This window comes from Manis pentadactyla, chromosome 12 (assembly GCF_030020395.1).
Source record: "Manis pentadactyla isolate mManPen7 chromosome 12, mManPen7.hap1, whole genome shotgun sequence".
In the NCBI taxonomy this organism is placed as follows: Eukaryota; Metazoa; Chordata; class Mammalia; order Pholidota; family Manidae; genus Manis; species Manis pentadactyla.
Genome location: NC_080030.1, coordinates 25072571 through 25144659, shown reverse-complemented (window position 1 = coordinate 25144659; position 72089 = coordinate 25072571). Strand labels below are relative to the sequence as shown.

Here is a 72089-nt window from a genome sequence, read left to right as displayed (position 1 = left end):
TGATGACTTTGTTCTGAGTCAGGATATTCAGCAGCATCTTGGGGATGGTGATGGTGAAACAAGTGTCTGAAAAGCATAGTTTTAGAGGAAGAAGTTCATGGGGATGTAGAGGTGGAAGTCAGTGATAATGGCCAGGATGATGATAACATTAACAAATGAAGGTGTGCAGGTGCATGATCAGGAGGAACCCAAAGATGACAGGAAGTAATTCTACATCTTTTGAGGGCCCCAGGAGGATAAATTCTGAAACATGTGTTTGGTTACCTTGTTCCATGAAGTTGATGAAATGGCAGAAATAGAAAAAATAGCAATTCAAATTTAGCCACAAGAAGAGATCAAGAAATTAACAGAGAAGGAATCAAGATATCCATCAGTAGGTGAATGGATAAATCAACTGTGGTGCATCCAGACAATGGAATATTACTCTGTGCTTTAAAAAATGAGCTTTCAAGCCACAAAAAGACATTGGAGAATTTTAAATGCATATTATTAATAGAAAGAAGCCAATCTGAAAAGGCTTCATGCTATATGATTCCAACTGCATGTCATTCTGCATGAAGAAAAGGCAAAACTATGAAAACAGAAAAAATTATTAGTTGTTGCCAGGGATTGTGGTGCGAGTTAGAGGGATGGATATCAAGTGGAACACAAAGGAGTTTTAGATCAGTGCAAAAACTCTGCATGATGCTATAATTTTAGGTACATGCCTGTTTTGTGCTTGTGTCAGCCTGTTGATAACCAGTGTTGTGACAGACCCTTGTGTTCTTATGATTGCAGGACATCCTCAGCAATACCCTCCAGGAGACTTTGAAAGAAAAATTTATTATTCGCATGTCCTGGAAAACATATGAGACACCTAGGTCCACATGGCAAGGTCACAGGCAGAAAAGGGAGAGAGAGCACATGTGGCTTGGGGTTCTGCCTTTACTGGGGTCAAGAGTGAGGGACTAGCATTTGTGTGTTCACTCGCTAACAGTGAATTTAAAACATAAGTGCAGGAATCAAAAGCATGTGAATAGAGAAGGGAGGGAATGGTCAGTTATCTAAATTAACCATATTCCTAAAACAAAAGAAATATGAGGGGCTTTCCTGGCTCTTTGTCTAGTTGTGTGGCTGGCAATAAATTTTTCCTTCAAAGATAACCATCTTTTAAATGGATTACTCTTTGAGGTGGAGGTGTCAGTAAGATAATGATGTGTCCGTATAGTTTAATCATTTGTAACAAATGCACTGCTCTGGTGGAGGAGGTTGGTAATGGGGATGGACATGCCTGTGTGAGGGAAGGGAGTATAGAGAAACTGCTAAATTACCCTAAATTTGCTCTAAAATAAAAGCCTTAATTTTTAAAAGCTTTAAAAACCCATAAATGTTATAATTTTATTTTAGACACATTTCATTACTTAATTCCTGTATATTATCCATAAATCTAGTGTCCATTATTTGAAAATATCAGGGAATTCCAAATGCTCCATCTTCTCTTTGATGCCAAAGATCATTAGCCATCCTTGACCTTAATCCAAACATTTTCTGAAAAATGGTATATTGGGAGGGAGACATCATAATTGAAAGCCAATGCCAGGGAAGACAAATTGAAGAAGAGCATTTTAGTGTATACAGAATCTTTATCTAGAATCAGAAATGGTAACTTGGCAGGATAATGTATAATTAATTTTTCCTTTACCTGTTATTTCTCTTGGTTTCCTCAAAGTTACTACCAATAAAGGAGTCCCCTGTGCTATTCCAGATCCCCCATCATCTGTGAAGATGATGTGCCTCACCTAGATGTGATCAAGTAGCAGTGTGAGTTCAGCAATCCAGTTTCATCTTTGGGTGATTGATGAAGTTGGGGGCTCTGTTCCCTGCACGGGCAGTAAAATGGAACCACTCAAGAGCCTATGTAGGCATTATTTTGGTTTTCTCATCACTGATAGTGCAGTAGTCTTAAGGGGTATAGCAGAAGCACCTATTGTCTCTGTGGCTTTAGGGGTGAATTCCCATAAGCCTCATTAATGAGGTATCTTTTTTCTCTCCCTGCTTCCTGAGAGATTTAGAACTTTGGAGGTAAGAGAGAATAACATAATACCAAGTTGTGCCAATTTTAACCCTTGGGAGATATCTTTGGAGCTCCAAGTTCACCTGTTATACTGTTTTCCAGGAGGAAATCATCTCCCTCTATATGTGATATCTGTAATGCAGGGTACTCCCTAATGATTTTCCCATCCATCTCTGGGATACATTTCCTTCTCCAAAGACCTAAAGAACAGAATCGAATATCCCAGTGTTGTAAAAATATTTCTGACCACATCCAACCATACACAGTCTCATCACTGTATGTTTTGTCACGATATCTATGTGGATTCATTGGGAATACAACCAAGATAAAGGGAAATCCCTTCCTATCAAGAGCATATAGGGAGAGAAGCTTATAAAATGTTCTCACAGACAAGGGTTTTTGGAGTGTCTACATGTGTTGGGATACCAATATGCAGAAACTGGTTTTTAAAAATCTTCTTTTTATAAGGGAACAGGGCCTATTGCAAGACTGGCTTCCACATGGTGCTTAAAGTTTATTTCACAATACTGTGTGCCATATAACAATATGTCAATATATTCAAGGAATTATATCATTAGATAAAAGAGGACTTTATAGTTCAGACCAGTGAGAGTAGTTACATACATGTCAATCATTTACAGCAAGTGCAATACATCTGTTGGTATATTTCCGCACTGTGAATGAGGAGTTGTGTATGCACATTGTAGAGGGATCCAGTCTGTTTGGGGATATTAGGAGAGAAGAGGGAAAAATCTTTGTGAGTAGCAAAGTTTGAGCCCCAATTAAAAGGATGATGTGATGTTAATCAGGTGAAAGGGTGGACAGATGTGCAAATTGGTCAGAATCTTCATTTATAAATCTGTTTCTAGTCCTTTCACCAAAAATTATAATGTTGAAACTTGTTAACTGGGATGCCAAGTTACAAAATTATTTTAAAAAAATAAGAAATTCAAGTTTTTTGGTCAGAGGCAGAGATAACCAGCTGTGATCGGCCTCAAGAATTCAAAACCATTCCCTAATGCTGACAACCTAGACAAGGCACCCAGTCCTTTCATTTAAATGATGATGAGGATGATATATTGTTAATACAGAGTGAACTGATGCCCAAGAAGTTTAATGGAGGCAAAAGACTCTTACGGAGAGATCAATTGGAAAATCAATAAAAAGTGAGTAAGAATATTCACATGCTCTCTATGAGGCTTCACATGGTCAACAAATAAATGCACACAATATTTTTATTCATTAGTATGTAACACAGTGTCCAACAATTTTGGTTATCCGTATTTGTTAAATGAAACATTAAAAGTCCCTGGATAGAGTATTCAATTGTTAAGTTATTATTAGGCTGTTTCTTTTCCAAGGAGCACATACAAAGTCAAATCTCTGTCCTTTGTTAGAAAGAACACCTAAGGTATGAGGATGGGGTTTCCCATAGACAGCTCTACCCTGACTATTCTCTGGCTCTAGTGAGATTTCTGGAATCTTTAAGGTACATTTTATAATTTACTTTCTTCTATGACAAAGCACCATTCTTATATGCCATACCTATATGAACAGGACATAGACTGGGAAACATGTGGATGAAGGCTGCAACAGAGCCTGAGTTAAGGATGGCTTAAGGAATTAATGCTGGTATGTAATACCTGCAAATAATTAATGCTGATACCTAATACCAGTAAAGTCACATGCTTTGCATACTGAACTCCTTTAAATTTTTGGATTTTGTTTGCTTGTTTGGCATCTTCTTAAATTTAATAAATGCAACACTCATATATTCCTGGTGGGAAGGTAAAATGGCATGGCAACTATGGAAAATAGTTTGGCAGTTCTTCAAAATTTAAACACAAAAATTACCATGTGTTGATCCATCAATTCCACTCTTGGGAATATATTCCATAGAACTGAAATCAGGTATTCTAACAAATATATGTGAAAAAATGTTCATAGCACCACTATTCACAATAACCAAATGGTGGAAATAACCATTGATTGACTCATGAATGCCCATCCAATTTTCCAACCAAATATTTATCAAGTATTTGACAAATGCGTGAAGACAATCAGGTGTGTCCATGTGGTGGAATATTATTTAACAGTAAAAAGGATCATAAATTGGTAATACAGGCTATAATGTAGGCAAAACTTGAAATATTATGCTAAGTGAAAGAAGCAAAACATCACATAATGTGTGATTCCATTTATAGGGATTTCCAGAATAGGTAAATCCAAATACAAAAAGATTACTTATTTTTCAAAGAGTGGGGAGTGGATATTGGGAAGTGACTGTTTAACATGCACTGAGCTTTCTTTGGGTGTGATGAAAATATTTCGGAACTAAATAGACATGATGGTTGCACTGCATTGTGAATGAGCTGCCAATTAATCTACAGTTTGAATTCATTAATTACATATTAAGTGAACTTCACCTATAAATAAATCAATGACATCACTCTGTATATGTCACTTAGCTAATTACTTTTTTCAGTCATAATTATGGTGCAAAATGTATTCATGTTCTTACACCTCATGTAGATCAGAGTTTGGAATACTACAGCCTGTGTGCCACTGCCTCTATTTTTTGTTAACTTTTCCTAAATCAATGTTGATCAATTGTTTGCATAAGACTCACTATGCAGACTTTTAGTTACTTGAAAATCAGAACATATCACAGAAGTCATGCAGTTTACATTTTGCATGAAGAATACTACCTAATTGCCACTAAAAGTAAGATTAGGTTTATTTTTAGAAGAATATTAATTATTTATAATTATTTACTGTGGACTGAAGTTTTAATTTTCTTCCTCATCTGAAGAACATTGGACCCCTAGAGGCAGAGGGGTGATGGATCATGGCTGTTTTAACTTTATTTTCCAGGAAGTAAGAAAGAGGAATGGTAGATGAGATCAAGTCCAGGATTAGAGTTTCAGCCAAACCTAGTGGTAAGTGATGAAATGTCTTCTTTGTTTTTTTTAATATATTTGTACTGAAATATAGTTGATATGAAATGTTATATTGGTTTCAAGAATACAACATGGTGATTCAACAGTTAGATACATTATTAAATCCTGAGCCCCAACATGTGTCATTATCATCTGTTAACACAGAAAGATGTTACAGAACCATTGACTATATTCTCCATGCTTTCACCCTGTGACTAACTTATATTACATTTAGATTTTATACCTTTTTATTGCCTACACCTATTTTACCCACCCACCCCAACTCCTCCCTCATGGTAACCACTGGTCATTTCTAAGTGTCTATGACTCCACTGCTGTTTTCTTCATTTTGTTTTGTCTTCTTTTTAGATGCTACATATATGTGAAATCATACAGCATTTGTCTTTCTCCATCAGGCTTATTTCACTTAGCATGATATCCTCTAGGTACATCCATGTTGTCACAAATGTGAACTGCCTTCTATAAACAGGCAAAATTAGGAGAGGACATGGATAAAGTAGAAAAGGTGTGTGTTGTCTCAGAAACAGGACATTTTATACTTATCAAAGTAATATTTTTACTCTTTCTGTTGATTCTTTCTTCCTCCCTGATGTTCCAAGATTACTCCTTTTCAAAATTAAAAGAGTATGTATTTTATTTGCATTTTATAAAAATAATACACACTGCTACATTTCTCTATTTTTTCATTAAACACAAGAATATTGTTTACTACCTAAAAAACTTTTTATCACTAGAAACCACAGATGCAAATTTGAGTTATAGACTATCCCACATAAACACATTTATCTTTTGATATATGTGCATAATAGTAAGTCATTAAACAAAAAGTTCAATATGATATTCTTCTAACATAAGGGAAGTCTAATGTTGAACTATACTTGTACTGAAAAGTAACAGAACATCTCAGCCTGAGTTTCTTTATTGAAAAATATTTAGGTGGATATTAGGCATTTTTATATAATTATTCAGGTTATTTTTCTCTGTGAGAAAGTTATGATTCATTTTCTGCAACGTGTCAGCCAATTTCATGTATCATGTTGAATTTATGGTCCATAAATATATTGGTCCATAAAATTGTTACCTCTTTAATGTCTAAATAACAAATGATGGTGTATCATCTTTCATTTATGACCTTGGTAATTTGTCTTCCCATATATTAATTCACCTAATACCACATATCATATGACACATATTTATGATATCATGTAATAATATCTGAGGAACTTGTTTGAACCAGTCTTATAGCAGCTTGCAAGTATTCATGGGCACTGAAAACATGATGACATGTTTCTGCATCTGTATGACCCTCAGTTCTCTAAACACTTCCAGAGACTATACTTAAAAGGTATGTGAAGGTTTTCTAACTATCCCTTATTACTGAATAGCTTTCCCTTTTGGGAGGTCCACTGTCAATAAACTGTAATGGCAGTCATCACACATACACACACACACACACACACACACACACTAGCATGCCTGTGTTGGTGTTTTGTGCCTGGGAGTATGTGTGCAATATCCTGACACTTCAGCTGATGATAGACAATTATTTTCCGTAGTCCTCTGATGAAGGACAGGCACCCCAGAGATGGATAGAACAGTCCATCAGAGCCACCATGGATTTTAGAGATCATATTTAAAAATAAATGGACTATTTCTGGGAAAAAAAGGAGTTTAGTGAGACAGAGGAAATATAGGAGCAAAATTGGCAGAAAGTTTATATGTTTTTTTTCTTAGCCTCCACAGAGTCAAATTTCTCAGGATTTCAAAGGTAATAAATTATTTTATGTAATAAGGTTCTTGAAGCTGAATACTGAAAACATTATCTCTTTCCTACATCTATGTCAGAATACACAACCATGCTCAGGTGATAAGGAGATGCAAATGCATCTTCCAGAGGCCTGTGGACTGATTATATCTCCCTTCCCTTACTGAGAACAGAGATTCTGACTTCATCCACCACCCCAGGAAGAAATTGGTCACCAAACTAACGACTCCTCCCTGATAATTTCTGGTGAGACACCCCTTTGCAGACACAGTCTTTCAAATAGTAGTAACTTTATGACCATCAACAGGAGTAAAAGGAAAATAAAAGTCTAATAATGTACAGTCCTGAAAAGTTACTTTCCTGATTCTAGGGTGAAATAATGAAGAGCCAAATTTTTTTCAATGTCTCTTCTCTACAGTTCTCTCCCAATCATGGAGTATCCCTCCACCAAAAGCATTTGCATGTTTCTCTTCTTCTCCTTTATCCCCCATTTATGGAAGTATCTATCTAACCTTGTTTCACTATTTGTCCATATAGTCAATCAGCAAATATTTATTCAGTAATTAGCACACATTAGGCAATAAACCATATTCTAGGTTTGAAGGAAAGCATAAGATATTGTTCTTTTTCTGAAGGAACTCAGATTAAACAGGGTAAGATATATAGAATTAAATACACAAAGCACCCTAACATGAAACAGGGATCCTGGTGAAGTGGGTCAAAAAGTAGTCAACTCACCCTGGTAAATCAAATGAGGCTCATTGACAAGCTTACAACTCTACTAAGACTCAAAGGAGGAGTAGAATTCTTCCAACTGGAGAAGGGGGAACAGTATATAACAGCAAAACAACAACAAAAACAAAAACAAAGTTTCATAGCAGTAAATGTAGGGATTGATTAAAGTGAAAGGTGTGCTTAATAAATAAAAAACAGTTCTATTTTAAATGAATCAGAATCTAGAGTTAACAAGATCCCTGGGAGATCTGTGCACATTAAATTAAAGATTGAGAAGTGCTATGTCATACTCAGTTACCTAACACACAGCAAGTACTTCTGTCTCTTTTAAACACTAGAAACAGATCCCTTGTTGAGGAGGGAATGACAGGGCACAGATTCCTTCACACAGTTGACTAAGGGTTCTGTAGGGTCTGCAGCAGCATATATTGGTTGTCTCCTTCTCTTTGAGTGGAGAGGTCTAAATATCTGCATCTGGTTACCTGGTGGTCTGTGGATGCTCAGCAGCAGTATGCAGCTGATGGTCAATGCAGTCATCCTAGCCCATGCGGCAGGCATATTTTTCATTCTATCTCTTTTTTTCCAGTAAAAGTCCATGTGATTATTTTACAGAACCAGAAACTGAGCTTCAGAGAGACCAAGGGACCACAGCCAGTTATCTGGATGTGCTCCTGAAACCCTAAACACAAGGGTCTTTTCAGTAGGTTAAGTACTGGCCCCTAAAAGATATATCCATGATCTAAGCCTTGTACCTGTGACTATGACCTTATCTGGAAAAAGGGGCTTTGCAGATGCAAACTTAAGGATATAGACATGATGTCATTCTGTATTTAGAGTGGGACATAAATCCAATATTTCCTTATGAGAGAAAGTCAGAAGTGGATTTGAGACACATGAGGATAAGGAAAACCAAAGGTTACTTATGTGAAGATAGAGATAGTCATGCATCAGCATATCGAGGAATGTCAAATGCTGCTGATGGATACCAAAAGCTAGGTATTAGGCAAGGAACAGATCTACTCCCCGATCCTCCAGAGGAAACCAACCATTAGGACACCTTGATTTTCAGACTTCTGCTTTCCATAACTGAGAAGATAAATTTATGTTGTTTTAAACCACCCACTCTGCAGTAATTTGTTGTGATAACCCAGGAAACCAGTGTCCTGCTACTGATTTCCAGGAATACCTAGAGAAGGAGATAACACCATCTTCCAACAGAAGAAACCCTTGGAAGTATATGTAGAGGGGATGACTGGTTATACTTATACCTCGATAGACATCAACAGAGCAATCCCAAGGATCAGGTGCTAAAAAAAATTTCAACACTCCATCTTGTAGGGCTTAAACATGTCTAGGAGATATCAATTGTGGGTGACAAAGTCAGCTGAGTTGGTGTGCAAGGGAGGTGGATTCCATGGGATCCCAAGGGGCAGAACTGGAGCCACACTAGAAGCCTTGGGGTACAGGCATGTTTTCAACAGAAATGGAGTAGAAGAAGGGTAGGCTTCATATGTGACCATTCAGAGTTTGGGCACACCTCTGCCACATATTGTGTGATTCTAGAACCTTGTCACCAATTCAAAATAATAAAACCCACAAATTACCTGTCACTCCCCATGGTTGTCTCCTTCTTACTGCTGAAATCACAAGTCTGCTGTCTTTCCCCATATATTAGCCTATTACTGACATTTTATCTCAATGGAATCATACAAAGGGTAATCTTATGTGACTGGCTCCCTTCACTTAGTATACCGTTCACAAGGTTCATACATTTTGAAACATGAATCTGTTTTTTATTGCTTTTCATGGCTGGATAATATTTAATTGAATAGGTATACCACCTTTTGTTTATTTATTCATAAGTTAGTGGGTATATGGTTTGCTTCCACATTTAGGCTATGATGAATAATGTTCTATAGATACTTGTGTGCAAGTTTTTTGTGAATGTATGTTTCAATTCTCTTGGATGTACATCTCAGGAGTAAAACTTATCTGACATACGGTGATTCTATATGTATCCTTTTGAGGAACCACCAAACTATTTTCCACAGTGGCTGCATGCTTTCATTTTCCCCACCAATAGTATATTAGAGTCCCAGCTTATCAATACCCTCACCAAATTTATAATTGTATACTTTTTATAGAAATATTGTTGCTATGAAATATATTGATTTCAGGTGTACAACATAGTGATTCAGCAGTTATATGCATCATAAAATGGTCACTGTGAGAAGCATAGTTACCATCTGTCAAAGTACAAAAATAACATTATTGACTATAATCCCTGTGTTGTTCTTTCAACATTAGCCGATCTAATGGGCATATACTTATATCTCTTTGTGGTTTTTATTTATATTTCCCCAGTGATTAAAGATGCTGCATATCTTTTCATGTGCTTTACTGGTCATATGTATATCTTCTTTAGAAAATTAAATATTAAAAGCCTTTGCACATTTTAAATTGAGTTTTAAAGGATTTTTTATTTGATTTGTAAATTTTCCTTTTACATTATGTATAAAAATTCCGTATAGGATTTTAATATTTTTCTCTCATTTCATAATGCATCTTTTCACTTTCTTGATAATATCTTTTGAAACAGAATTTTTTAAATATCATGATGTTTCTATTTCTTAGCAGTTACACCAGGTTCATGGAACTGGGACACAAGATTCCAAATTTATCCTTCTTGGATTATCAGAGGAGGTGGACCTGCAGCCTCTCCTCTTTGCACTGTCCTGTTTATGTACATGATCATCATGTTTGGGAACCTGCTCATCATCCTGGCCATTGTCGCAGACTCTCACTTCCACATGATCATGTACTTATTCCTTGTCCACATGGACATCTGTTTCACCTATACTACTGTCCCAAAAATACTACTGAACATTCAGACACAAAGCAAAAGTATTGCTTATGTAGGCTGCATCACCCAGGTACATTTTTCCGTGTTTTTGGAGAGGTGGAAAACTTGCTCCTGACTGTGATGCCTGTTCTGTGTCTATATGTCACCTCTGGACTACACAGTCATCAGTAACCCCTAGCTCTGCTGCCTCCTGCTTCAGACATCCCGGATCACAACTACCTGCATTCCTTGTTACAAAGCCTAATGATGTTGTGGCTGTACTGCTGAACAGACTTGGAAATACCCCACATTTTCTGTGAAATTAATCAGGTGATCCACCTTTACCTGTCCTGACACCTTCCTCAATGATGTGGTCATAGGTGTTATTCCAACCTCTGGGGTCTTTTTCTTTAGCTTAAGATTGCACCCTTCATTGTAAAAATTTAATCATCTGGAGGCAAATGTAAAACATTTTACACCTCTCAGTTGTTGCCCTTTTCTCTGAGGTATATAAAGACAGGGATAAAATGATTGCCAGTGGGATAAAGGGGGCATTTGATGTCTGTCTCCTAGATAGCTCTGTGACCTCGGACTGGTCACTTCCCCTCTCTGCACTTCTCTTCCTTATCTCTCTATTGATAATCACTTGGCCAGATAGTCAGTGAGGGTCTCCAGCTCTAAGCTATTTTGGAACAAGCCTTGGAGGTGTGGGGGATGGACCCTGTTTCTGAATCACAAGCATCTAAAAACACTCAATGGGCTTACTTGGCTCTCAGACTGTATTTTGCCAAGCTCTACTCTAGATCAGTGTTGTGGATAGATCTGCAATGATGGAAGTGTTCTGTATCCATACTGTCAACTATAGTAGTTACATGTGACTATTGAGTAATTGAAGTCTAGGTATTGTTTCCAGTTTTTATGGTTACTATATTTAATGTTACTGACATACCAGAATTTTCATTTTATTTAATTAAATTGTTTCAAATTTAAGTAGGGACTATGGGTGCACCATATTGGACAGCACATTTATAGAGTTAGACTGGGTGGGGAGTGTGCACATATGGCAACCTGCAACTTTCCTCAGCATGCCCAGTGTGTGCCATGTGTCCCTTCTCCCATGCAGTTTATGTCGTAGTTAGCAATAACATAAATAGGCAACTAAAAATTATAGATGACTGAGTGTGAACTGATGTAAATTTTAGAGTGGTAACCAGAGACACTTCCAGGAGGACTTTACACTGTATGCAAATCCTGAAAAATTGAGTATCAAACAACTGGGTAGGGAAGGGAGTGAATGTATTTCCTGACATAGTAAAAAGCATTTGAGGGTGGCGAAGCCAAGATGGCAGCGTGAGTAGTTCAGTGGAAATCTCCTCCCAAAACATATATATTTATGAAAATAAAATAAATATAGCTCTTACAAAAAGACACCAGTGGATAAAGTACAACAGCCAGGATACATCTACACCTGCGAGAACTCAACATTACATGAAAGGGGGTAAGATACAAGCTGCGGCCCTGCAGGAACCAAAGGCCCCCACACCCCAGAACCCGGCGGGAAGAAAGGAGTTGGAACGGGGAGGGAGTGAAAGCCCAGGACTGCTAAACAACCAGCTCTAGAAATCTGCACCCGGAGTGCAGACACAATGTGCACAAGGTGCTGGATATTAGAGAAACGGAAAGGCAAAACTTGTGGGCAGGTCCCTGAAACCAGAGACCCTGAGACAAAAGAAAAGCGAGTACTTTTTGCAGATCTAAAAGAGACAGGGGCCCCACAGCTGGACAAAGCCATCACAGCACACTTAGCCAGCAGCTGTGAATCCCGGGGAACTTTAGGCGACCTAACCCCCTGGGCAGCAGAGCAGCTCTGAAGCCCCACACAGCACTAAGCAACCTGCCAGTCATTCCCCAACTGGCGCTGACCCCGACACACCAGCTGAGTAATGGGAGAGCAGCAGCGCATGCCGGGGGCAGTGGCACCAGAGGGGACTGGGAGTGGACTGTGAGCACCGGGAGCATTAGAGGGGACTGGGAGTGGCCCGTGTGAGCCCACCATGGCGGCAACAAGCATCCCAGGAGTGGCCCATGTGTGCCAGTGACCAAGCGGCCTGGGAGAGGCCCACGTGTGCTGGTGTCCATAGCGCCAGAGGGGCCCAGGAGAGGTCCGCGAAAGACCTTGGTGGCAGCAACCAAGCAGCCCAGGAGAGGACCACGGGCACTGGTGACTGTGGTACCAGAGGGGCCCAGAGAGGCAAGTGCAAGCCTGCAGTGGTTGTGACTGACATGCTCGGGTGTGGTCCATGTGTACCAGCTGCAGCTGCAACAAAGGGGCTCGGGAGAGGCTGTGCACACCTGCAGTGGTGCCAGAGTGGCCTGAGTGCAGCCTGCTCACGCTGGCAGAGGTGGCACCAGAGGGGCCTGGGAGAGGCTCACAGAAGCAGGCGGCAGCAGAGGAGGAGCAGCCCATGAGCAGCTGTGCTCCCAGAAGCCGACCGGAATCCAAGCCTCTCACACAGCCACCTGGGCCAGAACCAAAGGCTGCTGCCGGCACACAGCTTCCCAGCAGGGGCGCTGCTATTGCGGAGGAGTGCACCCGATGTGCCTGCCACTCCCTGCAGGGCTCTGCACAACTCTGACCGAGACCCCGCACCCAGCGCATTAGGGGATTAACCTGGTGGCTACTCCAGGAGTGCAGGTAACTGACACAGGCAGCGGAGAAAGGCAAGGCATCCAGCAGCAGGAAAGGACTTTTATCTCCCAGCTGACTAACCCGCAACCTGCCTACAGCTACCGCTATCACCATGAAAAGGCAGAAAAATTTAGTCCAGTCCAAAATAGTACAGACAACCCCTGAGAAAAGATCTGCAGATACAGACCTAACCAGTCTCTCTGAAAAAGAATTCAAAAAAATCATAAACATGCTGATGGATCTGCAGAGAAATATGCAAGAGCTAAAGGAGCAAGTACAGAGCGAGACTACAGAAATAAAACAATCTCTGGAAGGACTTAAAAGCAGATTGGATGGAATGCAAGAGGCCATAGATGGATTAGAAACGAGAGAACAGGAACACATAGAAGCTGATACAGAGAGATATTCAGTATCTTCAGAAATGAAACAATATTAAAAGAACTGTGTGACCAATTCAAAAGGAATGATATCCACATTATAGGGGTACCAGAAGAAGAAGAGAGAGAAAAAGGGATAGAAAGTGTCTTTGAAGAAATAATTGATGAAAATTTCCCCAAACTGGGAGAGGAAATAGTTGCTCAGACTATGGAAGCACACAGAACTACCAACAGAAGAGACCCAAAGAGGACAACACCAAGACATATAATAATTAAAATAACAAAGGTCAAGGACAAGGACAGAGTATTAAAGGCAGACGGAGAGAGAAAAAAGCTCACCTACAAGGAAAACCCATCAGAATATCATCAGACTTCTCAACAGAAACCCTACAGGCCAGAAGAGAATGACAAGATATATTACAAGATATATTTAATGCAATGAAACAGAAGGGCCTTGAACCAAGGATACTGTATCCAGCACGACTATCATTTAAATAATAAGGAGGGATTAAACAATTCCCAGATAAGCAAAAGTTGAGGGAATTTGCCTCCCACAAACCACCTCAATAGGGTATTTTAGAGGGACCTCTCTAGATGGGAGCAATCCTAAAAAGAGCACAGAAAAAAACACCCAACATATGAAGAATGGAGGAGGAGGAATAAGAAGCGAGAAAAAAAAGAATCATCACACTGTGTTTATAATTATAATAGCTCAATAAGCAAGTTAAATCAGACAGTAAGGTAGTAAAGAAGCTAACCTTGAACTTTTGGTAACCACAAACTTAAACCCTGCAATGGCAATAAGTACATATCTTTCAATAATCACCCTAAGTGTAAATGGACTTAATGCACCAATCAAAAGACACAGAGTAATAGAATAGATTAAAAAACAAGACCAATCTATATGCTGCTTACAAGAGACTCACCTCAAACCCAAAGACGTGCACAGACTAAAAGTCAAGGGATGGAAAAATGATATTTCTTGCAAACAACAGGTAGAAAAAAGCAGGTGTTGCAGTACTAGTATCAGACAAAATAGACTTCAAAATGAAGAAAGTAACAAGAGATAAAGAAGGACATTACATAATGATAAAGGAGTCAGTCCAAAAAGAGGATATATCCCTTATAAACATATATGCACCCAATACAGGAGCACCAACATATGTGAAACAAATACTAACAGAGTCAAAGGAGGAAATAGAATGCAATGCATTCATTTTGGGAGACTTCAACAAACCACTCACTCCAAAGGTCAGATCCACCAGACAGAAAATAAGTAATGACACAGAGGCACTGAACAATGCAATAGAACAGATGGACCAAATAAACATCTATATAATTCTACATTCAAAAGAAACAAGATACACATTCTTCTCAAGTGTGCATGGAACATTCTCCAGAATAGACAACATACTAGCCCACAAAAAGAGCCTCAGTAAATACCAAAAGATTGAAATCCAACCAAACAACTTTTCGGACCACAAAGGTATAAAACTAGAAATAAATTGTACAAAGAAAGCAAAAAGGCTCACAAACACATGGAGGCTTAACAACATACTCCTAAATAATCAATGGATCAATGACCAAATTAAAATGGAGATCCAGCAATATATGGATACAAATGACAACAACAATACAAAGCCCCAACATCTGTGGTACACAGCGAAAGCAGTCTTAAGAGGAAAGTATATAGCAATCCAGGCATATTTATAGATGGAAGAACAATCCGAAATGAAAGTCTAATGTCACAATTATCTAAATTGGAAGAAGAAGAACAAATGAGGCCTAAGGTCAGCAGAAGGAGGGACATAATAAAGATCAGAGAAGAAATAAATAAAATTGAGAAGAATAAAACACTAGAAAAATCAATGAAACCTAGAGCTGGTTCTTCGAGAAAATAAACAAAATAGATAAGCCTCTAGCCAGACTTATTAAGAGAAAAAGAAAATCAAGACACATCAATAGAATCAGAAACGAGAAAAGAAAAATCACGACGGACCCCACATAAATACAAAGAATTATTAGAGAATAAAATGAAAACCTATATGCTAACAAGCTGGAAATCCTAGGAAAAATGGACAACTTCCTAGAAAAATACAACCTTCCAAGACTGACCGAGAAAGAAACAGAAAATCTAAACAGACCAATAACCAGGAATGAAATTGAAGCGGTAACCAAAGAACTACCCAAGAACAAAACTCCTGGTCCATATGAATTTACCTCAGAATTTTATCAGACATACAGAGAAGACATAATACCCATTCCCCTTAAATTTTTCCAAAGAACAGAATAGGAGGGAACACTTCTAAACTCATTCTATTAAGCCAAAATCACCCTAATTCCAAAACCAGGCAAAGACCCCACCAAAGAAGAAAACTACAGACCAATATCTCTGATGAACACAGATGCAAAAATAAGAAAAAAGGAAAACTGAAGGAATAAAACAGCAGCAGGATGACAGAACCAAAGAATGGACTAATAGTTAACAATGGGAAAGGTACTGGGGAGGATGGGTGGGAAGGAAGGGTCAAGGGTGGGGAAAAAGAAAGGGTGTATCAGAATTAACATGTAGAGTGTGGAGGGGGCATGGGGAGGGCTGTGCAACACAGAGAAGACAAGTAGGGATTTTACAGCATATTACTATGCTGATGAACAGTGACTGTGAAGGGGTATGTGGGGGGGACTTGGTGAAGTGGGGGCCTAGTAAACATAATGTTCTTCATGTACTTGTAGATTAATGATACCAAAATAAAATAGTAAAATTACTTTTAAAAAATCGAATTCAAAAATATATCAAAAGGATCGAACACCATGACCAAGTGGGATTCATCCCAGGGATGCAAGGATGGTACAACATTCAAAAATCCATGAACATCATCAACCACATCAACAAAGAGAAGTACAAAAACCACATGATCGTCTCCATAGATGCTGAAAAAGCATTTGACAAAATTCAACATCCATTCATGATAAAAACTCTCAACAAAATGGGTATAGAAGGCAAATACCTCAACATAATAAAGGCCATATATGATAAACCCACAGCTAACATCATACTGAACAGCGAGAAGCTGAAAGCTTTTCCTCTGAGATCGGGAACAAAACAGGGAGGGATGCCCACTCTCTCCACTGTTATTCAACATAGTACTGGAGGTCCTAGCCACAGAAATTAGACAAAACAAAGAAATACAAGGTATCCAGATTGGTAAAGAAGAAGTCAAACTGTCACTATTTGCAGATGACATGATATTGTACATAAAAAACCTAAAGACACTCCAAAACTACTAGAACTAATATCGGAATTCAGCAAAGTTGCAGGATACAAAATTAACACACAGAAATCTGTGGCTTTTCCATACACTAACAATGAACTAATAGAGAAATCAGGAAAACAATTTCATTCATAATAGCATTAAAAAGAATAAAATACTTAGGAATGAACCTAACCTATGAAGTGAAAGACCTATACCCTGAAAACTACAAGACATTCTTAAGAGAAATTAAAGAGGACACTAACAAATGGAAACTCATCTCATGCTCCTGGCTAGGAAGAATTAATATTGTCAAAATGACCATCTTGCCCAAAGCTATATACAGGTTCGATGCAATCCCTATCAAATTACCAACAGCATTCTTCAATGAACTGGAACAAACAGTTCAAAGATTCATATGGAACCACCAAAGACCCCGAATATCCAAAGCAATCCTGAGAAGGAAGAATAAAGGGGGGTGGGATCTCGCTCCCCAACTTCAAGCTCTACTACAAAGCCACAGTAAACAAGACAATTTGTTACTGGCACAAGAACAGAGCCACAGACCAATGGAACAGAATAGAGAATCCAAACATTAACCCAAACATATATGGCCAATTAATCTACAATAAAGGAGCCATGGACATACAATGGTGAAATGAGAGTCTCTTCAACAGATGGTGCTGGCAAAACTGGACAGCTACATGTAAGAGAATGAAACCGGATCACTCTCTAAGCCCATACCAAAAGTAAATTCGAAATGAACCAAAGACCTGAATGTAAGTCATGAAACCATAAAACTCTTAGAAAAAAACATAGGCAAAAATCTCATGGACATAAACATGAGTGACTTCTTCATGAACATATCTCCCTGGGCAAGGGAAACAAAAGCAAAAATGAACAGGTGGGACTATATCAAGCTGAAAAGATTCTGTACAGCAAAGGACACCATCAATAGAACAAAAAGTTATCCTACAGTATGGGAGAATATATTCATAAATGACAGATCCAATAAAGGGCTGATATCCAAAATATGAAAAGAGCACACACACCTCAACGAACAAAAAGCAAATAATCCAATTTAAAAATGGGCAGAGGAGCTGAATAGAGAGTTTTCTAAAGAAGAGATTCAGATGGCCAACAGACACATGAAAAGATGTTCCACATCGCTAGACATTAGAGAAATGTCAATTAAAACCACAATGAGATATCACCTCACACCAGTCAAGATGGCCACCATCCAAAAGACAAACAACAACAAATGTTTGCGAGGTTATGAAGAAAGGGGATCCCTCCTACACTGTTGGTGGGAATGTAAATTAGTTCAACCATTGTGGAAAGCATTATGGGAGTTCCTCAAAATGCTTAAAATAGAAATACCATTTGACCAAGGAATTATACTTCTAGTAATTTACCCTGACAATGGATCAGCCCAGTTTGAAGAAGACAGATGCACCCCTATGTTTATTACAGCACTATTTACAATAGCCAAGAAATGGATGCAACCTAAGTGTCTATCAGTAGATGAATGGATAAAGATTTGGTACATATACACAATGGAATATTATTCAGCCATAAGAAGAAAACAAATTCTACCATTTGCAACCACATGGATTTAGCTAGAGGGTATTATTCTCAGTGACATAAGCCAGGTGGAGAAAGACAACTACCAAATGATTTCACTCATATATGGCATATAAGAACAAAGAAAAACTGAAGGAACAAAACAGCAACAGAATCACAGAACCCACAAATGGACTAACAGTTACCAAAGGTAAAGGGACTGGGGAGGATGGGTGGGAAGGGAGGGAGAAGGGGTTGGGGGAAATAAAGGGGCATTACAATTAGCAGGTATAATGTGGGGGGGCGTACAGTGTGGGTCTGCAACACAGAGAAGACAAGTAGTGATTTTACAGTATCTTACTACTCTGATAGACAATGACTGTGAAGGGGTATGTGGGTGGGGGGACTTGGTGAAGGGGGGAGCCTAGTAAACATAATATCCTTCATGTAATTCTAGATTAATGATACCAAAATAAAAAAAAACATTTGAGTGGAAATTTGCAAGTTTAGAAGGAGATCCCAAGGGGTTGCCAATTGTGGTGACCCCTTCCCGTCCTCCCCACCATCATGAGATGGCCCAGCACAATTTTTGTCCTTCTTGTCCAAAGATATGAACTTGATTTAGTACAAACTTGTAGTGTAATCTTTGCCTTGGATCATTTGGCAGAGTGCCTTTGCCTCTAAGACATATAAAAGGGGTGAATATCATGATCTCTACTTCATTTCGTACAAATATGGGATGAAGCAAGGGCATCAAATATTAATAATTTATATATTAGATGGAGTATTTGCTTAATTGGATGGATTATACATTGTCAAATCTAGATGAGGTATTGTTATAATCTATTTTATGCATGTTTGAAAAGTTTTATGGGCAACAGTATAAGACACTCACATCTATTCACCATTTCATTTGCTTCCAGGTTATTCTCCCAACAGACATGATGCCTTGCTTGAGAATTCTGGGAAGTCTCAAAGAAGCCCCAGCCCAGGAATTCGAGTGTCACTTCTCATCAGAGAACCATGTACATAGGGTCTTGGATGATGATGAAAATTTCCCAAGCCATGCCAAAGACTGTTGAGGCATAGTGGGGGTACAGGAGGAGCCCTGTAGGGTGACACTGCAGGAACATATGTCTCACCACATCTTGTCATTTGGGCCATCACTCTCACCTGCTTGGTGGGACTCATGGTGCTCATTACATGCCTTCTCTGCTGTTTCCTGGTAAGCAAGGAATTGTTGCTTGTCTTCTTGCATTGGGATAGAAGAGGTCTTTATATATTATAAATATATGTCTTTTGTTGAGTGTATGATTTCCAAGTATCTCCCCCTCCCCATCCCATCCATATGAGACTTGCCTATTATTTTTAATAACATCAGTCATGAGGTAAAAGTAAGTGAAAGTCAAATGTAAGTGGATAACATAATGAGATACTGCACATGTGAATGGCTAAAATTAAAAAGACTCACTATAATAAGTGTTGACAAAGATGTGGAGTAAATAGAATTCTCCTTTAGTGCTGGTGAAAAATCATATGGGTGCCTCTTTAAAAGTTATGCACAGCTATACAGCTATTTCACTCTGAGGAACTTATCCAAGATAAATAAAAAAAGATGTCTATGCAGACTTTACAAAAATGTACATAATAACTAGCTATAAAAAACCCAGAAGTCCATTCAAAGAGGAATGGATAAACCATGTTCACTGGGCCAAGTGGGCTTTAGGTAGAGCAGGTCACTGCAGCGTTTTTGGGTCTGGATTTGGCAAGTAATAGCCCACACATCGTGGCTGACAATTATAATCTGCCTCCTTCTCTCACAGGAAGATGTTGACCTCTGAGAACCAGATAAGAGCATCAGAATAGAATACCCAAGCATGGGGGATACTGGGTTGGCCAAAACCAGAGGACATGACACTTTTCAAGCCTCTCATATACTTTCTTCTACTTAACTTTCTCTCTCAGTTTTTCTCTTCGTTTCACTTTTCCCTGTCAGCAATAAAAGAAATGACTTTTTAATCTATGCAACAACAGACACACGTCTCTAAAAAATGATGCTGAGTGACAGAAGCCAGATAAAGATGACTATACATACAGTTTTAGAAAATGAAAGTTCATCTATAGGAATCTAAAAAAAACCCAGGGTCACCTGGGAATGAGGATGTGTTTGCTAACAGCAGGGAAGGAGGAACTGTAAAGAGGCATGAGGACAATGTTGGGGCAATGGACACTAATTATCTTGACACTGGTGGTGTTTCAAGATGTTATCATCAACATATAACAGATTCTTCCTTTGAAATTTATGTGGTTGTTTGTATGTCAGTTAGAACTCAATTAAGCTAGAGGGTATGTGGGACAAGTAGAAAAGACATGAAGGGGATATAAGAAAAAATGGGATAAAACCACCATTAAGGGGAGAGAGGACAAGAGAAAGAGATGACAAGGAAAAGGGAAAGGAATAGAAAGACTGAGAGAGAAAGCTAAGTAGAAGAAAGTATACGAGAGACTTGGGAAGTGTCATGTCCTCTGGCTTTGGCCAACCCAGTATCCTCCATGCTTGGGTGTTCCATTCTGATGCTCTTATCTGGTCCTCAGAGGTCACCATCTTCCTGTGGAAGAAGGAGACAGGTTATAATTTTCAGCCATGATGTGTTGGCTATTACTTGCCAAATCCAGACCCAAAAAAGCTGCAGTGACCTGCTCTACCTAAAGCACACTTGGCCCAGCCATAGTCCCAGTGAGCTTGGCTGGAACAGAAAAAAACTACACTGGTCAGGACCAGACTCTGGTTCCTCTTACCTTGGCCCTGCATGGTTCACAGGAGGCCAAGGGTAAAATTTCCCTCCCTCATTTAGTCTTGGAGGAAAGGGGGACATCTTGGTTGTGGATGCACACTGTTCATCCCTCAGGGACACAGGAATTGCTGAAACAGGGCAGCAACATTGCCATTGCCTAAAATAAACTTCCCAGCTCCTGTGTATTTAAGTCTAGGTGTTGTTTCCAGTTTTTATGGTTACTTGCAGTTCATTCTACCTCTATGTCTCCTCTCCCAGTCCCACATTCTTCAAGATAGAAAGAGGCCAAAAAGAAATTATTGTGTCAGAAATAAATGAAACCCACCTCTGGACTTCAAGGACAAATGACTATCTATATGGGAAGCCTGAGTCCCAGAGTAATATCAAGTCTCTACAAAGATAATGTGTGCCTTGGATGGAATGATCAGTGAAACTCAGTGAACAAAATCTGCCAAGGAAGGTGGACAATATATTTTTGAGGTTTATCTGCCCTGAATCCACCTGGAAATTTTGAACAAATTCTCCCCAAGAAGCATCCCAACGTACCCCCTGGAAGGAGGAAGGCTGGGCTGGCCTACTTTGGGTTTACCGAAGACTGACACAGCTGAAGATAACCAAATGCTGAGAACCAATATCACAACAGTGCATTACAGTCAGATCTTGTTGGTGTGAGCTTCACATCCTTGCCTTAAACAGCCATTCTCTTAGAATTCCTTCTATGAAGATCACAATCATGATAACAAGAGCTAAACAGTTTCTTACTGATTATCTGCTAAGCCACATGGTTGGCAAGCTCTGCATAAACTGTCTCAGTTGCAGTCACCATTATTTTATTCCCATTTCAGAGCTGATACTATGGAGGCTCAGAAATATTAGATTTACAAAGAAGGAAGATGTTACTAAGAACCTGAATTAGATACTTGGCCAGACTATCTGTCAAGGAAATCTGGAGACCTACTCTCTGAAATACAGACACAACATTGACCTCCCTCAGGGATCCAGTGAAAGAACCAGTGAAGATTAATATCCACAAGGGAAATGTGAACACAGGAAAATATGAGTGGAGTCATGAAGCAGAGAAAAATATCTGTATCTAAATTAGTGTTAGGGGGAACGGGCGGAAGATGACGGCGTGAGTAGAGCAGCGGAAATCTCCTCCCAAACAACATGTATCTATGAAAATATAACAAAGACAACCCTTCCTAGAATAAAGACCAGAGGACACAGGACAATATCCAGACCACATCCGCACCTGAGAGAACCCAGCGCCTCGCGAAGGGGGTGAGATACAAGCCCCGGTCCGGCGGGTGCCGAACGCCCCTCCCCCCAGCTCCCGGCGGGAGAAGAGCAGGCAGAGCGGGAGGGAGACGGAGCCCAGGACTGCCGAACACCCAGCCCCAGCCATCGGGCCAGAGTGCAGGGCGCTCGATACTAGGAAAACAGGGCAGCAAGAACAGTGAGCGGGCACCGGAGGCCAGGAGCCGGAGGACATAAGAAAAGCTTGCGACCATTTTTTTTTTTTTTTTTTTTTGCTTTTTTGCTGTTTTGTTTTGGTGAGCGCTTTTTGGAAGTCTTAAAGGGATAGGGACCCCAATACTAGGGAAACAGGGCAGAAAGACCGGTGAGCAGAGGCCTGAGGCTGGCAGCGGAGAATAAAGAAAAACAAACGACCACTTTTTTTTTTTTTAATAAAAACATTTTTTTTTTTTTAATTTTTTTCTTTTTTTTTTTTTTTGTGGTCGTTGTTTTGTTTTGGCGGGAGCTTTTTGGAAGTCTTAAAGGGGCAGGGCGGGTCACTTAATCCAGAGGTAGGGAATCCGGGATCTCTGGGCACCCTAACCCCTGGGCTGCAGGGAGCAGGGAGGCCCCTTACGGAGATAAATAGCCTCCCAGCAGCTCCTGCTCAAACGCGACTCCACCATTTTGGAGTAGCTGCCAGAGCCAGGCCACGCCCATAGCAACAGCGGAGATTAACTCCATAGCAGCCGGGCAGGAAGCAGAAACCCTGTCTGCGTTCAGCTGCGCAGCACAAGCCACTAGAGGCCGCTGTTCTCCCAGGAGAGGACGGCCACAAACCAACAAGAAAGGAAGTCTTTCCAGCCGTCACTCGTCCCAGTTCTGCAGACTATTCCTAACACCATGAAAAGGCAAAGCTACAGGCAGACAAAGATCACAGAGACAACACCAGAGAAGGAGACAGACCTAACCAGTCTTCCTGAAAAAGAATTCAAAATAAGAATCATAAACATGCTGACAGAGATGCAGAGAAATACGCAAGAGAAATGGGATGAAGTCCGGAAGGAGATCACAGATGCCAGAAAGGAGATCGCAGAAATGAAACAAACTCTGGAAGGGTTTATAAGCAGAATGGATAGAATGCAAGAGGCCATTGATGGAATTGAAATCAGAGAACAGGAACGCATAGAAGCTGACATAGAGAGAGACAAAAGAATCTCCAGGAATGAAACAATATTAAGAGAACTGTGTGACCAATCCAAAAGGAACAATATACGTATTGTAGGGGTACCAGAAGAAGAAGAGAGAGGAAAAGAGATGGAAAGTATCTTAGAAGAAATAATTGCTGAAAACTTCCCCACACTGGGGGAGGAAGTAATCGAACAGACTACGGAAATACACAGAACCCTCAACAGAAAGGATCCAAGAAGGGCAACACCAAGACACATAATAATTAAAATGGCAAAGATCAAGGATAGAGAAAGAGTGTTAAAGGCAGATAGAGAGAAAAAGGTGACCTATAAAGGGAAACCCATTAGGCTAACGTCAGATTTCTCAACAGAAACCCTACAGGCCAGAAGAGAATGGCATGATATATTTAATACAATGAAACAGAAGGGCCTTGAACCAAGGATACTGTATCCAGAACGACTATCATTCAAATATGACGGTGGGATTAAACAATTCCCAGACAAACAAAAGCTGAGGGAATTTGCTTCCCACAAACAACCTCTACAGAACATCTTACAGGGATTGCTCTAGATGGGAGCACTCCTAGAAAGAGCACAGCTCAAAACACCCAACATATGAAGAATCGAGGAGGAGGAAAAAGAAGGGAGAGAAGAAAAGAATCTCTAGACAGTGTATATAACAGCTCAATAAGCGAGTTAAGTTAGGTAGTAAGATACTAAAGAGGCTAACCTTGAACCTTTGGTAGCTACGAATTTAAAGCCTGCAATGGCAATAAGTACATATCTTTCAATAGTCACCCTAAATGTTAATGGGTTGAAAGCACCAATCAAAAGACACAGAGTAACAGAATGGATAAAAAAGCAAGACCCATCTATATGCTGCTTACAAGAAATTCACCTCAAACCCAAAGACATGTACAGACTAAAAGTCAAGGGATGGAAAAACATATTTAAAGCAAACAACAGTGAGAAGAAAGCAGGGGTTGCAGTACTAATATCAGACAAAATAGACTTCAAAACAAAGAAAGTAACAAGAGATAAAGAAGGACACTACATAATGATAAAGGGCTCAGTCAAACAAGAGGACATAACCATTCTAAATATATATGCACCCAACACAGGAGCACCAGCATATGTGAAACAAATACTAACAGAACTAAAGGGGGATATAGACTGCAATGCATTCATTCTAGGAGACTTCAACACACCACTCACCCCAAAGAATAGATCCACTGGGCAGAAAATAAGTAAGGACAAGGAAGCACTGAACAACACACTAGAACAGATGGACCTAATAGACATCTATAGAACTCTACATCCAAAAGCAACAGGATATACATTCTTCTCAAGTGCACATGGAACATTCTCCATAATAGACCACATACTAGGCCACAAAAAGAGCCTCAGAAAATTCCAAAAGATTGAAATCCTACCAACCAACTTTTCAGGCCACAAAGGCATAAAACTAGAAATAAATTGTACAAAGAAAGCAAAGAGGCTCACAAACACATGGAGGCTTAACAACACGCTCCTAAATAATCAATGGATCAATGACCAAATCAAAATGGAGATCCAGCAATATATGGAAACAAATGACAACAACAACACTAAGCCCCAACTTCTGTGGGACACATCAAAAGCTCTCTTAAGAGGAAAGTATATAGCAATCCAAGCATATTTTAAAAAGGAAGAGTAATCCCAAATGAATGGTCTAATGTCACAATTATCGAAATTGGAAAAAGAAGAACAGATGATGCCTAAGGTCAGCAGAAGGAGGGACATAATAAAGATCAGAGAAGAAATAAATAAAATTGAGAAGACTAACACAATAGCAAAAATCAATGAAACCAAGAGCTGGTTCTTCGAGAAAATAAACAAAATAGATAAGCCTCTAGCCAGACTTATTATGAAGAAAAGAGAGTCAACACAAATCAACAGTATCAGAAACGAGAAAGGAAAAATCACGACGGACCCCACGGAAATGCAAAGAATTATTGGAGAATACTATGAAAACCTATATGCTAACAAGCTGGGAAACCTAGGAGAAATGGACAACTTCCTAGAAAAATACAACCTTCCAAGATTGACCCAGGAAGAAACAGAAAATCTAAACAGACCAATTACCAGCAACGAAATTGAAGCGGTATTCAAAAAACTACCAAAGAACAAAACCCCCGGGCCAGATGGATTTACCTCGGAATTTTATCAGACATACAGGGAAGACATAATACCCATTCTCCTTAATGTTTTCCAAAAAATAGAGGAGGAGGGGATACTCCCAAACTCATTCTATGAAGCTAACATCACCCTAATACCAAAACCAGGCAAAGACCCCACCAAAAAAGAAAACTACAGACCAATATCCCTGATGAACGTAGCTGCAAAAATACTCAACAAAATATTAGCAAAACGAATTCAAAAATACATCAAAAGGATCATACACCATGACTAAGTGGGATTCATCCCAGGGATGCAAGGATGGTACAACATTCGAAAGTCCATCAACATCATCCACCACATCAAAAAAAAGAAAGACAAAAACCACATGATCATCTCCATAGATGCTGAAAAAGCATTTGACAAAGTTCAACATCCATTCATGTTAAAAACTCTCAGAAAAATGGGAATAGAGGGCAAGTACCTCAACATAATAAAGGCCATCTATGATAAACCCACAGCCAACATTATATTGAACAGCGAGAAGCTGAAAGCATTTCCTCTGAGATCGGGAACTAGACAGGGATGCCCACTCTCTCCACTGTTATTTAACATAGTACTGGAGGTCCTAGCCACGGCAATCAGACAAAATAAAGAAATACAAGGATTCCAGATTGGTAAAGACGAAGTTAAACTGTCACTATTTGCAGATGACATGATACTTTACATAAAACACCCTAAAGACTTCACCCCAAAACTACTAGAACTGATATCTGAATACAGCAAAGTTGCAGGATACAAAACCAACACACAGAAATCTGTGGCTTTCCTATATACTAACAATGAACCAACAGAAAGAGAAAACAGGAAAACAATTCCATTCACAATTGCATCAAAAAAAATAAAATACCTAGGAATAAACCTAACCAAACAAGTAAAAGACTTATACTCTGAAAACTACAAGTCACTCTTAAGAGAAATTAAAGGGGACACTAACAGATGGAAACTCATCCCATGATCATGGCTAGGAAGAATTAATATCGTCAAAATGGCCATCCTGCCCAAAGCAATATACAGATTTGATGCAATCCCTATGAAACTACCAGCAACATTCTTCAATGAACTGGAACAAATAACTCAAAAATTCATATGGAAACACCAAAGACCCCAAATAGCCAAAGCTATCCTTAGAAAGAAGAATAAAGTAGGAGGGATCTCACTCCCCAACTTCAAGCTCTACTATAAAGCCATAGTAATCAAAACAATTTGGTACTGGCACAAGAGCAGAGCCACAGACCAATGGAACAGACTAGAGAATCCAGACATTAACCCAGACGTATATGGTCAATTAATATTTGATAAAGGAGCCATGGACATACAATGGCGAAATGACAGTCTCTTCAACAGGTGGTGCTGGCAAAACTGGACAGCTTCATGTAGGAGAATGAAACTGGACCATTGTCTAACCCCAAATACAAAAGTAAACTCAAAATGGATCAAAGACCTGAATGTAAGTCATGAAACCATTAAACTCTTGGAAGAAAACATAGGCGAAAAACTCTTAGACATAAACATGAGTGACCTATTCTTGAACATATCTCCCCGGGAAGGAAAACAACAGCAAAAATGAACAAGTGGGACTATATTAAGCTGAAAAGCTTCTGTACAGCAAAAGAAACCATCAATAGGACAAGAAGGATCCCTACAGTATGGGAGAATATGTTTGAAAATGACACATCCGATAAAGGCTTGACGTCCAGAATATATAAAGAACTCACACGCCTCAACAAACAAAAAACAAATAACCCAATTAAAAAATGGGCAGAGGAACTGAACAGACAGTTCTCCAAAAAAGAAATAGAAATGGCCAACAAGCACATGAAAAGATGCTCCACATCGCTAATTATCAGAGAAATGCAAATTAAAACTACAATGAGGTATCACCTCACACCAGTAAGGATGGCTGCCATCCAAAAGACAAACAACAACAAAAGTTGGCGAGGCTGTGGAGAAAGGGGAACCCTCCTACACTGCTGGTGGGAATGTAAGTTAGTTCAACCATTGTGGAAAGCAGTATGGAGGTACATCAAAATGCTCAAAACAGACTTACCATTTGACCCAGGAATTCCACTCCTAGAAATTTACCCTAAGAACGCAGCAATCAAGTTTGAGAAAGACAGATGCACCCCTATGTTTAATGCAGCACTATTTACAATAGCCAAGAATTGGAAGCAACATAACTGTCCATCAATAGATGAATGGATAAAGAAGAAGTGGTACATATACACAATGGAATACTACTCAGCCATAAGAAAAGTTCAAATCCATTCATTTGCAGCAACATGGATGGAGCTGGAGGGTATTATGCTCAGTGAAACAAGCCAACCGGAGAAAGAGAAATACCAAATGATTTCACTTATCTGTGGAATATAAGAACAAAGGAAAAACTGAAGGAACAAAACAGCACCAGAATCACAGAACTCAAGAATGGACTAACAGGTACCAAAGGGAAAGGGACTGGGGAGGATGGGTGGATAGGGAGGGATAAGGGGGGGTAGAAGTAGGGGGGTATTAAGATTAACATGCATGGGGGGTAGGAGAAAAGGGAGGGCTGTACAACAGAGAGAAGGCAAGTAGTGATTCTACAACATTTTGCTATGCTGATGGACAGTGACTGTAAAGGGGTTTATAGGGTAGACTTGGTATAGGGGAGAGCCTAGTAAACATAATATTCGTCATGTAAGTGTAGATTAGTGATACCAAAAACAAAGCAAAAAAAAAAAAAGGGCAGTTCCTGTGTGGTAACCTCCAATGAGTTCTACACAAGGGTATAAAGGGCATATAAAAGTGTAGGCAAAGGGTCTGTTTGTGTTTATACAGAGGATCAAAGCCTAATTTGGCTATCCCAAAAATGAACTAAGATACGTAATGAAAAAGAACTTCCAACATCAGCACTCTCTGGAAGACTCATGCCAGAAGATGATCATCAAAAAACCCCAACAAAGATCCACGCACTGCTACAGCTGTAGATGCACTCATCCCACCATTTCCTGGAATTGCCATGGGAATGAGGAAGGAGATATCTAAGCTGGCCTGTGCATACAGTAAAACAACAAATTTGACTGGATCTATACTGTTGGAACTCAACCAAGAATTAGTAGAAGTGAAATTGTAGCGCTCCAAAATCTTACAACTACAGACTATTTACTGTTAAAAGAACATATGGGATGTGAACAGTCCCCAGGAATGGGTTGTTTTAATTTGTCTGATTTCTCTCAGACTGTTCAAGTTCAGTTGGACAATATCCACCATATCATAGATAAGTTTTCACAAATGCCTAAGGTGCCTAACTGGTTTTCTTGGTTTCACTGGAGATGGCTGGTAATTACAGATATGCTTTGGTTATGTAACTATACTCCTATTATGTTAATGTGTGCGCACAATTTAAGTATTAGCTTAAAACCTATACATGCTGAAGTACTCTACAAGAAGATATGTCAAAGAAATGCTCAATCTTCCCATGTTTTCTTCCGCCTGTTACTTCTATAGCTTTTCTTCTTCCTTCCTAATTACAACCCTTAAATAGAATTCGTGTCTCATATCTATTTTACCAAGTATCATAATTCTTCCAAGTGGTAAAGATACCTCAAGACAAATGCTGGGCATAGAAGCTACAGGTCATAAATATGCAAAGAAATAAAAAACTAACCATTTCAAACAATGAGTCTTCTTTCTCACTTACCAACTTTACATTTCCCTGTATGGCCCCGGAAGATGACTGGTTAGACAGAGACGGGAAAGATTCCTCAAGGGAGGAACAACCTAAGACAGGCACAGTCGCAGGGGGGCCATCAGGTGAGAAATTTTGGATCAACAGAGGTGAGGCTTAGAACCTCACCCCCCCGTTCTGAGAGAAATCTGCTGCATACGTGGATGTTTTATTGCCCTGGTCTAGCTTGGATTAACACATAGTCTACAGGCACACACCTGATCATCTACATTTGCTCTCTTACAGCACTAAACTATGTTTTCTACCTTTATCTTGTATCTACCTACCACTTCAGCATTTTATTAAAAATAATAATAATAAAGAGAGAAATGTGGTATCCACATATAAATCAAGTATAAAAACCAAATGAGTATTCATATTTGAACTGACTGTTTATAGTTCATAATGCATGAGCAAAACCGAAAGTTTCTGTGATGACTGCCCTTGTACTGTTCACTATGTAACTTATTCATTATGTAAGAATTTGTTCTCCATGTAAGAACTTGTTTGTTATGCGTCAGAAGATTGGAGACTGATGAAAATTAGGCTTGGGGTGGATTAATGATTGTGCATTGAGCATTGACTCCCCTATACAGAATTTTATTGTCGTTAACAACCATTTGTTCAATAAATATGAGAGATGCCCTCAAAAAAAAATAAAATAAAATAAAAATAAATAAAATAAATTAGTGTTAGGTTTCAAACAAGACAGCAAAACACATTCTAACTTCAATTCCAGATGATAGCTATGTAGGACAAAGGAGGGAAATTCAACTGAACAATAACTTTTGTCAAGATACTAATGCTACAGATATAAATACTACATATATTTTAATAGCAAAAAATTACTTTAATGAAGTCCTCAATAGAAGTGTTTAGACAAGTGAGAGTAAAGAATGCCTAGAGCTCAGCCTAGGTTCTTCAGAACCTTATTCATTGAAATGTAAGTGCAGGAGGACAAGTTTGCACAGTCAGAGTTGACATGACTTCATCTGGCAAGTTTCTTAGTTTCTCTTTTCTTCCAAATCACATGACATCAGCACAGAAGGAGCACACAGGGACTCTGCTTCCATAATTGCAATGGAGAAATTGAGAGGGCAGACAAAGCAGAAACCACCGTCGAGAGTGACCTAACGTAAAGGACAACTACTTTCAGCAGATTTCCTGAAAATCACTGCACTGTTATCGGAAATATATTTTGCTTCCTCATAGTCTACCCAAGAGAAGACCTCTTTTCTTCTCCCCTACTACTGAGAGTAGATATTCTAACCAAAACTCCAGCATTGTGGTTTGCCAGAGAACTGCAATATTTTTTATTCATCCACCAGTTCTGAACACAATTATTGGTCTACAAGCAGGCCCTTCATTCAGCTGGCTATGATGGAGGCCTTTCTTTTTTATAACTGCTGGCATAAGAGATCCAGTCTCTGTAAGTCACTGGTGATGGACATTTTTGGGGACTTTAACCACCATGGCACTTGTCCAGGGGCAACTTGAATTCAGCCATGTGGAAGATGTCTGTTTTAGGGACAGAAGCCAGTCTACAAAGAGCATAAATGAAGGGTGAATGCAGTCCTGATGACCAGCAATGTCCTGGATCATGTTACTAATGAGGGACAGCTGCATGAGCCCTTATTATAGTTTGCTTCCTTGGGACAATAAAGGACATGCTTTACAAAGGTACCATCTCCTTGTGAGCTCAGGCACTTGACATGCATCTGTGCACTATATGAACCCTTAGGCTCTGTGCTTGAGAGAGCAGCCGTGCCCACTGGAGATTAAGAGGAGTCTGAGAAGGGAGGCTCACTGCACTTCTGGTCTGGGAGGTGCTCCCTGAAGGGGGTTTGTTTGGAACTGAGGACAGGTGGCAGGGAATAAGATCAGGACAGAAGGTGAATGTGTGTGGTTTGCTCAAGAATGATGGGTTAGTTTGGAAATTGCTGTCTAGGATCTGGGGTTGCCATTATCTCTAACAAGGGAATGAACCTGTGGGATGACATGACTTATCTTAACCTGCTGAATTCTACTGATTCCATTTTAGTCATTGAAGTGTTGAGGGAGTGGGAGAATGACCTCCCCTGCCATTGCAGGAGAAGCAGCCTTATGGCCAAGGGCCTCTCGTTGACCAGATGGTCTCCTTTAGCCATGCCCACTGCATGTTGGGATGCAGAGTATGAGCCAATGATGTGGTTCAGGGTCTGAATAAATGCAGCCTAATCCAAAATGGTGTTTCTTAATGAAAAAAAAAAGTTTTCACATGCAGATATGCAAGGATTTGGCAGAGAACATAAGTACAAAAGCTCCAAAATGTGAATGCATTAGAGAGTCTGAGGAGTCATAAGGAGCCTAGAGAGGCTGGAGTCCGCTGAAGGAGGAGAAAGACCAGAGATAATGGGGCCAACTGGATGGGCTTTCCAGACCTCATCAGACCCAGAGTGTTGCCATGGTTAAGAAAAAATTTGGATGGGAGTGGATTTCATTAAGAAGAAGGTATCATATATGTAGGCATCACCACATGTTTTAAAGCAGAAATAGGAAGATAAGTCAATGAAAAAGCATACACATGCAAGTGATCCTTCACCCACTGAATATACCCTCTTACACATAGACACCACAGTCCATACATGAATAAGTAGATACACAACTTGGAAAAGAAATAACTTGTATAACAACTAAAGTATAACTTTAAATTTTGCTTCATCATATTTTAAATCTGATCTGACTTTAAGCCGTAAAATCAAACTTCTCAGTGAAGTTGCGTGTCCATGTAGACTCCAAGAGAAGAAAAATATGATAATTTTAGACAGAGACTTTGACAGGCATTGTGGAAAAGCTGAAAGAGAACAGGTCCTAATGAAGATTAAAAACACAGTGGCCAGGGATAAAGCACACTAGTGTGTTAAATTCTAGATTATCATGAAGAAGAGTTAAGATAGAGACCAACAAAGGAATGCCAGGCATATACGTGAAGGCAGAGGTTTCAGATTTACCTTCATGATAAAATTATATAAACTGCCTTGGTCATCACATATTTTTCCATTGTAATAAAATGTATGGTGATTCTTTTAGAAAAATAAAATAAAAATTATTTGGTATATTTCATTTTAGAAAAATTACTTTAAAAATATTTGTTTCCGCATGAGAAAAATATAAATTACCAAATAATTCAGATGCATAGTTGGAAATAAATTTGGGAAAGTAAGAAAATAACAAAGGGAAAATGTGTTGTATATTAGAGAGGACAGAAAGCTGATAAACTGAGTTACATAAATTGAGTAGAGGCATTGAGGTCAAAGAAATGGAAATTCCAGGAAATAAATAGAACAATACTGATTCCATTTGTCTGGTCAGATAATCACACTTTCAGACACAGAGGCTTTGACCTCAGCAATCACAGACACTTCTTCAGTCCTAGGGTCTATTGGCCCTCAGTTGACATCACAAAGAATCGTTTCAAAGCCCGCTTTATGTCCTTGTTCCTCAGACTGTAGATGAAGGGGTTCAGCATAGGTGTGACCACAGTGTACATCACTGAGGCTGCTGCACCTGAGTGTGAGCTCTGGGTAACAGCTGAGCTAAGGTACACTCCTAGGCCTGTGCAATAAAATAAGGAGACAATGGAGAGGTGAGATGCACAGGTGGAAAAAGCTTTATACTTGCCCTGAGCTGATGAGATTCCATGTATGGAAGAAACTATCTTAGAGTAAGAATAAAGGATCCCAGCAAGGGGACCACCACCCAGCAACCCGGATAAAAAGTATATCACTATGTCATTGATAAATGTGTCTGAACAGGCCAGTTGGAGTATCTGACTGAGTTCACAGAAAAAGTGGGGAATTTCCAAGTTATCACAGAAGGGAAGACCCAACACCATTAAGCTTTGTAACAATGAATACAGGACACTCAGAATCTAGGACACCAGGACCAGCAGTCCACAGAGTCTGGTTTTCATGATGACCGCATAGTGCAGGGGATGGCAGATGGCCACGTACCGATCATAGGCCATCACAGTTAGGAGGAAGTCATCCATCCCTACAAAAAGTAGGAAAAAGTACATCTGGCTGATGCAGCCTGCATAGGTTATGGCTTTGCTCTGGGTCTGTATGTTCAGCAGCATCTTGGGGATGGTGGTGGAGGTGAAGCAGATGTCCACAAAGGACAGGTTGCAGAGGAAGAAGTACATGGGTGTGTGCAGGTGGGAGTCTGGGCTGACAGCCAGGATGATGAGGAAGTTCCCAAACACAGTGATCAGGTACATGGAGAGGAAAAGCCCGAGTAGGAGGGGCTCCAGTTCTGGTTCTTCTGAAAATCTGAAGAGAAGAAATCCTGAAATATTTGTATCAATCTCAGGATCCATGTGCTGGAGGTGAGTACCAGAAAGTAGAAAAAAGGAATGACAATTTTCACATAATCAAGGGTTAGTAACCTAGAATAAGTGGTAACATTTATTTTATAACCAATAAGTTCATTTCCATATTTGATGTATGGGTGGCTCCCTTTGGCCTCCCTAGTTCCTTCTCTATAGGAATTGCTTTTCCACTGTCATCCTGTTCCTCGACATAATGTGCACTATTGATTTATTGAGGGTATCTTTCTTTAATCTGAGCAATAGATATTGAACACATACCACATTCCAGGAACTGTCCAGAGTACAGTATGCTGGAAAATAAAACTCCCTACAATCTAGTGCTGGAAAAGGAATAATAAAACAAAAATAATAATGTCACCCATCAGATGGTACAGGTGCTATGAAAAGGAAAGTATGCAAAACGGAGAGTTTAAATGGTTGTTATTTTTTACTGGGGATTCAGAAATGACCTGCAGCAAGGTTACAGGTTAACAGATGCATCAAAGAAGAATGATCAGGAGACACAGACTACCTGCGTGAGTGTGTGCCTGGCAGAGGGAATGGCCGGGGCAAAGGTCCTGAGGAAGGTGGTTGTTTAAGAGAGCCAAAGGCTCAACAGAAGCCAGTGTGTTGAGGGGATGGGCAAGGCGGAGAGTGATGAGAGATGCTGTCAGAGGATGATGAGGATGAGGGGGCCTCCTGGCTGCTGAGACTTCAAGGCCCAGGGAAGCCCTGTCTACCCAAGCCTCCTATCCAGCCATATAAATTTCTCCACATATCATGCAATTCCATTATTTTAACTGAATAACTTCTTCATATGATTTATACCTGAGTATATTATGTCTTGCAAATATTTTCATTTTTTGAAATTATTTTTAAATTTATAAAGAAGTATATTTGACATAAATAGTATATATTATGAGGTGTACAGCATAGTGATTTGACAATTATACACATAACTAAATGGTCACCATGATAAGTGTAGTTAATATCTGTCACTATATAAAGTTATTACTGTATTCCCTATATTGTACTTTTCATGTAAACTGATGCAGCCACTATGGAAAGAAGTATGAACAATTTCTCAAAATAAAATTAGGAATACCATATGACCCAGAAAGCCCACTTCTGGAAATTTACATAAAGAGAAAAAAATCACTAATTCAAAAAGGTATATGCACCTTCATGTTCATTGCAGCATCATTTTCAAAGATCATGATGTGGAAGCAACCTAAGTGTCCATCAATAGATGAGTAGATAAAGATGTGGTACATATACACAATGGAATATTATTAACCCATTAAAAGAGAAGTCCTGCCATTTTCAACAACATAGATGTACCTAGAGAGCATTATTCCCCGTGAAATATCAGACAAAATGGTAAATACCATATGATTTCCATTATATGTGCAATATAAATAACAAAACAAATGAACACAACAGAAATAGACTCACAAACTTAGAGAACAGACTGGTGGTTATCATAGGGTAGGGAGGTGGGAGAATGGGTGAAATAGGTAAAGGGAATGAAAAAGTAATAACTTCCAATTAGAAAATAAATTAGTCACATGGATAGAAGTATGGCACATGGAAAATAGTAATATTGTAATTTATTAATTTATTTCTATGTTGATGGACATTAACTATATTGTGGTTAGCATTTTGGATGTACATCATTCTCTACTCACTTCATCTGAAACCAGTATACAGTTGTATATAAATTATACCACAATAAAACGTATTAAAAAAGAAAGTAAATGGCTAACTAACTCACAAAATATATGGCCTCACACAAAATGAAATAATCATAAAGTAATGCCAATTGGCATATGGATTTTAACTTATTAAATAGATAGTTTTCAAGTGGACACCCATAATGGAGAAGATAACCCTGAAGTCTATGCCTCACTCACTGCTGGTGCAGGGATGTATTTGCAAGCATTTTTTCCTCTCTGTATTTCTCATCAATATGGAAATAGTAAAAAATTCCTCATCATAAAAATAAAAAAAAAATGTCCTTGCCTCACTGTATACATCATGGCTAACAAACTATTTGACACACTGAATTAAAGGGACACTTGGGCTTTTAATTTAAATTTGCTATTAATTTAAAATGACACCTGACTTTGCTGAGTTCAATGTTCCCATCTCTTTCTTGCTTCCTGAATAATTACATCATTTCGTTAAACAAGCGAGCAGACAAGCACCAACCTCTCCATGCTGGGAACGAGGCTGCATTGACTCAGGTGACAGCCAATAGCTTTCCTGGCTTTCCTTCTCCCTGCCCCTTCCCTGCCGGCTCGGCTGGGCTCTCAGACTCACCTGGAAGAGCTCTCTGAGGAAGGTCTCCTGTGGAAGTCAGAATTCCTCCGTGGACGGCTGATGATGAGGACTGAAGCTTTGTCCTCAGATAAGACAGCAGGAAGGACCCAAGCTTTGGTGCTTCAACCAGACTTACAATTCCAAAAGCACAACCATGTCCCATCCAGCCCAAGGTGTCACATGCCGAGGGACAGCTGCAGTGATGTATATACTTCTCTCTATGTCTGCTCATTAGTCACTGCTTCCATTGTTAGTCCTGCCTCTGAGTACATCATGCCCTGTGGGACACAGGTCTAGACCTAGTGGAAAATTGTCTGTCAATTTACTATTCCCATGACCATATTAGAAGTCGAGTGAATCTTATTTTTTATTTCTCTTTGAATACTCCTGCTTTCCAGAGGTCTTGACTTCCAGTACCTGATCACATCCATGAGTTAAAGTTTCTACAAAATTTAGACTGAGGAGCTATCTGGATTAGGTCCCCGAAGGTATTGTCATATTGTAGGCCCACAACCCTTGGTAGTTACAAGAAAGTTTATATTTCCCTCTTCAGGGATGGGAAAAAGTATTTTACACTGATGTAAAACCTTGGGCTCCACACTTCTTGGCTCCAGGACACACTCACCAAATCAATAAGGATTTTCCTGCATATGTGAGAAATTGGTAATTGCCATTTAGTCCCACATAATGAAACTTTGTTGATTATACGAGGTCTGTTTATGTATGTATACCACTTAATGGGGTTTTTCAAAGGAGTGTGTTTATTTTTGCAGCTAAACACCTGGAAGTGGAAATGATAAGTCAAATAAGGTAATTGTATTTTTAATTTTTTGAGGAAACTCCATGATGTTTTTCACAGTGGCTGCAACCAATTCACATTCTTATCAACAGTGCATGAGAATTTCCTTTGCTCCTCATTCTTTCCAACTCTTGTTATTTTTTGTCCTTCCGAAACTAGCCATTACAATTGGTATGAGGTGATATCTCATTTTAGTTTTGCATTTCCCTGATGATATGTGATGTTGTGCATTTTTTCATGTGCCTGTATACCTTTGGAAAAATCTCTATTCAGATAATTTGCACATTTTTAACTGGATTGTTTATTCTTTTGGTGTTGAGTTGTATGAATTATTTATATATTTTGGATATTAGTAACTTATCAGATATATCTATCATTTGCACATATTTTCTCCCATTCGTGATCCCCTGAATGTGAAAGAGAAAGGCGGAATTGTTACAAGGAGGTGGATATTTTAAGCTGCTATATCGGTGGCTGTGAAGATGCAGAAAGGGCCAGGAGCCAAGGAAAGCTTGTGGGTGCCAGAAACTCAAATAGGAAAGGAAATGGATTCTCTTCTGGAGTCTCCAGAATGAAACCATTTTTTAGACATCTGGATTTTAGTCCACTGAGACTCATTCCATGTTCTGTCCTACAAGACATAAGAATATAAATTTGTTTCTTTAACACCCAGCCCAGTATGCTAATTTGTTATAGAAGCAACAGTCATACAATACACACATTTATCCAAAAAAATTTGTAGGAGAAAATTAAATCTTAGCTATTCACTTCATTCATTTTGCTTCCTTTGGGTAAAGGAATTTTGTGTTGAAATCTAACCTTAGTTAGAAGAAAAAACAGAAGGCCAATTAGGAGTTTTTCTACATTGGGTAGTACATTGAATTCCCATTGTTTCTTTGTGTCTAAATTTCTAGTCCCTTAATTTCGCGGTAATTTAATGATTTATTATTTTAATTTCTATCCAACTGTGTCACAAATTTCTTTTCAACATAAAATATTGGATTATTAAAGAGTCTGCATGTATCCATATATTTGTCTGTTTATTTGAAAGAAAATCATGTACAAATGCACACACATGTACTCCTTCCCCATGAAAGTGTTCTTGGACTTAGCAACATTTAACAATATTTCATTTATGACTAACTACAAACACATGAATTAAGTTTATATCTCATATCACCATCATAAATAAGGAAATAAAGGCAGAGTGATTACATTCTTTAAAATTACATAACAAAGCAATTATAGATTTGGGGTACTGCCTTGTATCACATGTAAATAAACCCATACAGCATGTACTATTAATTTTGTTAGTTTCTTAATTCAGCAAATTTTACAATTTAAATATGTGTAGCTACTTGTATATCACTACAGTCTGATAAATTATATATATTTTTAATTCTAGTGATGCCTGTTTCATGGTAAGATCACAGGTAGCTGAGTCACACATTATCAGGTGTTGGAGATGTATCTTCTAACTAGGTAGAAAGCAAAGTGTTATGTAGGGATATAAAACATAATTGGAATAAATCAAGGCCTTTCATACCTGATAAACTCATTTTTTAAACAAAATATTACCCTACATATGTTAAGTAAAAATAACTGAAATAAATTGGCTCAAAACAGAGTGTGTTACAACCTCCCACAGTATCATGGGACAAGCCTTGAAACAAAGCCTTTAACCCCTATCTATGGTAGACCTTCTGGGCAGTGAGTTGAATAAGAGAATAAAACAAGAAGACCAAATATAAAACAGTGTGTTTGTAGAGTAAATTCTTACATTGTGTTTTGATTTTAAGATGTCAGACAATAAGCATTTGATTTCAGAGATATATGTTTCATAGATATCCAACACATCAGACATATTTCCAGCAGTGGGCCACAGCTAGTGAGTAAGGACTCAGGCCACCCCAACCTTGAAGCTCCCCTTTTAGGAAAACCTGAATTAATTGATAGCAGACCTCCTCAGTGACCCTGCTCTTCTCTTCTTCCAGCCCTAATTCCACTCGGATGTTTTAAATGTGCCAATAAAAAATAAATCCCTGAAACCTTAGCCTCCTGCCCCTGGATCACAATATAGGCAGAGCCCCAAACAGTGGTCCATGCTCTCTTTCTGTCCCTGTACTCAAGCCCTTCCTGTGTGGGCATTGGTGGTGCTGTATACCCTCCAGGTTCTGTGAGTAATAAATCTGTTTCTTCCATCATGCCATGATTGTCATTGCAATTGTAGTAAGTGTCATGAGGGCTTGTCCAAAAATTTTGTCTTCAGACCAAGCAACAAGCAGTAGTCTGGACAAGAGCCCCAGGGATTCCCAGCCTATATAGCATCACCATCAATAGGCCGAGTCTTTAGTGACACAAGAATAACATCCACTTTCACAGTAACAGAACTGAAGGTATCAATGTAGAGAGAATGCTGGATACAGAGTTGTAAACTCTGCTTTCATATTTTCCTCTGGAAGGGATGATGTAATGGGAATTAGTAGCTAAGTATATATTTTTCGCTGTATGAGTAGTTTGATTCAACTATTCTATTAATAAAACAAGAACAAATTCATTACAATTATGTATAGAATAGAAGATATTATACTTAAGTAATCCATACTGTCCACAAAATGTAGCACAATTTCCAGATATTTCTGATCAAAGTTTCTAAAAATCTCTATGAACATAGGAAAAGGCATGAAGTGAACACTGTCTGTGTAAAAGATGGAGAAAAAGAGTAATACAGTGGTTACTTAAGCTGCATAGAGGATTTGAATTCCAACAAAAGGAAATTCCAGGGAATAAACAGAAGGAGCAAGTTCTATTTTTACAATCTGATTAAAACATCACAATTTGAGGCTGGTAGGCTGGAAGCCCAGAAATCATGGGCACGGGTTTGGCCCAGCACAGTTAGCCCTTTACTTCTTGCCATCCTAACAAATCATATAAAAGCCCCCTTTAAGTCTTTGTTCCTCAGACTTTAGGTGAAGGGGTCCAGCACGTTTGTGACCATGGTGTATATCACTGAGACTGCTGCACTTGAGTGTGAACTGTGGGTAGCAGCAGAGCTAAGGTGCATGCCTAGGCTTATACAAAAAAATAAGGAGACAATGGGGAGGTGAGATGCACAAGTGGAAAGTGGTTTACACTTGACCTGAGCTGATGAGATTCCATGCACGAAGGAAACTATCTTAGAGTAGGAGTAAAGGATCCCAGTGAAGAGAGCAGCAGCCAGCAGCACAGCTGCAAGATACATCATCTGGTTATTAAAGAAAGTATCAGAAGAAGCAAGTTGGAACATCTGATTGAATTCACAGAAAAAGTGGGGTATTTCTACATCCCTACAGAAAGAAAGCCACAGAACCATTAAAGTTTATAACACATAATGCATGGCACTAGTGATCCAGGACATCAGAAACAAGAGTCCACAGAGCCAGTGGTTAATGATGACTATGCAGTTCAGGGGGTGGCAGATGGCCACGTAACATTCATATGTCATCACAAATAGGAGATAGATGCCCAACCCTGAAAATATAAGGAAAAGGTACATCTGCATGATGCAAATTGCATAGGCTATGACTTTTCTCTGGGTCTGGATGTTTAGCATCTTGGGGATGATGGTGGAGGTGAAGCAGACGTCCACAAAGGACAGGTTAGAGAGGAAGAAGTGCATTGGTGTGTGCAGGTGGGAGTTTGAGTTGACAGCCAGGAGGATGAGCAAGTTCCCAATCACAGTGATGAGGTACATGGAGAAGAAAAGCCCAAATATGTCGGACTACAGTCCTGGCTTCCCTGAAACTCTGAGAAGAATTTCTGAAATACATTTGTCATTTCCTCATTCTTCACGTTGTCTGATTGACTGCCAGAAAAGAGAGAACAACATCATTCATTTTTACACACAAAGTACTACTCACAAAGACTGCTACAATCTACATTTTTCTAGTAAGAAATTAATATCATACTTTGCATATGGGTCAGTGCCCTTGCAGAGATCCATCCCCCAAATTCATCTCTGATTAGGCACTTTTATCTCACTACCAACATTCCCCCTAGATGTTATGCATTTGAAGAAGATGTGTTGAGTGTCATATATGCTCCAGCAACCATCTAAGGCATGATTACAGGGTTCTGACAAACAAAAGCCCCTACAAGCCAATGATGGGGAAAAAACATAAGCAAATAAAATATTATGTAATATGTCAGATGGTGACAAGTGGTATGAAGAAACAAAAGCAGGTTTAAAGGAGAGAGTGGATAGAAGTTTTATTTTTGTTGGTGTTTAGAAAAGACTTGCAAACAAGGTGACATCTGAACAGAGACCTTAGGATGAGAGGTCAGGAATGCAAATTTATGGGGAAGTGTGTGACTGGCAGAGGTAATGTTTAATTCAAAGGCCCTGAGAACTATACTATTTCAGCTATTCAAGTCTAAAAATGGAAGCAAGTATGGGAATGAGTAATTAGAGTGAGAGTGATTAAAGATGCAGTCACACAATTTCAAAGAAAGGGGTTATTTGCTCTTGGTTAAAATTGGAGACATAGGGATCCACTCTCCCAAACTACATACCTCTTCTACTTTATAAATCTGGTTTCAAAGGCTTCTTGTACATTGAAATAGATCCCCTCAATACCATCTGTTGTTGTTTTTGTTCTAGCCACTATAGTGTAAAGGTCACTTTGAATATATGAGCCCATATAACCTGCTCTGAGGACTGCTTTCCCTACACAAGGTGCACATATGCATGCACGCACATACACACACATTGCAGCCTGGGCTATGCTCTTACCATACCTTTCTCACCTCCAGCCCCTGTGATTAAGCTAAGATTGGATATAGTCAAGCTGGCCAGATTAGTCATCACTCCCATAAAGGATGTAGAAATGGGACCAGAAATTTCAATTAATAGGCTTCCCATGGCCAAATAAAATTGAAGAACCAGTTGGTATGCTCATTTTTTTCCATGGATTTAAAGAAACATAAGAAAACTCTTCAATAAGCATAATGAGGGAAGGAGGAAAGGAAGGAGGGAGGGAGAAAGAAACAGAGAAACATGAAATGGGCAGAGTTGGGGAAAAAAAATCTGCTGGTTCAGGGGTCCCTGAGAAACTGCAAGAAAGAAAAATAATCCTTGGTTCTGGCAACACTCCAACTCTTATTATATCTAACTGCTCAGCAAAATATTAATGGAGCAAAAATAAATTTGGCCAGAAGACAAAGAATTGCTACCTTTAGGGTGTCAATCATGTTAAGATTGAACTTGCCAAAAGGAAACAAATGCTGACAAAATTAACCAATTTTGCCAAAGGAAATATACACAGTTCAACAAATGTTGGACACATTATTTATGAGGCAATGGAAGATGTGTTTTCTGTGCCTATTCCATATTTATTTGACCAATTGCATTTTATTTTTTATTGAAGAATAGTAGATAAACAATATATTGGTCTTACATGATCTATTAGGGGGTAAGGTTTTCTTACAAGGTATTTTTTCTCAGTTTTTCCTGTGAGTTGTGTTTTTATCTCTTTTTGCACACATGCAAAAAGAACACTCTAAATCCCAGTTCTGGTTTTTGTGCAAAATGAAAAATCATCTCAAGGACATGCTCTATAACATTCTACCTACACCAGGGCACCCCATTAGCTAACCCAGAAAAATATTCTTAAGATTTATGACTGAGGCTGTAGTGTTGTACACACATTTATAATATTGAGATGTGAATTCTCCATTATGATGCAAAATCAATGGAGCAAGGTTTTCACTTGCAATGTTCATGGCACTTTTTCAAAATGGCATATGATTATGATCACTTAAAAGGAAACAAATCTAAGAAAATGAGTATTTATAACATCAGAGAATTATAGAGACATGAAACCAGTTAGAGTGATTTCATGTGACTGTATTATACAAAAATTACTAAACTTAAATAGTAATAATTTGATAATAATCATCATGGATTAATAATGGCAGGTTAAATTTCCCAAGGCTTGGAAATAAAAGAACATGACAGAAGGACCTTTAAAATTCAGAGGAAGCAGTATCTACATTATAATTTCACCTTATACAAAGATATATGGATTCAAATATGTTCATAGATGGGAAAGGTGACTTTCCTTCAAATGTAAGTAAAAATGCCCTTTAGATGATTGGTAAAAATGATACAATTTTAGAAATACATCTTTACAAAATTCAAAAAGGTACAATCAGGAAGACCAAAGATGTGAAAATAAGTTACAAACATGTACAAAGTTTAATTTATTAGCACTAAGTACACCAAAGAACATTTCTTTTCCCTTTTGTTTATAGGAAGGATTTGAGTGAAAAATATTAAAATGACAACTGACATTTTCAGTAAGAAAAAATAAAAAGCAATGGAGAAAACACATATGCTGAGTGATCAATGTGGCCCAACACAACTAACACATATTCACAATTCCCCAAATATGCAACTTATTCATACCTAATCAAAGTCAGTGGTAAATTCAAAGTTGATGAGAAAACTCCACTTCCTTCTTTCAAAGAATGCATCCAAGACAGGAATAAAAGCAGTCTGAGAGCCCTATACATGTGTAGAGAGCTTGCACAATTTACAATACAGAAACAAATGAACATGTCCACATATATATTCTTCTTCACAGCTCATGATATATTTGCAAAGTAAATCTATTTAGCATATGATATTTTAAAAAATTAAGATATCATTGATATACAAACTCATGAAGGTTCCACATGAGCAACATTGTGGATTCAACATTCACCCGTGGATTCAACTTTCCCCCTTATTATCAAGTCCCCCCAACCCCATTGCAGTCACTGTCCATCAGCGTAGTGAGATGCTATAGAGTCACTACATTTCTTCTCCATGCTGTACTGCTTTGCCTGTGACCTACTTATATTATGAGTGCTAATTATAATTCCCCTTAATCCTCTTTTCCCACCGTCCCTGCCAGCCTTCCCCAGACCCTTCCCTTTTGGAACTGCTAGTCCCTTCTTGGAGTATGTGAGACTGCTTCTGTTTTGTTCCTTCAGTTTCCGCATACAACATTTTTGTACAGATAAAATTTCCTTCCGGGAACACTCAAGAGTGAAAGAAAATAATGTCAAATGAATGTCTCATGAACTGATGTTGCAAGGTGGTATTTGCAAGCAATACACTGATCTGTACCTAACATCAATATAGAAACATTTGCAAAGATGCACCACCTCAAAAATAAAAAGGAAATGCCATCAGAGGACTGGACATCCCTCCACACCTAATCCTTTATTTTCCTACTCACTTTAACTGCAAAACTCCTTGGATTTGTTGAACTTTTCCTGAAAGCATTTTCTGCCTCCCCTTTCTTCCTCTAACTGGGCTTCCATCACATAAAAGTCAACAACGATCCATGTGTTCAGTTCAACATTCACTTCTCTTTTTAGCATTGTAAATAATTTGTTCAGTTAACCAAGTAATCAAACAAATGTAACAATCTCTCTTGGTTTGGTCTAGGCTGGTGGCTCTCATTGTCTTCAGGTATATTTGCTTGGTTTTTATTACCTCTAACCCTTTCTCGAATTACCTGCTGGACTCTTGTTGGACTCACCTGGTTGGGATTCCTGAGAGGAAGGTCTGTGAGTAGAAATCCAAACTGTTTCTGAATGGCCTATGATGGAAACTGAAGCTCTCTCTCAGCAAGACAGTGGGAGGGCATGAAAAATCAGAACCAGAGCCAAATTTAAAACTCAAAAGCAATAAGCAGATCCTGTCTCATCCAATGTGGCACATGATGAGGATCTGGAGCAGAGATATTTACAGATTCCTGTCTGCTCATTAGGCATATTTCTCTGTTGTAACTCCAACCCCTTAAGCATGATTCCGCTATGGGACAATGGTCTGGACAGAAAGGAAAGTTTTCTTTGAGATTCTTGTTTCCCAATATACCAGGTGAAAATTGAGAGAATCTTGTTTTTATTAGTCTTTCCTTATAAACTCTTTTGGCTTCCAGAGTTCTAAGCTGTAGCAACATAAAAGAACCCTTTTTAAATTTTTTACCCAAAATGTAAGCGTGAGCAACCTGGCTGTATTTCATCCAGTTAATCTTCAAGATACTGACTTGTGGTGGAGACACAGTCCATAATACCTACAATAAATTGCTCATTTTCCATTTCAAAAAATGTGGGGAGCTGTGTTTCTTGACTTTAAACCTTGGCTTAATTACACAGTTGACAAAACAATAATGAACTTCATATTTATGTCAAAAGTTATGAGCTGTCATTTCATTTCTCATTGTGAGCTATTAACCATAAGGAATACATCTAGATTTTTGGCACTACAATCTGAACTTGAAATAGGAAAGTAAATAGTTTCTTCAATGTAGTCTCCATAAGGAACCCAGACCTGCAAACATCTTGAATTTTGCTCAAGGAAACTCATTTCAGTCTTCCAGTCTTCACAACTTTAAAAGCATAAATATGTTCATTTAAATTATTCATGTGGTGATTTTACATTAACATAGTAATTGAATACATACATTTATCCAATAAAATTTTGTTCAGGAAGTTGAGTCCATGCTTCTCAATTATGATTCTCATTTAGAATATCCTGGGTAAAGGCATTTTGCATTGTAATCCTACCTAAAGCAGTAGAAGGAATATAAAATCAGGCTGGATATATACAGCCTCTTTGGCTGGTAGAGAATTTCACATTGCACAAATGTGAATAACTTCAGATTGTCATGCCTCTGAGGAATTAAGATAGAAAAATAATATTTCAACTTAAAAATGTTATGTCTATTGTTTAATTCAAATCTTTTTCCTCAGTTTCTACATTCTTTTAATTTCATATTAATTCATGAAATTCTTTGCATATCTATCCTTTTCAACTTTACTGTTTCTTACAACATAAAATATGAGATTTTAAATGAGTCATACTCGTGTACCCATTTACATATAAGTTTATTTGAAATAAAGTTGTGTACAAATAAACACATAAGTATATACCCACAGCTATACCTGAGAATGTTTTCTCAGATATCAACAAAATATATCCACACATTTCACTTATTTCTTACATTTGTCTGAGTTTATGTTTACTGTCCCCATTTACCTTTAGAAATATGGAAGTCAAGGCTCTGGTTTATTACAGTTTTAACAATTAAGAAAAAAATCCATCAAAGTTTCTTGTTAAAAAGCATTCTCTTCGATGATATACAAGTTGAAACATGCAGCATATTTTGTAATTTTGAGTGGCTTCGTTTATTGATCTAATTGTATGTGTTAATTATGTGCAGTTTTATAGCATGTAATTATACTATAATACATTAGTCAGAAGGAAACAAATGTATGATATGTTGATCAGTGTAATATGTAGAGAACAGGTAGCTGATTCACACTGAGCAGCAAAGGAGATATGTCTTCTAACTGGGAAGAAAGTAGTGTATTTTATATGGATGTAGGAACAGAATAAGTAAATTAAAGCAATTCACAGTTGATACTTGGTGGGTAAATGGCATAATTTCCAGTATCTCCTGCCTGGCCTTAGTCTATTTACATATCAACAGGTGGGAATTTAACACTTCAGACCCTCCCATTGATACAGGGAAATGGGTTGAGAAAAAATGTCCATTCTCTCCACCCCTCCATTCCTGGTATGGAATTGATCTTGCACTTGCCAGTCTCCAAGGATCCACCCATGGAGTTCCCACCAGAAAGTGTGGGCAAAGCAGAGCATGAGCTGTGGCCAGAGGAAATGGATGGAGCCAGGTGTGGGTAGCTACTCTAAGGAATAGAAGTCTTTCTCCCAACCCAACTTTTCCCTTGACTTATTTCAGTTTCACTGGTTTCATAGAGGACTCGCCCTGGGCCAGGAGCACCATTCCCCCCCAGAACTACAATACTCCTCTTTTCTGTAAAAAAGAAGATAAAATTGCATATAAAAATGGAGTTAAATAATCTTAACTGATAGCTAGGGTAATGAGAAGGCTTTGAAACACAGTGATCATGTACATGGAGAGGAAAAGCCCAAATGGAAGGGGCTGTAGTTCTCATTAATGTGAAAGTCCCAGAAGAAGAAAATCTTGAAATATCTGTATAATTACCTGATTCTATATTGAGGAGATGAGTACCAGAAACGAGGAAAATAACAGGACTAATTTCATACAAATTTTCATTACTCACTTATTTGAAATGCTATGAATTTGTTTTCTATTCATAAAATTAATTTAAAAATTTGACATATACACCTGATCCCCTTTATGGGACTTCCATACTTGCCACTACTGCTATTGATCTTTTCTCATTCAGCTTTTTCTCTAAGTGGTCCTGTATATTGCAGTTTTAATGAGAAATTCTTCATTGTTTCAAGAATATAAACTGAGTGCTGTCATGTTAAGCACTGTCTAGACACATAGTATGAATAACAAAAGTACTTATAATCCAATGATAATAAATGAATATATAAGCAAATAATAATATCATATAATACTTTACAATGTTATAGGTGTTATTGAGAAAGAGCAGGTAAATGGGATGTGGTTCATGCCATTGGAAAATCGACTTAGCTTGTAAAAAAACCCAGCTTATCCTCTTTTTTATTTTTTTATTATTTTGGTATAATTACTCTACAATTACATGAGGAACATTAAGTTCACTAGACTCCCCCCATCACCAAGTACGCCCCACATACTCCATTACATTCACTGTCCATCAGCATACTAAGATGCTGTAGAATCACTACTTGTCTTCTCTGTGTTGAACAGCCCTCCCTGTGCCCCACCCCACATTATACATGCTAATCATAAGGCCCCTTTTCTTACCCCTCTTTATCCCAACCTTCCACTCATCTTCCCCAGTCCATTTGCCTTTTGTAACTGTTAGTCCATACTTGGGATCTGTGATTCTGCTGCTGTTTTGGTCCTTCAGTTTTTTTCTTGGTTCTTAAACTCCACAGATGAGTGAAATCATTTGATACTTGTCTTTCTCTGCCTGGCTTATTTCATTGAGCATAATACCCTGTAGCTCCATCCATGTTGTTGCAAATGGTAGGATTTGTTTTCTTCTTATGGCTGAATAATATTCCATTGTGTATATGTACCACATCATCTTTATCCATTCATCTACTGATGGACACTTAGGTTGCTTGCAATTCTTGGCTATTGTAAATAATGCTGCGATAAACAAAGGGGTGCATATGTCTTTTTCAAACTGGGCTGGTACATTCTTAGGGTAAATTCCTAGGAGTGGAATTCCTGGGTCAAATGGTATTTCTATTTTGAGCTTTTTGAGGAACCTCCATACTGCTTTCCATAATGGTTGAACTAATTTACATTCCCACCAGCAGTGTAGAGGGTTCCCCTTTCTCCACAACCTCTCCAACATTTGTTGTGGTTTGTCTTTTGGATGGTGGTGATCCTTACTGGTGTGAGGTGATATCTCATTGTGCTTTTAATTTACATTTATCTGATGACTAGCGATGTGGAGCATCTTTTCATGTGTCTGTTGGTCATCTTAATTTCTTCTTTGGAGAACTGTCTGTTCAGATACTGTGCTCATTTTTTAATTGGATTATTTGCTTTTTGTTTGTTGAGGTGTGTGAGCTCTTTATATATTTTGGATGTCAACCCTTTATTGGATCTGTCATTTATGAATATATTCTCCCATACTGTAGGATGCCTTTTTGTTATGTTGGTGGTGTCCTTTGCTGTACAGAAGCTTTTCAGCTTGATATAGTCCCACTTGTTCATTTTTGCCTTTGTTTTCCTTGCCTGGAGAGATAGGTTCATGAAGAAGTTGCTCATGTTTATGTCCAAGAGATTTTTGCTTATGCCTTATTTTTTTCTAAGAGTTTTATGGTTTCATTACATACCTTCAGGTCTTTGATCCATTTCAAATTTACTATTGTGTATGGGGTTAGACAATGATCCAGTGTCATTCTCTTACATGTAGCTGTCCAGTTTTGCCAACACCAGCTATTGAAGTGGCTGTCTTTTCCCCATTGTATGTCCATGGTTCCTTTATCATATATTAATTGACCATATATATTTGGGTTAATATCTGGACTCTCTTTCTTTTCCACTGGTCTGTGGCTCTGTTCTTGTACCAGAACCAAATTGTCTTAATTACTGTGGCTTTATAGTAGAACTTGAAGTTGGGAAGTAAGATCCCCCCTGCTTTATTCTTCCTTCTCAGGATGGCTTTGACTATTCAGAGTCTTTTGTGGTTGCATATGAATTTTAAAACTATTTATTCCAATTCGTTGAAGACTGCTCTTGGTATTTTGATAGGGATTGCATTGAATCTGTAGATTGCTTTAGGCAGGATGGCCATTTTGACACTATTAATTCTTCCTAGCCAAAAGCATGGGATGAGTTTCCATTTGTTAGTGTCCTCTTTAATTTCTTTTAAGACTGTCTTGCAGTTTTTAGGGTATAAGTCTTTCACATCCTTGGTTAGGTTTATTCCAACATAGTTTATTCTTTTTGATGCAATTGTGAATGGAATTTTTTTCCTGCTTTCTCATTCTACTAGTTCATCATTAGTGTATAGGAATATCACAGATTTCTGTGTGTTAATTGTATATCCTGCACTTTGCTGAGTTCAGATGTTTGTTCTAGTAGTTTTGGAGTGGAGTCTTTAGTGTATTTTATGTACAATATCATGTCATCTGCAAATAATGACAGTTTGACTTCTTCTTTACCAATCTGGGTGCCTTGCATTTCTTTGTTTTGCCTGATTGCTTTGGCTTGGACCTCCAGTACTATGTTGAATAACAGTGGGGAGAGTGGGCATTCCTGTCTTGTTCCTGATCTTAGAGGAAAAGCTTTCAGCTTCTCATTGTTAAGTAAAATGTTGGCTGTGGGTTTGTTATATATGTCCTCTATTATTTTGAGGTACTTTCCCTCTATACCCATGTTGTTTAGAGTTTTTATCATGAGTGGATGTTGAATTCTGTTGAATGTTTTTCAGCATCTATGGAGATGATCATGTGGTTTTTGTCCTTCTTTTTGTTGATTTGATGGATGATGTTGATGTATTTTCGAATGATGTACCATCCTTGCATCCCTGACATGAATCCCACTTGATCATGGTGTATGATCCTTTTGATATATATTTAAGTTTGGTTTACTAATATTTTGTTGTGTATTTTTGCATCTATGTTCATCAGGGATATAGGTGTGTAATTTTCTTTTTTGGTGGGGTCTTTGCCTGGTTTTGGTATTAGAGTGATGCTGGCTTCATAGACTGAGTTTGGAAGTATTCCCTCCTCTACTACTTTTTGGAAAACTTTAAGGAGAATGGGTATTATGTCTTCTCTATAGGTCTTATAAAATTCAGAGGTGAGTCTATCTGGAATGGGGATTTTGTTCTTGGGTAGTTTTTTTATTACCTATTGAATTTCTTTGCTGGTAATTTTTCTGTTTAGATTTTCTGTTTCTTCCTTATTCAATCTTGGAAGGTTGTATTTTTCTAGGAAGTTTCCCATTTCTTCTAGGTTTTCCAGCTTGTTAGCATATTGATTTTCATAGTATTCTCTAATAATTCTTTGTATTTCTGTGGGGTCCTTCATGGTATTTCCTCTCTTTTCTGACTCTGTTGATCTGTGTAGATCCTCTTTTTCTCTTAATAAGTCTGTCTAGGAGTTTATCTATTTTGTTTATTTTCTCAAAGAGCCAGCTCTTGGTTTCATTGATTTTTTTCTATTCTTTTATTTTTCTCAATTTTATTTATTTCTTCACTGATCTTTATTATGTCCCTCCTTCTGCTGACTTTGGGACTCATTTGTTCTTCTTTTTCCAGTTTTAATAATTGAGACTTTAAACTCTTTAAACTATTCATTTGGGATTGTTCTTTCTTCTTTAAATAGGCCTGTATTGCTCTATACTTTCCACTTAGAACTGCCTTCGCTGCTTTCCACAGAATTTGGGGCTTTGTGAAGTTTTCATTTGTCTCCATATATTGCTTGATTTCTTTCTTAATTTGGTCATTCATCCTTTGATTATTTAGGAGCATGTTGTTATGCCTCCAGGTGTTTGTGAGCTTTTTTGTTTTCTTTGTACAATTTACTTTTAGTTTTATACATCTGTGGTCTGAGAAGTTGGTTGGTAGAATTTCAATCTTTTTGAATTTATTGAAGCTCTTTTTGTGGGCTAGAATATGGTCTACTCTGGAAAATGTTGCATGTGCACTTGAGAAGAATGTATCCTGCTGCGTTTGGGTGTAGAGTTCTGTAGATGCCTGTTAGTTCCATCTGTTCTAGTGTGGTGCTCAGTGCCTCTGTGTCCTTACTTATTTTCTGTATGCTGTATCTGTTCTTTGAAGTGAGTGGTGTGTTAAAGTCTCCTAGAATGAATGCATTGCATTCTATTTCCTCCTTTAATTCTATTGGTATTTATTTCTTTCACATATGTCAGTGCTCCTGTATTGGGTGCATATATATTTATAATGGTTATATACTCTTGTTGGACTGAGCCCTTTATCATTATGTAATGTCCTTCTTTATCTCTTGTTACTTTCTTTGTTTTGAAGTCTATTTTTTCTGATATTAGTACTGCAACCCCTGCTTTCTTCTCGCTGTTGTTTGCCTGAAATATGTTTTTCCATCCCTTGACTTTTAGTCTGTGCATGTCTTTGGGTTTGAGGTGAGTTTCTTGTAAGCAGCATATAGATGGGTCTTGTTTTTTTATCCATTCTATTATTCTGTGTCTTTTAATTGATGCATTAGATCCATTCACATTTAGGGTTATTATTGAAAGATATGTACTTATTGCCATTGCAGGGTTCAGATTCATGTTTACCAAAGGTTCAAGTGTAGCTTCTTTATTATCTAATTATCTAACTTAACTCACTTCTTAAGCTATTATAAACACAGTCTGATAGTTATTTATATTTTCTCCCTTTTTAATCCTCCTCCTCTATTTATATGTTAGGTGTTTTATTCTATACCCTTTTGTGCTTCCTTTGAATGCTTTTGTGAATAGTTGATTTTATTTTCTTTACCTTTATTCAGTATTTGGTTGGTTGCTTTTTTTGTGTGATTTTATTTTCCCTGGTGACATCTATTTAGTCTTAGGAGTTCTTCCCTCTAGAGAAGTCCCTTTAGAATATCATGTATAGGTGGTTTGTGAAAGGCAAATTCCCTCAACTTTTGCTTGTCTGGGAATTGTTTAATCCCTCCTTCATATTTAAATGATAATCGTGCTGGATACAGTAGTCTTGGTTCAAGGCAATTCTGTTTAATTACATTAAATATATCATGCCATTCTCTTCTGATCTGTAAGGTTTCTGCTGAGAACTCTGATGATAGCCTGATGGATTTTCCTTTGTTGGTGATCTTTTTTCTCTCTCTCTCTGCCTTTAATACTCTGTCCTTGTCTTTGACCTTTGCTATTTTAATTATTATGTGTCTTGGTGTTGTCCTCCTTGGGTCCCTTGTGTTGGAAGTTCTGTGGGCTTCCATGGTTTAAGAGACTATTTTCTCCCCAGTTTCGGAAATTTTTAGCAATTATTTATTCAAAGACACTTTCTATCCCTTTTTCTCTCTTCTTCTTCTTCTTCTGGTTCCCCTATAAGCAAATATTCTTCCATTTGGATTGGTCACAGGGTTCTTTTAATATTCTTTCATTTCTGGAGATCCTGTTATATCTCTCTGCTTCAGCTTCTCTGTGTTCCTGTTCTCTGATTTATATTCCATTAATGGTCTCTTGCACCTCATCCAGTCTGCTCTTAAGTCGTTTCCAAGATTGTTTTATTTCTGTATTCTCCCTCCTAATTTGATTCTTTAGCTCTTGCACATTTCTCTACAAGTCCGTCAGCATGGTTATGACCTTTATTTTGAATTCTTTTTCAGGAAGATTGGTTATATCTGTCTCCCAAGGCCCTCCCCTTTGGGGGTTGTCTGGGTGATTCTGGACTGGATGCAATTCTGTCTTTTCATGGCAATAGAGGTAGTTGCAAGCAGGTAGCGTGTGTGTTACCTGAGAAAATAAAGTCCCTTCCTGCTTGCTGGTCACCCTGCCCTTCTCCGCTGCCTGTGTCAGTTCCCTGCACACCTGAAGCAGCCCTCAGAGCAGCCCAGAGCCCTGCGGGGAGTGGAAGGCATGCCGGGTGTGCTCTTCTGCAAGAACGGCACCCTTTTGTGCCCTGTCCCAGCTTTGTCTGTGCCGGGCAGCTGCTCACAGGTGGTGGCCCCGGAACTGGCCCATGTGGCTGTGTGCCAGGATGAGACTCTGAGCGGCTGCTGTGTGTGCACCCACTCCAAGGCTGCTCGGCCGCTGTTGCAGGGCCATGCCAGAAGGGGAATGAAACGCAGGCTGCTTATGGCCGTGAGGGTCTTCAGAGCTGCACTGCCTCCCAGGGGCCTAGGGTGCCTGAAATTCCTCAGTATTCCCAGCCTTCTGGGCCGAGTGTGCCAGGACGATTTCATCAGCTGCGAGGCTCCTGTCTCTTTAAGTCTTTCAAAAAGCACTGGCTTTTCTTTTGTCTCAGGGGAACAGGGTGCGGGGACCCGCTCACAGATTTTACTATTCCTTTTACCTAATATCGAGCACACCATGCACTGTGTGTCTGTGCTCCCTGTGTGAATTTCCAGGACTGGGTATTTAGCAGTCCTGGGCTCCCACTCCTTCCCAGCTCTGACTCCTCTCCTCCCACCTGTGGGCTGGGGTGGGGGTTGCGCTTGGATCCCACAGAGCCACATCTTGTATCTTACCCCTTCATGAGATGCCGAGTTCTCGCAGATGTAGATGTAGTCTGGCTCTTGTACTATATCCTCTGGTCTCTCTTTTAAAATAGTTGTATTTGTTGTATTTTCAAAAATATATATGGTTCTGGGAGATTTCTGCTGCTCTAGTCACGCCGCCATCTTGGCTTCTCCTCCCCAGTTTATTCTTTAACTTAATCTATATGCCATTCTTTACCTTCCAGCCCCTTAACCAGTTAATTATCTTTGTAACCTGGATGAGATAGACCTCCAAAACATAAATGAACCTCTGTAGATCAATAATGCTGTGATCACAATTAATATAGTCACCTATTCTTAAGGTAACCCTATTCTTAAGACAAAATTGCAAAGGAATGAAGAATCACCTGTATGCATTATGCCTTTTGCAAAACCCTATCCAAAAGGCCATATAAAACTCCAAACCCTTAAACCTTAGTGTGCCTCCTCTCTTTGGTTGCCTGAACTCACATCTGACTGTGTATTGTCTTTTAAAATAAACTATCTTGCTGCATAAGCTTGTTGCACTTGGTCTCTGAAATCTTTTCCATGACAAAGTCAGGTACTCACCACCTCTCCCTCTAGTCATAAATGTGTTTTTTACTTTGCTGTTTCATTCAGCTTTCTAATATTAATACATTACTTCTCTCTCTCTCCCTGTTTTATTTCATACCATTAAGGAAGTGGAAGTTCTCAGAACATAATCTCACTCTACCCAGTGCTTTGTGTCTGTCCACAAATTCTGAGGTGGTAGGGATATAGTTCCCTCACTATACAAATCAGGCAGACACTGGTTGTCAAGTGATCCTGATTTTAGGAGTGGACAGGGATTTTCCCTATGTGAATCCGGAGTTCAATGAACTTTCCTTTTCTCCTTCTGATCTTACTTGCTCTGTACTGCCTGTATGGATGCTGACATTTGTTTCTACTCTTGCTTTAATGAGTTCCTTTCCTTCTGGCAATTTTCAGACTTCATCAATCAAGAATTCTTTCTCAATCAAAGTCAGGATACCTTCCCAAACTGAGTTGAGGTTTCACCGAGTCTCCAGGGAGATGTATTCTCTGATGCAGCTACCAGAAACATTATGAAGGAGAGAAATTAAAGGATGAAGGAGTGAATTGGGTATTCTAATTTTAGTTTGTGCTTAGGTAGAATCTAAAACAAGATCACACAGAACAGAAACTTCAAGAGAAAGAGGGAGATGAAAGGCATTATAATATCTAATTAGACATAGGACAGTTTTTAATGCAAAATAGATAACATGTAGAATATCAAATCAAACACAATTAAGGGGCAATTATAATAAACTGCTGTTTTTATTTTTGGCATATCAGCTTATATTCAAGAAGAACAATAATTATTCTGATATTCAAATTTCAGGTCACTTTATTAACAACCAACTATATTGAGATTCTCTTCTAGGTAACTAAGTGGGTGTGAAAGGACAAACATGTTTATGCAGAAAAACTGGTTGCTCTGAACCACATAACTGGGCAAATATCAAGCCACCTTGAGAACTATGCTCTGATCATGAACTTGGAAGAGAGTTTCATAAGCATGAAAGAGAGTTGAAATGGGTGAAATTGACCCTGCACCAAAACCCTATGTCTCAATTATTGCATCAAGTATGTCAGCTAAAACTAAATTTATTTGGGTATGCAACAATTCCCATTTTTATTTTTAGTTATAGTTACAATGGTACATTGCACCACAGGTTAAACACTTTTATGTTAATTTGCAATTTACTGCAACATTATTGACTAAAAATCCTGTAGTTTTGGTCTATAGCCCATTAGGTTTAAAATATAGATAAACAATTTGTAGCTACTAGTATGAAATTGGGAAACACTGGTCATGGAATTATAAAACGTTAGTGAAATATCTGTTCATACTTAGCCCATACTGATCACAGAGTATATATGAGAAGCTGCTCAGAGAGTGAGTCATCAGAATGTTGTAGGAGAGGAGGCCCTTTCTCTTACCTCTCCATAGTAATGATAACTGGCCCATCCATCGGTTCTTAAAGAGTCATCATGGTTTGCTATCTTGTCAAGTCCCCACTGTTTAATTCTCAGTCCTTTCTTTAATAGAGTTTTCAGTAATATGGTTTCAGTTTATATATTTTTATTGAAGTACAGTTGACATACAATCTTATATTTTTCAAATAGAAGGCACAGTGGTTTAACAGTTACCCACATGACTTACTGTCTGCCAACATAGGAAGATGTTACAGAGTCTTTGGTTATATTGTCTATGCTGTGCTACCGTCCATGTGACCCACTTATATTATGACTCAGAATTTCCATGCCTCTTTACCCCCTTCACTCTTTCCACTCATCACTCCCTGCATGTTAACCACAAGTCACTTCTGTCTGTATCTACTTCTGTTTTGTTATTTTAGTTGTTTTTATTTTTAGGTTCCACAAATAAGTGATTACATATGATATTTGTCTTTCTCCACCTGGCTTATTTCACTGAGCATAATACCATCCAGATCAATCCATGTTGTTGCAAATGGCCAGATTTCTTTCTTTTAATGGCTGAATAATAATCAGTATTGTGTATGTACCACAGCTTCTTTATCTATTTTTCTATAAATGGACACATTGGTTGTTTCCAAATATTTGCTATTGTGAACAATGTGGCAATAAACATAGAAGTGCATATGTTTTTTAATCAAGGATTTTGTTTTCTTCAGGCAAATTTATAGAAGAGGAAATATGAAACATATGGTATTTCTATTTTTAGGTTTTGGAGGAACAGCCATATGACTTTTCATAGTGGGCTGTACCAATTTACAGCCATCCCACCCACCCACAAAATGCTTTCCCCTTAGTAACTATGAGTCACTTCCCAGTGTCTATGAATCTACCGCTGTTTTGCTAGCATTGTTTTGCTCTGTTTTATATTCCACAAATAAGTGAAATCATATCATATTTGCCTTTTTCTGCCTGGCCTATGTCACCGAGCATAATACCCCCAGATCCATCCATGTTGCAAATGGCAGGACTTCTTTCTTTTTTATTGTTGAATAATATTCCATTGTGTATATGTACCAAGTATTCCTTATAATCTCTGTGGACACTTTGGTTACTTCCATATTTTGGTATTGTAAATAATCTGGCTATTAATATAGGGGGATATGCATGTTTTTGAATCAATGATTTTCTTTTCTTTGTGTAAATCCCTAGAAATGGAATTACTGGGTCATATGGTATCTCTATTTTTATCTTTTTGAGGAACCTAAGTACTGCTTTCCACAGTGGCTGTACCTATTTACACTCTTACCAATAGTACAGGAGGTTTCCCATTGTTTGACATCCTCACTAACACTTATTATTTCTTATATTTTGAATAGTGGCAATTTTGACTGTTGTGAGGTGATATCTCACTGTGGTTTTTATTTGAATTTCACTTATGATCAGTGATGTGGAGCATCTATTCATATGCTGTGCACCATCTGTATTTCTTCTTTGGAAGAATGTCTGATTCAGTTTATTTCTTACTAGGATACTTTTATTTATCTTCTTTAAGCATCAAATTATTTTGGATTTCTTCCCATGTCACTGGCTACTATTTCTCTGCCTCCTCTGATCATCTTCCTAATCTCCCCAGACCCCATCATTAGAGGGACTCTTGGATCAGATTTATCATTCCATGTAGCTAACATCACTCCTTGCAGTAGCATCCAGACTCATGATTTGTAGGCCATCAACACACTAGACTCCCAAAGTTATGTCTCTGTGAAGTTCCTCTAACTTAAATTCCAGAAGTGTATATTCAGCTGTCCACTTCACATCCCCACATAGATGCCTAACAGGTATCTTGGAAACTAAAATCCTGATATTAATCTACAGATATTATATGCACACAGTTTTTCCCATTATCGTTGATGGCAACTCCAATTTTCCTGGTGCTGAGCAGTTTTCTCTCACTGGTTCCACCCTTGATCCCTTCTTTCTCTTATAACCTGCACCCAACCTTCCATAAAATCCTGTTGTTTGGGCCACCAAAATATATCCAGAATCAGCTAAATCCTCCATTTCCACCATTACACCTTGACTGAAGCCACAAGAAATTTAGAATTCTTCAATAGCCACCTCACCTGGGATACTCTGTGTCTGCCTTGTCATATAATCTGTCTGATATTAGGTCTTTGATGTCCGCTTTAATATTTTGTTCTATCTTTTATCTGTTCCAGCCTATGCTGGCCTTATGTTCTGATTTTATTTTTGGTTGGTTTTCTCTTTCAGGATTATTTCTATTGCTAGCTGTTAGCCTTCTGATTGGCAGATTTTATATGAATGCAAAAGTTTTTTCATTTCTCTCTTTTTCTATCAATGTGTTCATGCCTTCCTGTCTACCAAGTTCATCATTACACTTACCAATCCCCAGTTCTCTACTCCTGACTTTAGTTTACTGACCCTTGTTGCTCATTAATATTGAGAATACCACAGATCCAGCTGTTAGATTAGTTCATATCTTCTTGGAGGTTTCTTTTTGAAATGTGGGATATTTTATATCCACAGTCATGGGTCTAGTCATGCCCATAATTGTATATTCACCCTTTTTTCACAAATAAGGAAGTTCCACTTCTGTCCTTGGCATTAAGCATTTAGACTTTTTTCTAGAATATTTCATTATCATTACCTGAAAGAGTGTCTTCTTAGTGATAGAATTAAATCCATAAGGTCCTTGGCTACAGGCCATCTACCCCTTTATATTTCAGTTCTTTTTTTATACATGGAGACCTACTTCTTGTAGTTTAGTTATATCTTTACCTTTTTAATCTATTATATGCATTTGTAATGAATGGGATTAAGATGGTGAACAATGACATAACCATGCCATTTTGCTAAACATTTATTTTCAAGTAATATATTTGGAAAAATATATATTAAAGAAGCTCACATAGAAATAGTTAAAGTGTAAATTAAATTGATAAACACATGAAAATATTGAAGTCCTAAAATAAAAAGGGTTTTAAATAAATATTAACATGGAGTGTTATCCACATGCATTAAATTATGGATGAAATCTCATTAGATAAAGGACAAAACTACACACTACTGTCTTTCGGCAACATTATTTTTAATCCAAACACAATTAAAAATTAAGAACCATAATGCAACCCAGTGTCCCACATGAAGAAAATTGTACATTGAATATTATTCTGTAGAAATATGGAAAGCAGTTTTGAAAGTCTAAAAAGAGAATATGAAGTCTGCTTCTATTGATCACAATCACAGAGAGAATACAATAGATTCTGCTGTGTAAAATATAGAAAACAGAAATTAAGGCATAGGATGAATTCATGACTCTAAGAATGAAATACTTCTAACGAATATTCATATTTGACCTGATTGTTTATAGTTCATAATGCATGATCAAAACTGAAAGTTTCTGTGACGACTGCCCTTGTACTGTTCACCATGTAAGAACTTATTCACTATGTAAGAATTTGTACACAATGTAAGAACTTGTTCATTGTGCTTCAGAAGATCCGAGACTGATGAGAATTAGACTTGGGGTGGATTAATGATTGTGGAGTCCCCTGTACAGAATTTTATTGTTGTTAACTGTTAACAACCATTTGATCAATAAATATGAGAGATGCCCTCTCAAAAAACAAACAAAACAAAACAAAACAAAAAGAATGAAATACTTCTAAGGGTTAGAATTCTAGAATACCTTCCCTATATTTATAAATATTTTCAACAATATAAACACTATGTTTTCACAAGTAAAATTTCAATCAGGCTTCATAATATATTAATTAGGGATGCTTTTGTTTGTAACTTTAAAAAGAGGTGTGGAATTTATTAGCAAAGTAATATGTTTAATTGTGTTCAAGGTGTGTGAATTGGAGATGATCCAGAGCAGGTGGAGAGGACAGATGCTGTGCATTGGATTCCCAGGACAGGAATAAGTCATCATAGAATCTCTTGGATTGCCTTAATCCTTCAGGATTTGCACAGCCTAAGGGATAAGAATGACACTAAACATATTTGTCTAATGAGCTGCTTTGGATATTGTCCACAAGGATGAACAGAGTATAAGGAGTCAGCCCATGACAAATTCCTCGAGCCGCACTTAACCTATTCAGGAGGCACACACCTGGGATGCCCTTTCCTGACCAGGAGCCTTCTGCTTCACTTGGTCTCTCTTCCCTCCCTGATGACAAATATTCTGTCTTCAGTATGCAGGTAACCTGTCAAGCTTTGTTCCACACTGATGCCAGCCAGGGAACATAGATGTTTTTGAGGAGAACAGGCATTTTACAGCAACTTCATCTATAGGAAGCAGTGAGGAGGAGACTCCAGTATACCCAAACAATAGAGGTGTCTGCCATTACGAGGATTCAGAAGAGAATGTCTAGGACAAGCTGACTAGGGATACAACAGATTTCAAGCATTTGTTTTGGTTTTAGAATTGGTTGTCCTCAGGGACAACTGGTTGTGGTGTCACATGAAGGTGTCATAACAAGAATTAATTCCCAGAGACAGAAAACTGTTCTTCCTTGAGTCTGATGATGTTAAAATTTTCCAAGAAGCTAGCCAGAAGCTATATCTGTACTGGGATGAGTAGTGTCATTTAAACTGCAATGTCCACATCCTATTTCCTCTAACTTGTTAATAATAGATGTTAAATTGATTAAAGTTTCTTATTGGGAATTAGGGTCTTTCAGAAGGTGACCTTATTCTGGATGATAATCTCTGCAGAGTCCAAATCACCTTTTTTGTCTCTTCAACATCTTTCTGCCTTCATACCAGAGAATATACAAGAGCATCCTGGATACTTGTGTTTGAGACATTGTCTTCACTATGATAGGATTCAGCTTAGGACATAATAACAAATTGTTGCTTTCTTTTTCATTTTTTGAAATCCATGCATGTATTTCCTCTTTTGCCCTTTCCACATCTCTCTTCTGGAAAAGAAAAAGATATGTTACATATTACCTTGGAAGAAAAGTACTTTCATCTTTAAGTAATTGGGAAAAATGAAATGTTTCATCAAAACCTCAGGTGGAAGCAGTGGGGGCGACATGAGGAAGGACAATAGGAAAAGAGAACATCCCTTAATTCCCAGAGATAAGTATTCTGTGAATAAGTCTTCTGACTGGATCCAGGGGAAGATGGTCCTAAAGTTCATTAAACCGGAACTTCAAATCAGCCCTAGAAAGCTTTTCTCTGTGCATGAACTCTAACTCCCTGAAGCACTCTGCACCAAAGAGCACTCTCTGTTACCAGCAGAAAGAAGCATGTTTTACCATTTAGACTAAAGATTGCACTGGAAGCCCAAGAGACTGGGAGTCACTTAAGCACAGTGAATAAACACTGTCCTCATTGTGTATTTTATTAACCTGTTTGAAGGCCTCAGGAAGGATCCAATTAAACTGTGCCTTAGAAGCAGATAACAGTCACACATGCTGACCTCTGTGAAGCAGCTCTGCCCTGAATAGGACACTCAGGTAAAGTGTAAGGGGCTATATCCAAGCTTTCTTCAAAACCCTGCTTCAAATGTGCTTTGTATCAGAATCCACAGGAGCTTTTGTTAAAACCCATATTTCTGGCCCCACATTCAGAATGTGAGATTCAGAAGATAGAGCATGGAGCTGAAAATTTGCCTTTCTAACAAAATCCCAAATGCTGTTGCTGGTGCTCTGGGTTTACCTTTGAGGACCACAAACCTAGAGCATAGAGGATCATCCATAGGTTGGAGCAGACCCAGTGTAGTTAATGAGGAAAATGGTAGCCTGACTCATCAGTGCTCAGCTGAGTGAGTTGGCTGGGTGTTCAAGTCCATGACTCAGTTAAGGCTCTTCATTTTCAATGGGTCATGAAAACATGTCCACTTAATTCCCCTTTTCCATTTCAGCAAATCATCACTACATTCTTATAAAAGTTTTGTTATAATTGTTATAACTAATAATGGTGTTATTAGATATCATGAAAATAAATGCTAATAATTATTGGAAACTGTTCCTACTACCCCTAATGCAGTGTCTCTTGCCAGGCATGGTTCACAGCTCCTTTCTTCTAATGTTATTCTCTCTATGACCCATGAGCATGTGTTTCTACATGTTCCTGTTGACCTGTGACCTCATGTAAAGAGAAAGGTGAAGTGGGAACAAAAACATGACACTCCAGTGATAGGTGGTTGAGGGGTTTGAACTCCGGCTTCCAGGCTCTGGAGATGAGTTCATAGCACAGGTCATGTAAACCCTGCCTCATACAAATTTGGCATTCTGAAGGTATGATCAGATTTCATCACTGGCCTTTTGAAAATTTCCATCTGAATAGAGACAAGAGTGCTTTCCCTGGTTTTGAGGTTTTTCTAATTTCTGACCACATAAGCAGTATGTGGCAAGTGACACCATGCAAACAGGATCCACAATCAGAACCCAATATCAAGCTTAGAATATGGTCCTGGAAATTGAAGCTGTTATATTTAGTGTGTGAATGAGCTTCACTTGTCTCCCAATATTAGAATATTAGAACATTCTCATAAGGTGATACACAGCACATCTCCGTTTTCCACCCCAAACTGAAGAACTTGAGGAAGGAGGAAATGTATAGGATCTGGAAAAGACTGAAAAAATATTTAAATCAACTATATGTTCAAAGGATAATCCTAGGAATGGAAAAATAAAATATATTGACACAAGTGTCCTGGCTATTTGAAAGGAGTGTTACTATAATAGTGAGAAGAGAAATAAAATTACCAAATCAGCTTTATGATGTAAATAGGAAATTAAGAAAGGTTTTTTGAATATTTCAAGTGTCCTTATTATGGCAATTAAAACTTTTATCACTACAAATGCATGCTTAGTACCTGGTGTGTGTTGAGGGCTTGTTACTTAAGATGATCATGAAAATTGGATGTGATAATTAGACCTCATTTTTAGGGTTTCCATCCTTAACCACCAGAAACAAATATACACATACCATGGTATAAAAGAAATAAATGCACACTATTGTCCATTTAACTGCCAAACACATTTTTACATGGAAAGCAATAGAAAAAGACTACATGCAAATTCAAATCTTAAACTAAGAAAAATCATAATTCTCTCCATTATTAGGTAACTGCATCCCAATCTATTTTTCCTTTATATCTCCCTTCTAAGGTGGCACACTGATATTTGACCCTTATTTCATTTCCTTCTTTTTAAGAATTTTTAAAATTTTGGTGTCATTACTCTACAATTACATGAGCAACATTATGGTTATTAGACTCACCCCATTATCAAGTCCCCACCACATACGCCATTACAGTCACTGTCCATCAGCATAGTAAGAGGCCGTAGAATCACTACTTGTCCTCTCTCGGTTGGGCAGCCCTCCCCATGCCACCCCCTACATTATGTCTGCTAATTGCAATGCCCCCCTTTTCTTCCCCTTATCCCTCCCTTCCCACCCATTCTCCCCAGTACCTTTCCCTTTGGTAACTATTAGTCCCTTCTTGGATTCTGTGAGGCTGCTGCCATTTTGTTCCTTCAGTTTTTTTTTCTTTGTTCTTATACTCCACAGACAAGTGAAATCATTTGATACTTGTCTTTTTCCATCTGGCTTATTTCACTGAGCATAATACCCTCTAGCTCGACCCATGTTGTTGCAAATGGTAGGATTTGTTTTCTTCTTATGGCTGAATAATATTACATTGTGTATATGTACCACATCTTCTTTATCCATTCATCTGCTGATGGACACTTAGGTTGTTTCCATTTCTTGGCTATTGTAAATAGTGTTGCGATAAACATAGGGGTGCATCTGTTTTTTCCAAACTGGCATGATGCATTCTTAGGGTAAATTCCAAGGAGTGGAATTCCTGAGTCAAATAGTATTTCTATTTTTAGTTTATTGACGAACGTCCAAACTGCTTTCCCCAATGGTTGAACTAATTTACATTCCCACCAGCAGTGTATGAGGGTTCCCCTTTCTCTGCATCCTCACTGACATTGTTGCTGTTTGTTTTTTGGATGGTGGCCATCCTAACTTGTTTGAGGTGATATCTCATTGTGGTTTTAATTTGCATTTCTCTGATGATTAACAATGTGGAGCATCTTTTCATGTGCCTGTTGGCCATCTAAATTTCTTCTTTGGAGGATTATCTATTCAGATCGCCTGTCCATTTTTTAAATGGGTTATCTGCTTTTAGTTTGTTGAGATACATGAGCTCTTTAAATATTTTGGTTGTGAATCCTTTATCTGATACGCCATTTATGAATACATCCTCCTATACTGTAGGATTGCTTTTTGTTCTATTGATGGTGTCCTTTGCTGTACAGAAGCTTTTCAGATTGATATAGTCCCAATTGTTCAGTTTTGCTTTTGTTTCCCTTGACTGGGGAGAAATGTTCATGAACAAGTCACTAAAGTTTATGTCCAAGAGATTTTTGCCTATTTTTATTCTAAGAGTTTTATGGTTTCATGACTTACATTCAGGTCTTTGATCCATTTTGAATTACTTATGTGTATGTGTTAGACAATGACCCAGTTTCATTCTCTTACATGTAGCTGTCCAGTATTACCAACACCAGCTATTGAAGAGACTGTCATTTCCAGATTGTATATCCATGGCTCCTTTATCATATGTTAATTGACCAGATATGTTGGGGTTAATATTGGACTCTCTATTCTGTTCCACTGGTCTGTGGCTCTGTTCTTGTGCCAGTACAAAATTGTCTTGATTACTGTGGCTTTGTAGTAGAGCTTGAAGTTGGGAAGCAAAATAACCCCCCCACCACCACTTTATTCTTCCTTCTCTGAATTACTTTGGCTATTTGGGGTCTTTGTGGTTCTATATGAATTTTAGAACCATTTGTTCCAGCTCGTTGAAGAATGCTGTTGATATTTTGATAGGGATTGCATTGAATCTGTAGATTGCTTTAGGCAGGATGGCCATTTTTATAATATTAATTCTTCCTACACAGGAGCATGGGATGAATTTCCTTTTATTAGTATCCTAATTTCTCTTAAGAGTGTCTTGTAGTTTTCAGAGCACAGGTCTTTCACTTCCTCGGTTAGGTTTATTCCTAGGCATTTTATTCTTTTTGATACAAATGTCATAAAATTGTTTTCATGATTTTTCTTTCTGCTAGTTCATCATTAGTGTATAGGAAAGCAAAAGATTTCTGTGTATTAATTTTGTATCCTGCCACTGTGTTGAATTCAGATATTCTTGTAGTTTTTTAGTGAAGTCTTTAGGGTTTTTTAATGTACAATATCATGTCATCTGCAATAAGTAACAGTTTGACTTCTTCTTTACCTAGCTGGATGCCATCTATATATTTGTTTTCTCTGATTGCCATGGCTAGGACCTCCAGAACTATGTTGAATAACAGTGGGGAGAGTGGGCATTCCTGCCTTGTTCCCAATCTTAGATGAAAAGCTTTCAGCTTCTCACTGTTTAGTATGATGTTGTCTGTGGGTTTGTCGTATATGGCCTTTATGATGTTGATGTAGTTGCCCTCTTATACCCATTCTGTTGAGAGTTTTTATCATGAATGGATGTTGAATTTTGTCAAATGCTTTTTCAGCATCTATGGAGATGATCATGTGGTTTTTGTCCCTCTTTTTATTGATGTGGTGGATGATGTTGATGGAATTTTGGATGTTGTACCATCCTTGCATCCCTGAGATGAATCCCACTTGATCTGGTGTATGATATTCTTGATATACTTTTTAATTCAGTTTGCTAATATTTTGTTGAGTATTTTTGCATCTATGTTCATCAGGAATATTGGTCTGTAATTTTCTTTTTTTGTTGGAGTCTTTGCCTGGTTTTGGTATTAGAGAGATGCTGGATTGATTAAATGAGTTTGGAAGTATTCCCTCTTCTTCTAATTTTGGAAAACTTTTAGGAGAATGGGTACCCTGTATTATCTAAATGTCTGATAAAATTCAGCTGTGAATCCATCTGGTCCAGGGGTTTTGTTCTTGGGTAGTTGTTTTTTAAAATTGATTCAATTTCTTTGCTGGTAATTTTTCTGTTTATATTTTCTGTTTCATCCTTGATCAGTCCAAAAACACATCAAAATTATCATTCATCATTTCCAATTGGGATATTTTCCAGGGACTCAATGATGGTACAATATTTGTAAATGATCAAAATCATACACCACATCAATAATGAGGAGCAGAAAAATCAAATGGTCTTTTCAACAGATGCTGAAAAAGCATTTGGCAAAAGTCCATCTCCATTCATGATAAAAAATGTCACCAAAATATATATAGAGGTAAGTACCTCAACATAATAAAGTCCATATATGACAAACCAACAGCCAACATCATACCTAACAGTGAAAAGCATAAAGATTTTCTTCTGATACTGGGTAACAAGACAAGGATGCCCACTCTCAATAGTTTTAATCAATACAGTAATGAAGGTTCTAGTAAGGTATTCAGACAACACAAATATAAATAGAAGGCATTCAAATTGGTAAGGAAGAATTTAAAATATCACTGTTTGCAAAAGACATAGTATTATGCAAAGAAGCCTTAAAGACTCCATCAAAGAACTGTCAGAACTAATAACTTAATTCAGCAAAGTGGCAGGATACAAAATTAATGCACAGAAATCTGTTGCATTCTTATATACTAATGATGAAGTACCAGAAAGAGAAATCAGAAAAAAAGACATTTACAATTGCACCAAGAAGAATAAAATAGGTAGAAATAAACATAACCAAGGAGGCGAAGCACCTATATTCTGAAAACTACAAGACACAGTTAAGTAAAAGTAAGGAAGACACCAATAAATAGAAATATATCCCAAGCTCATGGATAGGAAGATAATATTGTCAAGGTGGCCATACTGTCTAAAGCAATCTACAGATTCAATGCAATCCCTATCAAAATACCAACAGCATTTATCAAGGAATAAAACAAATAGTTTTAAAATTCATATGGACCACAAAGGAGGCTGAATAGTCAAAGCAATCCTGGGAAAGAAGAACAAAGGTGGAAGGATTATGCTCCCAAACTTCAAGCTCTACTGCAAAGTCACATCAGTTAAAACAATTTGGTACTGGCACAAGAACAGACATGTAGATCAATGGAAAAGAATAGAGAGCCCCAATATAAACCCACACATATATTAAATTAATACTCAACAAATGATCCATGAATATACAATGGGGAAATGACACCCTCTTCAAAACACTGGTGCTGGGAAAATGGGACAACTACATGTAAGAGAATGAAACTGGGTTATTGTCTAACTCCATACACAAAAGTAAATGCAAAATTGATCAAAGACCTGAATGTATGTCATGAAACCATGAAACTCTTAGAAGAAAACATAGGCAAAAATCTCCAATATAAACATGAGCTTTTTCCTGAACACATTTCTTTAGGCAAGTGATCCAAAATAAAAAATGAACATCAAACTAAAAAGTTTCTGTACAACAGAGGGTACCACAAGCAGAACAAAAAGCACCTTACAGTATGTAAGAATATATTCTTAAATGACTTATCCAATAAGGGGTACGCATCCAAAATACATAAATAATTCACATGCCTCAACACCCAAAAATCAAATAACTTGATCAAAAAACTGGGCAGAGGATCTTAACTGCCACTTCTCCAAAGAAGAAATTTGGATTGCCAGCAGGCTCGTTAAAAGATGCTCGCATTCACAAATCATCAGGGAAATGCAAATTAATACCACCTCACACCAGTTAGGATGACCAACATCTAAAAGACTAGAAACAACAAGTGCTGGTGAGGATGCGGAAAATGGGGAATCCTCCTACAATGTTGGTTGAAAGTAAATTGGTTCAACCATTGTGAAAAGCAGAATTGAGTTTCCTCAAAAAACCAAAAACAGAAATATCATTTGACCCAGGAATTCCACTTCTAGGAATTCACCTGAAGAAAACAAGATCTGTTATTTGAAAAGACATATGCACCACTACATTTATGGCTGTACTATTTACAATAGCCAAGATATGGAATCAACCTACATATCCATCAATAGATGGCTGGATAATGAAGACATGGTACAGAAAAAATGGAATATCAATGAGCCATAAAAAGAGAAGAAATCCTGCCATTTTCAACAACATGGTTGGAGCTACAGAATACTATATTTGGTGAAATTAGCCAGGCAAAGAAAGATAAATACCAAATGATTTCACTCATTTGTGGAGTGTAAAAACAGAAGCAAAACTGAAGGAACAAAATAGCAGTAGACTCACAGATACTGAGAAGTGACTAGTGGTTACCAGTGGGGAGGTGTTTGGCAGAGTGTGTGGGGAGGATGAAGTGGATTAAGGGGCACCATAATTCTCAAATAAAACATAAGTAGGCCATGAGGAAGGTGGTACAGCATGAAAAATACACTTAATGACTATCCCAACTTAATATGCTGATAATGAACATAATAGAGGGAATGAGAACTTGATAAAATGGGTGAATGTTAATACTACTGTGTTGTTTATATGAAACCATCATAAGGTTGTATATCAATGATACTTTAATAATTTTTTTAAGAAAAGAGAACAGTTTGTAATGATGAATAAAATGGAATAATATTCAATTCAGAATTAAGTTTGAGATCTCTTTCATTCCCCTGACAGTATGGATTAACCAGCATACAAATGCTTTGCCTATGAAATCATAATTTCTCATTACTATATTAAATTTAAGTGTGAAAATTTTAACCCTTGATCCCATAAAGTGAAAAAAATGTACCCTGAATCTATTGACATGAAATAGAAACTGTGTTTGAAAATGTCAAATATGTCTATATTGATAACAATAAGAAATGTTTAAAAATTAAAAATCAGTATCTGCAGTATGAAATAGAATGAAGATTAAGAATCAAGAATATTCAGGGGATCTTGAAGGAAACACCAGAATGTTTGCATTTTACTTTTACTTAGCTGTACTCACATTTGTATTTTTTACAGAAAATATTAACTATGTTTTCACACTGATTGTTAGAATAGTTTTTCTGATATTGCAAATTGGATTAGATGCCATAGTTTCTACCAAAAATATGCAGACTGGGTCCAATTAGAGAAGGCTGGTGTGTACACAACTGGAAGTTATGTGCAATGGGGAAACAGAAATGGATGGTGAATGCTTGAACTTGCAGGGAAAGGAATAAGTTCTCCTGAGTGCCTTCCTTCTAGAGTCTTGGTCTTCAAGGTTTTTCACTGTCCTGGGACCAAATAATAATAAAAGTTTGTCAAATAAGGAGCTTTTTATATTGAGCCCCCATGGATGCAGAGACTGCAAATAGTGTGTCTGTGACCACCTCCCTCAAAAGCCCTTCCCAGTGAGGAAACAACAGCTGAGAAACCTCCCTCACAAACACATGTTTCAGATTTCCTTCCCTGAATGTGACAGAGGGCCCAGAAATGAAATGCCTCCTTTTCAGTGTTTCCTTTCAATGTATCTGGTCAACACAGCAGGAAACCTGTTCACCATTCTGGATGTATTCTCTGAATCCAACTTCTGCAACACCATGTACTCTTCCTCTCCAATCTGCCCCTGGATAACATCTGTTTAAGCACCATGATCCCCCAAAAGCTGGTGAACATCCAAGCTCAGAACTAGCACATAAGTTACACTGGTTGCATTGACCAAGTCTGCTTTGTCCCATATTTATTTGTTTTGAAAACTGTCTCCTTGCAATAGTTGCATAGTTGGCCTAACAACTATGAGGACATCTGCCATCCACTGAGGGAAATGGTCATCATGAACCCCCAACTCTGTGTTCTGCTAACTCTGGTCATTCTGCTCATTAACACTTGAGATACACAGTCAGAGCTCTCCTTCTGCAAGGACTGGGAAATCCCCTACTTCTTCTGTGAACTAGAACAGAGTATCAAGCTGGCCTGTGCTGATATTTTTATACCACCCTGATGTTTTTTGTGGATAGCCTATTTGCAGTTATTCCTCTTTGTATTGTGATTTTCTCTTATACTCAAATTGCTTTCTCACTTCTGTGAATACCAAGAACAGAGGGAATATACAAAGCCTTTCTACCTGAGGGTCTCACTTCTCAGCTGTTTCCTTGTTCCATAGGACAGGATTAGGGGTTCTGCTGTTGCTGAGTCTTAAAAAAGACTGCTGTGGCTTCAGTGATGTACACTGTTGTTCCTAAAATGATGAACCCATTCACTTATGGCCTGAGGAACAAGGACATGAAGGGGACTTATAGGAAAGTCATCAGGAGATAACTTCACTTTTGTGCTGTGTCACCATTTTGGATCAGGTTTCTAGAGTGAGTGAAAGAAAAATTGTTCTATTGTTATTGATTTCCTAATTCTTCAATTATCAAGGTCTTCTAAAATGAGTAGACAGTGTATGGGCTATATATATTTAATTTGACAAATGACTTCAAGTTTCTGAACTCCAGTTCTTAGGCTTCATCCAGAGAAGTAGAATTTTACTCCTGGGACAATGTTAAAGGAATTTTGGAGGACAAAATTCATGGATTAGTGTGTAGATGTTGAAGAGGGTGAGGAGAGCCTGTAAGTAAGATTGTAGTCATGGGTAAACACTTCCTTACACTTTATTCCAAGACAAAGATTGTCGGGAGCCAGTCCAAACTGCCAGTCTGATGACACAGCCCAGATAGTCAGATGGAAGGGACTGCACAGCAGCCTTCCCAGAGGAGTAACCCCCATATCCCTCCTTCTAAAAATGTCCCTCCTAATAAATTTCCTTATTTCAGTTTCAATTCAAGTTGCCCCTTCAAGGAAGAGACCATATCCAATTCTCCCTGAAAATTTTAGGTACTGGCCCTAAGGGAAATTGGAAAAAACCACTACTGCCTTTGTGACTATCCCCAATGATGGGAAAGTGATACCCCATGAGTATTGGACCCAAGCTGATGGGAAAAATGATATGGGAAATTTACCTGGATTGAGGTTCCTTCCCCTGCCCCTACGTGGCCTCCAAATGGCAAATTCAATGATTAATTGTGACACATGCGTACAGAGAACAAATGATATTCTTTGGCTAGCCTGCCAAAGAACAGCCTTGCAAACTATAAAACAAATGGGACAGGGCATTGCCTAACTCCAGATCAGGAAAATCTCCACTGTAAATCTTACTGAAAGTGGGTCCAAGGCACAGTCCATAAAATTTGGCCCTCCTTGCTAAAAGGTCATAGTGTTCTTTTAGAGAGAGCGTCTTTCTTTCCATAAAGAATGGGAGTATAATCATGAAAAAATGAGGGCACTACATACAAATAATAAAATAGTGAACTTTAGATAGTCATCTGGAAAGAAACCAAGAGTCTAGCACCTACCTGTCCTTTGCAACATTTTCTGACCACAATAACTAGGAACAAAGTCAAGTGATTTAATCTCATTTTCCCAACTCATGTAACCATGCTATGTGTCAAATAAATGATCGATACCTGCACTTTACTTTATGTAATCAAAGAGTATATAACCAAGGGGCTACCTTTTATTAAAGGCCAGGCTCATCTTTGGCTAGTGTCTGTGTCCTCATTCATTCGGTCAGTCACCGACACCATTCATCCTTCAGGTACTCCTGGACTTGCTGGAGCTGAACTCTGGCATAAGATCATGTCAGTTTTTCTCCCGACAGGCCTGAGAGGCAAGGAAGCCTATTTCTGACCCAAACCTGGTAATCACTGAGAGTTGTCTCTATAAAACTCTTCCATTCTGGAGCAGTATCAGAATCTAACATATACAGATTTAACATTTATAACATTGGAATAGTTAGGTTATCTCACTGTTTTGAGACAAATATTTTTTTTGATGAACTGTAAGATGAAGATATATTTGGTTCTAGTAAACAAAAATCTGTCTTTTATATTCTCACACAAGAAACATAGATACTTTTCATTTTATGGACTTTAGAGATATAGATTGTGGGAACATAAGAGAATAGGGACTCATTCATTTGTCCATGAGCTGTTTTCACTCTAGGACTCTCCAGTGGCAGCAAATACAGGTGTCATATTTGGTCATGATGCCTACAGGACATAAAAATTACTGTCCTCCCATGAATCATTTGATTATTGGCTTTTCCATCATGTCACATGACACTGTCCATAATGTCTCAGTCTGGAATTGAGAATAGGCTCATACACCCATACTTAATGTAATTATTGGTGTGTGGAAAATAGTATGAAAGGCTTAAAATGACTAATAGGGTAAATTCCTGTGGAGCAGCTTTCATAGCCATTATAAGTACCTAATACAATACCTGACTCAAAGTAACTCAGTAACATTTAACATGTATCATAGGTTTTCATATCTTGTCTGTATGCAAGTCTTATAATTCTTTTGCTATCACATATTTTAACAACCTTCTTCTGTATTTATGTGTTTACCTTTCTTGTGGTTTTTCTCATCTGAGTACAATATGCAAATCTCTAATTATTGAGTAGGCAGCATAATGGTTGTTAATCATTTTTGGGGGGCAATTTACTTGCTTGTGTTCTTTCCCATTAATTTATTGAGAAGAATGTATCTGAGTTTTTACTGAATGTTTTAGTTACTCTTCTTGTTGTGTATCTTACTTCTCTATGTGAAGTCCACACAGAGAAACTATTGATTGAAATT

General features: G+C 38.1%; 2 pseudogenes; both read right to left on the bottom strand.

Annotated features, from left to right (window-relative positions):
- Positions 1-32800: 32800 nt before the first annotated feature.
- On the bottom strand, positions 32801-33739 carry LOC118920067 (olfactory receptor 7A10-like; annotated as a pseudogene).
- Positions 33740-39816: 6077 nt separating this feature from the next.
- Positions 39817-40584, bottom strand: LOC130679784 (olfactory receptor-like protein OLF4; annotated as a pseudogene).
- Positions 40585-72089: the final 31505 nt, after the last annotated feature.